General features: G+C 45.6%; 1 protein-coding gene across 1 annotated transcript; it reads left to right on the top strand.

Annotated features, from left to right (window-relative positions):
* The first annotated feature begins 20,385 nt into the window (after positions 1-20,385).
* Positions 20,386-68,834, top strand: LOC126530352 (hemicentin-1-like). Its single transcript, XM_072288316.1, has 9 exons — positions 20,386-20,401; positions 23,918-24,309; positions 28,850-28,961; positions 45,777-45,980; positions 51,348-51,637; positions 52,913-53,219; positions 56,981-57,179; positions 60,633-60,885; positions 68,378-68,834. Exons 1-9 carry the CDS (start codon positions 20,386-20,388, stop codon positions 68,609-68,611), a joined length of 2,007 nt encoding a protein of 668 aa, XP_072144417.1. The 3' UTR covers positions 68,612-68,834.
* The last annotated feature ends 3,255 nt before the right edge of the window (positions 68,835-72,089 follow it).

Below are 72,089 nucleotides of genomic sequence, written 5' to 3'. Positions count from 1 at the left end.
AAAGTGGACGTGGAGGAGCCCGAAGGGCTAGACTAGAAATGAAATAGACCTTGTACTCTGCGCTAACCCTGGCATCATACAAGATGTGGGCATGCTCGGCAAGGTGCGCTGCAGTGACCATAGGATGGTAAGAACTCGAATTAGCTTACACTTGAGGAGGGAAGGGAAGAAACAGGTACATAAGAAGCCGATAAATGAGTTAGCGGTAAGAGGGAAAATAGAGGAATTCCGGCTCAAGCTACCGAACAGGCATTCAGCATTAACTCAGGAAGAGGACCTTAGTGTTGAAGCAATGAACGACAATCTTATGGGCATCATTAAGGAGTGCGCAATAGAAGTCCGTGGTAACTCCGTTAGACAGTATACCAGTAAGCTATCGCAGGAGACGGAAGATCTGATCAAGAAACGCGAATGTATGAAAGCCTCTAACCCTACAGCTAGAATAGAACTGGCAGAACTTTCCAAGTTAATCAACAAGCGTAACACTGGCACAAGGAAGTATCACATGGATAGAATTGATCATGCTCTCAGGAACGGAGGAAGCCTAAAAGCAGTTAAGAAGAAACTAGGAATAGGCCAGAATCAGATGTATGCGTTAAGAGACAAAGCCGGCAATGTCATTACTAATATTGATAAGATAGTTCAAGTGGCTGAGGAGCTCTATAGAGATTTATACAGTACCAGTGGCACCCACGACGACGATAATGTGAGAGAGAATAGTCTACAGGAATTTGAAATCGCACAAGTAACGCCGGAAGAAGTAAAGAACACCTTGGGATCTATGTAAAGGGGGAAGGCAGCTGGGGAGGATCAGGTAACAGCAGATTTGTTGAAGGATGGTGGGCACATTGTTCTAGAACAACTGGCCAGCCTGTACACAATGTCTCATGACCTGGAGCGTACCGAAATCTTGGAAGAACGCTAACATAATCCTAATCCATAAGAAAGGGGACGCCAAAGACATGAAAAATTATAGACCGATCAGCTTACTGTCCGTTGCCTACAAAGTATTTACTAAGGTAATCGCAAATAGAATCAGGAACACCTTAGACTTCTATCAACCAAAGGACCAGGCAGGATTCCGTAAAGGCTACTCAACAATAGACCATATTCACACTATCAATCAAGTGATAGAGAAATGTGCAGAATATAACCAACCCTTATATATAGCTTTCATTGATTACGAGAAAGCGTTTGATTCAGTCGAAACCTCAGCAGTCATGGAAGCATTACGGAATCAGGGTGTAGACGAGCCGTATATAAAAATACTGACATATCTATAGCGGCTCCACAGCCACCGTAGTCCTCCATAAAGAAAGCAACAAAATCCCACAAAAGAAAGGCGTCAGGCAGGGAGATACGATCTCTCCAATGCTATTCACAGCGTGTTTACAGGAGGTATTCAGAGACCTGGATTGGGAAGAATTGGGGATTAGAGTTAATGGAGAATGCCTTAGTAACTGGCGATTCGCTGATGATATTGCCTTGCTTAGTAACTCAGGGGACCAATTGCAATGCATGCTCACTGACCTGGAGAGGCAAAGGAGAAGGGTGGGTCTAAAAATATTCTACAGAAAACTAATGTAATGTTTAACAGTCCCATAAGAGAACAGCAATTTACGACAGGTAGCGAGGCACTGGAAGTGGTAAGGAAATACATCTACTTAGGGCAAGTAGTGACCGCGGATACGGATCATGAGACTGAAATAATCAGAAGAATAAGGATGGGCTGGGGTGCGTTTGGCAGGCATTCTCAGATTATGAACAGCAGGTTGCCATGATACCTCAAGAGAAAAGTGTATAACACCTGTGTCTTGCCAGTACTCACGTACGGGGCAGAAACCTGGAGGCTTACGAGAAGGGTTCTACTTAAATTGAGGATGACGCAACGAGCTATGGAAAGAAGAATGATGGGTGTAACGTTAAATAATAAGAAACGAGCAGATTTGGTGAGGAAGCAAACGAGAGTTAATGATATCTTAGTTGAAATCAAGAAAAGCAATGGGCATGCGCAGGACATGTAATGAGGAGGGAAGATAACCGAAGTCATTAAGGGTTAGGGGCTGGATTCCAAGGGAAGCGAAGCGTAGCACGGGGCGACAGAAAGTTACGTGGGCGGATGAGAGTAAGAAGTTTGCTGGAACAACATGGCCACAATTAGTACATGACCGGGGTAGTTGGAGAAGTATGGGAGAGGCCTTTGCCCTGCAGTGGGTGTAGCCAGGCTGATGATGATAATGAAACGGAGGATGCTTTCTAGAGCCCTTTAGTTTCACTAATATCCTGAGGTAATCAGTAATCTCACAATACTTTGTAATCTTTATGCTTTCGTGATGAGTAGATATATGTTTCAAGTGTTTCATACCTTCATCCGACAAATAAACTAGGAAGGTATATCATGAACGAGAACGCCACACCGTGAGTAATAGCTTATAAAGTCATACCGCGCAGTTGCGTGAAAACTGTCATCTTTGAGGGAGTAGTGCACGAGCACCTTCAGTGTTTCCCCTCTCACTTTCTTGGCGCAAGCACACACATATTGCTACGTCTGGCATGACTAAGATTGTAAGAGTAGCGGGCGTCACTTATGATGCCAACGTATTCTGTACAAATTAAAAGAATAGCTTAATTGAGAGGCGAAAGAACTGAAGTGTATGCTGACCATAGCCGAGTTTGTTTTTATATGTGTGTCCTGCAATGCGAGGTTTAGCGAAACTTCCTTTGACAATGTCCGCGCGCTGTGGCGTGGGCCATAGGTTTTTCGAAACGATAGGCACCCGAGCCAGGCTCCGAGATCGACAATGTTTTGCCAGTGAGCCCACATTTGTAATGCCAAATTAGACACTAAATTGCGATATAAAACCTCTATTAGTAATATCGACTCATATAAAGGGTGTTTCAGCGAACACTTTAAAAAATCTTTAAAAGTTGCCTGTGGCAGATTTCACAATTCTAGTTCGTGAGCTAGTTACAAGGAGCGGCGAACAATACTTGCACAAACAATTGGGAAGCAAAATCGACTAATTAATAAACATTCGCTAACAATGTTTTAAATAATTACATTATGGACCATATTGCGATTTACAAATTATAGCCGTGCAGTTCGCAAGGCGGATCCACTTGGAACGAATTTTCAAGATGGCACCTGTTTCAAGATATAAATTCCCGAACTTTTTGGAGAAATGCATTAGGCATCCATTTAATTTATGAACAGAACGTCGGTTCATGCACTGAAGCACACAAGTAACTGGAACGCCAATGCATTTCTCCGCAACATTAAGGAATTTATATCTCAATACATGGTGCCGTTCTGAGAATTCGTTCAAAGTGGATCCTCCTTGCGAAGTGGACTGCTACAATTTGTAAATTGCAATACGGGTCATAAGATCATTAACTAAAAGGTAAATAATGAGTTATTTTTTATTAGTCAATTTTGCATTTCACTTTTTTGTGCAAGTAGTGTCCGCCGCTTCGAGTAGACCAGCTCATAAACTAGAATTTAGCTATCTGCCACAGGCAACCATTAAAAAATTTTGAAGGTGTTTGCTGAAACACCATGTATATCTCTAAAAGCCCGCAGATCTTTTAACTGAATAGCGCGTAAAAACGAACGAGCTATGAAATTACTTATATTTCGGCTACTCCATCGCTGGCAACTGATGCGTGCTACCATACGATCCTCTCTGTAGACGAGGGCGCCGCCTTTTGCGAGCGCAAAGCCGTCTATCGGGCGCCAAGCTGGTATGTGGGAGCGCGTTGGATGGTGCACAGCGAACGTGCTGTTCACAACGAGTGGCGTGTTCTCGCCTTTTGCTGAAAGGTCTCAAGTTCTCCCGATTGGGAAACTTCTTAGCGCGTCGTTACTAAGCTTCGAGCTTCCATATAGACGCAATATCGAACGGCGACGGGTCCAGAGGCGCTGTCACAGGTGTGCCTAGGATCGAAGTAGGAGACGAGTCAAGCCTGAACATTGCCGACACGTAGCGCACGTGCAGCGTGTTATTATTATGCATGTTCAGCCTTGAACTCTGTTATCGTATCAGTCAGCTGACAACAATCGGAGGTGTCTCCGTGTGAAATGCGGTGAGCCGTACAGCGTACATCCAAATCAAGGTAACTATCGAAGCTCCGAGGAAAAACGGTTTGCTAGCTTTCGAGCTCCTAAATCTTTTGCGATACCATTTTATGAGCAATATTTATCTGGCACCCGGGCATCAAGCTTTACACGACAAATAACTGTAAAATCCCTCGAAGGTAAGGGCACGTGAGTACCCGATGAAAGACCTGGTGACAGTGGCCGCGAATATACCGCGACCAACCAGACGCACGCGATGCGTTGGAAGAATATGCGCAGATGACTTAGGTCGCTTAGGTCTCGAGTGGTGCCTATGCAAGGGAACCTAACCAACTCGACAGAGATAAGAAACGAACAACTACTGTGTGCACCAGCACCTTTATTTTCTGAACTAATACCGCGCGTGATGCGCAGCCTCGGCCAGGCAACTCGCCGGTTAGGTTTGGTAGCACGGGAGATCCTGCGTGAACGAGGGGCGGCCGGCACACGGTAGGCGTGGCTTTGGCAACAGAGGGAACGAGGACAAACCTTCGTTTTCATCGTTGGCAGGCACTGTTTTCATGATACGTCCCCAGTCAACAGCTGCCAGAACGTCGCTTGCCAAGCATGATAATCTTGGAATAAATTTGAACAGAATAACTTTAATTGTGAGTGCTCGAAGAAATAGTTGATTTAGTTCACTGGTGCTAGTTATTCGACTCGAATACGCACCCTTCGTTCATATCCCACTTTCATCATGAGTACCGAGTTCATCGCCGAGCACTCACGTGAAACAAAGTTTTCCGAACATACATGCGACGAAGCTGCTGGCATCAAGCTTTCTCGTAGGCTGGCAGTCCAAAGCCGACGCTTGTCCGCAACAGCAGCAGCGTAGTTAACGGAGTCGCCGCCGCTAAAGCTGCACTTAACATTCGCTTCCGAGTGTTAGTTTTGCAGCCACAGAATACAGCACAGTGGTAGCCTGTTGACATTTATTTATCTGACGCAGCAGCAATCGCAGACGGAACAGGTTTGAATCGTACTAATTCGCAATGACACCGCTACCGTTCCAAGTCGCAGCTGGGAGAAACGGCGATCCGCACGTACTAGTGCGAAGAGGGAGCGGCGCTGCGCGCTTGTTCGAGGCTACGTTTCTCGGCGACAAAACGGTCTCTAGACCTGGACCCGTATTCACAAAACGATCTTACGCGAAAGGCATTCGTGCCAGCCAATAGTGACGTAGGACATATAATTAGCGAAGGCGATCGGCCAATGAAAAACAGCAATTACGAACGGAAACCATTGTGAATTCGGCCCCAGATTTTTTATAGCCTCGTAGCGCGAGTGCCGCCGATACTCTCGACTCCAGGTGCGGCTTTCTGGCGAGGGATGCCGCACACGGGAGAAAGTGGCCACACTGAAGGCGCGTGTTATGTTGTGTTTTTCCACGAGTACTTGTCGCGACTCCTCAGCGGGATGTACAAAGTTTATTCGTGCGAGCGGCACTGGGCAGTCATTGGTTGCAACAAAAACCAGCGAAAGCGGAAGCTGCTCATGTAAGAGCCCTAGGGCGCTATAACGTAAAACTAATCCAAACTTTTCTATTCCAATTTTGCAATCAGCCCTCCGCGATTGGTTACAAACATTTTTGGACCACCCCCACTTCACCTGTCTGTCACGCGACGTCACGAAAACCGCGATAGCTCCCCATCTGATATGATGCGAGCACACTGACTATGCATGACTGCAAAGACGAAAGGAAAATAGTTTTTTTCTGATTCGACGTCTTTACGCCATTAGTCCACGGCAACTGGTCAAAGGTCTTCGGGCTGCACCCACTTCACCTGCCTGTCACGCCACGTCACAAAACCACAAAAACTCACCGCGTCAAAGTGACGTGTGCGCGTTAAAGATGCATTAATATGCCGAACAAAACTGAATTTTCTTGTGAATAGCCGCAGGCTGCCCCGTTCCGAAAGGAATAAAAGATGGCTACCGCCGATCCCTCAGGCACTGGTTACTCGCACCTGCCGCAGAGCATGGGTTTGATTGCGTATAATAAACCTTGTTGCGTCGCCGTGTAACGTTTTCGAGCACTTTCGGCACATTTACGACTTCGTTCTGCCAACTCTTCTTTGCTGAAGATCCGTTTTAGCATCATTCTTAAGCGTCCGTTGCACGTCGCTGCGATTTTCAATCAGCCACCTCAAACTGAGTAAGAGAAGCGAACCAATCCCAGACGCCGGCACCACCCTCTTCATCTGGTTATCAGTCTTCAGTGCAGTGGCTCCGCCCCATGGAATCCCTCTCCACTTGAGCGTGCTCCTCGCCTCTTGTCAGTCAATTAGATACGACAAGCCTCTCAGTGTAGGCAATGTTATTCGTTTTTCAAGCAAACAAAAGTGACCTCCTCTGAACGAGGGGAGCGTTTGGTTGGTCTGTTCAGACAACCCTGCGGGTGACCGTCCGATGCTTACGTCGGCGGTTACGCAAATTTGACGTCAGGAGATTGGAATAAAAACTTATTGGAACAGTTTTACGTTAAGGGCCCCTAGCATGCGACGGATGTTCACGGAGACAGAAGTTTGTCTGGAGAACGTTCGCCGCACATGTTTGCTGCTACACTATAGAATAGTGACTTTGAATAAAAAATACTTTCGTGCTCCGCAAGCTTGCTCAAGTGGGCATTCGTTTTGTTGTCGTGAACTATACGCCGAACTATCGCGCCTTGCCTTCCCACGCAGCGGGTCTGCGATAAATGCCCTTTACGACCTTTCGGTGTTCTAATTTCGTCTCCGATCGGTTCACTTGCCCGACGGCAAGCCCACGGAGGTCAACTCGTACCCAAAAGTTCGTTTTTGATTGAAAATAAAGGTAAGCAGAAAGGTCGTGTTCGGACGTCGACTTCGTAATTAGCGGAGTGTTGTTCCCTTCACTGCAAATAAACAAGACTGCATGGAACTTGACGGTTTGCGCGTCCTTTATTTTTCGGGCACAGGAATGAGCCGCATTCGAGTACTCGCGACCGCCAAAAGTTAAAGCAACATATGGCTAGCGTGCACAGAAAGAGGGCCGTATGCACGTCAATGTATCAATTGATATTTCTTTCCCGCAATGTCTGAGTGCTTAATTGAACTACCACAGTTGTGCGATGCTCACAACAAGCTACACGTTAAGCACGTTCAGTCGATCCCAACAGAGCTGATGCCCCCTTCTTCCCGTGTTCCTGCTTGTCCCTTTGTCTTTCTTGCGCTATGTATCCCAGTTTGTACCCTTCAGTGATGTCGTGCATGAATACATGTAGGCAAATTATTATGTCTTTTGTTACTGAGTGCGAGGTGGCAAATAATAAAGCGCCTCTTACTGGCTGCTCACGCGATATAAAATGTAATGTCTCTCGCAAGGCCACACTGCCCTAGCCCGCTAATTGCTTATGTTGCTGAGTGTGTCCGTTGTATGTGTTAAATGCGGCTGGTAATTGCTCCGTGTCAGAGTATTACGTAACCACCCCGAAGAGCTTCCCCAGCGACTGCGTGCAGTGTGAGAAACTCCATGTGCAAAACCTCATTACTAGACGAATTGCCTTTGGTATAGCTGGACCTTGGTGTACAAAAAATCTGGAAAGTGTTAAAGCGTGAAGTCCTTCATTCAGCTAATCTACAATGATGTCCCCACAGGAAAGTGTTTTCAAACTTGAATGCCGCGTGGTAAAACCGCTATTTGAACCGTTAATCTAAAGAAAAAAAAACTGCATTTTCGTGCTGTTCGACTGTCGCGATGTGCTAATCGTTGGTGACGTTACAAAAGTACAACAGCTGCTCGTATAAGGGAACTAGGATCGACCAAAACATTCCTTCTTTAACCTAATTCTTCCTTCTATGCTTAAATCTAATCCCAAACTGTTCTGGAAAATGCTGCAAGATAACAGGGCAAGTAAAGTGAGCCTATTAACGCAACAGAGAGTTGAAATTCCTGAACAACTATGCGCCTCTGTGCTAAACGAAGTCTTTATAACAGCCGTTTCCAACATGTTATGGCGATAGTAACTATATGGGCACTCCAGAAGCATTCCTGCCGTTATCGCCGCCGTCGTAATCGAGGACGCGGTGATATTCCGTACAAAATCCAAGGGCGATAATTTCGTTGCCGAGCCCCGTATGCTGTATGTGCGAGTGAAAGCGTACAAGGGCTAGCCGACGATCGTGACTCAATCTCGCGCGCGCAAGGGACGAAAGCGGGGAACAAGCGCGCCGTCTTCTGTCGCGCGCAAGGCACCGGTGGTAGAGGAGGGAGGGCACGTTTTACTTCGGCGGCGGATGCCTATGGCGCGGCCGCGCAGGTCCTATCTTAATAGCGATCTGTGATTATGACAGAGTGCTACGAGTGATGATAGCTTCGCGAGCGCTGTGTTCTCGCTGCTCAGTTCGCGTTGAAGCCAGAGGCAGCACGAAGGCCAATTAACTCACCGCCGCTGCCGCGCTTTCGCACTCAAGCATTTTTGACTGCAAGTATGCGCTGTTACCGAGTGAGATGCGTTCATGTTTCCTAGTGCGCGCGTGGTACCATGCTTGTTCATTTAGTTACTAAGCGAAAGGTAACAAGTTTATACGGCGGATAAAACTACTATCTTTACTTCGTATAGCTGTCTACTAATTTGTTATCGAAATGGATGATTCGCGTTTCGGTCGAAACTGCGACTTTTTTAATACGGAACAACCAACCATGTCACTGCCCAACTACTAGCCGATGGATCCGATTATTGTTATTTCTGAAGGAATTCGCTGCATAATAAAAAAAACTGAATATTTCCACTACGTGTTACTGTGAAGGCATGACAATTAACTTCCTAGAAATCACTAGTGAATATTCTTCTATTCTCCTAGAGCTTATATTCGCGCAGTCGCTCCAAAATTCTTCTCTCCTACAATACTTGCTCACTGGCCGAATCATCCCTGTTCATAAATCTGGAACACCATATGACCCACGTAATTTACGCCCAGTTTCGCTTGCATCTATCCCGTGTTAGATATAGACACATCACATTTACCCACCTCGTTACGCTCCTTGACAAAATGTTCTTATTCCGGCGCAACATACATAATCTCACAGGAATAAGATTTTCAACTGTTATTCCTGTGAGACACAACTATTTGTTTTCACCAACGACTTACACTTATCCCTTGACTCCGGATATACCACTGCTGCACCATTCTCGATTTTCCTAAAGCTTTTGACAAAGTTAATGATCGCTATTATTTTAGAAACTAAGCTTCTTTAACATTGATCCACTTGTGCTTGATTGTATTCGTGCTTTCTTTACTAATCATATGCAGTTCGTCTCGAATAATGATCATGACTCAGCCAGTGCTCCAGTACAATCATGCGTTTCGCAGCGTTTCGTATTTCGGCCCTTACTTTTTGTGACTATATTAATGACCTACCTATTAAAATTTTTTGAAACATAAGCTTATTCGCAGAAGATTGCGTAATTTATTGTTTAATAACTAATGATAAGGACATCACTCCACTTCAAGAAGATTGGCATGTCATTCTCTACCGGCGCAACAAATGGAAAATGGATTTAAATGTATTTGAATGGAAATGCATGCGCTTGTCTCGCACTTGATCAATGTACCTAAGGTATACTAATAATACTGCGCTTTGTACTGTCTTATTAATAAAATTCAAGGTTGTTATAATTACCAGTAACCTAACGTGGAAGGATCATATAGACTGAATCACTGCAAACGCTGACCGAAACTTACGGCATAACAAACGAAACTTCTCCTTAGCACCACTTGTATTAAAAAAAGTTACTGTATACAAAATACATTCACCCGCTTCTTGAATACGCTTGAGCTGTGTGGAATCCGAGTAGTGTTACATTAACTGACCAACTAGGAGCTATACAACATCGATACACACGTTTCATATCATCAGACAACAACCGCCAGTAGAGTATCCTACATGAAGCGAAAGTATATTTCCCTATTTGCAACACACCGGCATTCGCCTCGCCTTTGTTTGTTCCACAAAGCATATTATCAAAATCAATACCTTCAAACGCTCTTGACAAAATCACCCCCTTATAACTCCTAACGTGTTGACCATGCACAAAATGTATGTGTGCCAATATGGAAAACCGTAACGTATTCTGAATCTTTTTTTTTTTGCCGTAAGCTTGTATCAATTGGAACCGCATCCCTCAAAATATCGTACTTCTACCTGGCCTTGCCCACTTTCATGCTACATTACTTGATTTTTTTATTTGCGATTGACTTTCGTTCTTGCTTCACATTGTACTACTTGTCTTCCGCTGATCAATTCTTTGTATTGCTTTGTATTTCTGTCTATTTACTTGTAAGTGTTCTTCTTTCTCTCTGGTGTTCTGCTTTTCCTCGTGCCTACTCCTCTCTGTAATACTGTAAAGCCCTGATTTTTTATTGTACTCATATGAATCGTGGTAAGCTAAGAGCACACGACTATCGCTGACACTAAGGTAAAAATGCAGGACAATGTATGGCGGTAGCGTGCGGCCCAAATTTGCTGCACATCTTAAAAAAAATACGAAGTATGGCCACTAGAGTTGGTCTAGTATCTTTCATACACTGCGTCAAGCCCTCCGAAAAAACATGTATGCTTATGCAGGTCTCGCACAAAAAACAACTTGGCCAACCTGCCGACGTTGTAACTGCAGTGAAGCAGACGACGCTGCAGCTTCGTTGAAGCGGACGGTGCCTCAGGGTGCTCGCGCAAAATTATTTGCGTGGTATATTTCTATGATCCTAAATGTGATCGCGTTAAAGACGGCACACTTACCGGCGTTCAGAGACAACAAGATGGCTGCAGCGCCTTTGCAACCAGCCATCGCAGGCTACTGACAACCGCAAACGGGCAGCGGCTCGCTGCGACATGCGCTGTTGCCGCAGTCCTCTCATCATCATCATCATCATCATCATCATCATCATCATCATAACGAAAACATGGTGGCCGTCTACAGGCGCTGGAAAGCCTGCTCTATGTAGCACAAAATTTCCACTAACCAGTTAGTACCTATGAACGGACCCTTGTTTTGCATCCTGACATAAAACCTGTACATAAATGTCGCATAAAAGGTATCAGTAACACATACTTAATGCAAAAAAAAATAATCATTACATTAAACGCTTGCTTTGATTCCTGTCACTATCATACATTGGGGCCCTACTCCATTCTTGCGTGACAGGGTAAGCGCCTTCTAGGTGTGTGTCCTTGGCCAATCCTTCAGAACGGCTATTTGCCGCCGTTGCACGAGGAGTATAAAATATGTATACACGTCTCATTTGCGGTCCCCATATCCAAACATTGCATTCGCCCTCGTGCCATCGCTTCGTCAATATGACACACTCTGCGTCCGTCTGATTGGGCGTTTGCACAGCATGCGGACAGCGTAACGTAAACATTGCTTCGTTTAAAATAAACACAAACATTACAAGATATTACTCGCTGCATATGATAAAAATAAGCATAATAGAACGCATCGCATTACCTTGCATGACATTTAATTAACCACAGAAGAGTACGCATTTCGGCTGCTTGGTTTATGATTACGAGCAGTAAACGGCGCTCAATAACAGAACAAAGAGGGACCCAGAAAACAGCGCTGACTAACAACCAAGTTCTTTCAGTCAGCATATATATACTCCGCTGCTATCTAAAAGCACAGAATCAACAAAATTCAGCATGCGCAGGGGCAGAAATTGCAATTAATGCGATAGGAAGGCAAACTCCTTAGGAAGGAGAGAAATGGAGTAAAGGCTTACACATGCTTCGCGGAAAGTGGAAACCTTCGAAAATAACACGTGCGCGGTGATTGCGGTATTTTGACAGATAGGTCACATCTTTAAAAGACGTCTTGCAGCCGTATTCATTGCAATGCAGTGATAATTGACTATCGCTAGCTCGTTTTTGAACTTTCTTTGGGTGTTCGCGCATGCGGTCATTGATACACCGCCCCGTCTGACCGATATAAAAACACTTGCATGAAAGAGGAATTTCATAAATCACACAGTCACAACAGTCAACAACAAACCTCTGCCTGTGCTGCTTCTTAGAACTTTCCTTGTTGTTCTCGGTCACCCGATTGACTTGATGGCACAGGCTACCTAACTTATTTCTGGCAGTGAACAGCAACCTAACGCCTGCCCTGCTGACACCCTTTTTTGAGATTATGCGCAACCTGGTGCTCGCAGGTATCCCGTTACCGCTTTTCACCATCACTGAAAGCCCCGCAACAAGTCTTAAACGAAAGCAATCGGCAGCTACTCAATATGAGAATCGCTCACGGCAAATGGTTGCGATCATCCCATATGCGCACCAGGTCCTGTTGTCCTGTTGTTTGTCCTTTGTCTTGTTGTTTAGCGCTGTTTACTGCTCTTGATTAACCACATCGCTAAGCTTCGCCTGACGTTGGATGTGCATGTATCTTTTTCTTTGTTGCCTAAACTTTGCAGTGTATTGAGAAATTATGTAAAGCACATTATTGCGAAAGCAGTATTGAAGGAAGCCTACGTCAAAAGAAAAGAACATAGAAAATGCCACACTGGGTGGAGCGTGGGGAAGAAACTCGCAAGCGCCCGAAAATTGGTACAAAAGTCAGACTGCTATTGGCGCAAGAATCGATTCCTGCATCTACCTCTATTTGTAACGTTCGTAACAGTTCCTCCATAGGAACGTTTATTGTTACCCCATCAAAATATCCCTCGAAAAAAGCATACCAAAATGCGGCAAAGTCATCAAAAGAATATTTATGGCTTGGGGTCACACATTCTTTGTTTGTTTTTATTTTAGCTTCGTCACATTCAAAGTATCTCATGTCATGCACTCAATGAAGTATATTATTGCTCTTGGAATGCCTGCGCGCGAGGTTGTTCGAGCTATCGTTTTGGACAACAAACGCGCATCAAAAGCCTTGTTTCGGTGGGCCAACCCTGAGAGCCCCATTCTTCCTGGGGGAGGCAATCTTTTCTTGTGGTCAAAGAAAGGAGGCAGTCGGTCTCTTAAATGGCGCCACAAAGGAAACGCAAACGGTGCTTAGCTTCGAGCTGCTCCAGCGAAACGACAAGATCGATGGCTTTCCCTTTTAGTCTTATTTGGGAAATCTGACGATTTTTGCAGACGCTGCGGCTGATATGCCAATTTTTTTTTTCTGCCTCTTCCTCGGTCTCCAAAGGAGGAAAACCACCATTTTTTCTGCTCGCTTACTCTTCGTCTCTCAGTTTTCGCTTTTCTATATTTCGCATTTTCGTGCGCGTTTCTTCATGAAAAGGATTGCTGGGTGCGTTAAAGCGCTTCTACACAAGCTATTGAGGATTTGTCAGTGGCACATTGGCAACAACGGGATTTCTGCTCCTATATTTACACGAAAGATGGGCTTTTTTTTTTTTCATCGAGATGAATCTAACGGCTTAGCTGCCTCATGTTTCATCGCATCACTGCTGATTTAGGGTTTTTATTATTAGCAAATACAGAGCTATGACGGCTATTTGTGAAACGAAATTGCTTTAATTATAAGTGTCACAGAGTGACTAACGCTTTAAGAAATAGACACATTAAGCCAGACGTGGCTTCCTGTGGAATTTGTACAAACCGTTCTTGTCAGACCTAAACCATATTGTATAGATTGCATTTCCACTACACTACCTGTGTCACACCTGTGTTCTACAAACGGCCCTGGGATTTTGCTTCGGCCTTTCTCCTTTTGACCGTGCTTTCGAAAGAAAGCGACTCAAACGCCAGACTTACTTCCTCCTCCTCTGCTCCTGCTCTCATCGAACAAATGCCTATCATTCTCCGTTGACCGAAAACGTTTAGTCAGAAGCTTTGTGCTCAAATAGAGTCAGCAAGAAGAAAATATTTTTCTGCTGAGTTGCATGTAGGCAACTCTCGATCATATGAGGCGTAAAGAGAAATGTTGCGTACGGCTGCATTTGTAAGTAAATGTCCTGCAATCGAAGAAAGGGACATTTACCCGTGAGATAAGGTTTAGGAAACCTCAACGAGAGCAAAAAGAAACAACGGGTGGGTATTGTGCTACTTATGCATGTATCGCATCAGCTTCCTTTAATAACAAGGACTTAAGACCACATCTATTCAAGTGTAGCTAGTTGTCTGCCAATAACGGACTGCGTTCTTGTCAAACAAAATCGAGAGCTAAAACTAGCAAGCGTCCGCGAGTGCGCAAGGCATGTAAGGGTAAGGTGACTGAAACATCTTAGATGCGCGCTACGAATGTCACCAAGTTGAAAACATGCATGACGACGCCTCTTAATGTGCGTTTTAGTTTCCATGGCGGCGCATCCAGCTAACCCCTATAACTATTGTAACGCAAGAATGTATTCTAACTACAAGAATGTTATACGACTAATATTGCAATTGTTTTGAGCACCTTTTGTTATTCCTTGGTTCACGAGAAACAAAGAAAGTGTCTTGTGTTGAATACCAGTACTGTTGCATGGCAGTTTTCTTTTGCTTTCTATATTTTTTCTTGTTTCCTTTTTTTTCCCTGTTTTTCCCATGCTCATGTGTATTTTTACAATGCACTTCCTGTTTGGGCCTGTGCAAAGGCCTACAGTATTGTTAAATAAAATAAATAAAATAAATAAATAAATGAATAAATACCCCTGTAAGTACTGTAAGGATATCAGGGTGCCCATAAAAAAATGGATTGTTTCTTAAAATTATCAGCATAAAATGCCCGAATGATCATCATCACCTCATGCTCTGTTGCCACGCTTCATTCACTGCAATCTAAATGTTTTACACTGCCATTCTTAGGCGCAGGGAACGTCATTACTGCTTTTTTTTAAATTTTAGTGTATCAGCAATATTTACATATGTTAAAGAATACCAAACTCGTGGATACCTTTTTTATCTTTCATCTGTGATTGCATAACCCTGTGAGAGTGGACATTCCTGACATTTTTGCGGTTCATTACAGAGTACTTAATAGCTTGTCGCTGCTGTGGCTAATTCTGCTCCTGAAAATTCCATTGAAACAACGTTTGAATACAGATATCTGTAACAACCTGCGGTATATTTAGGTTTCAATATATGACGCTGATTTGCCTAAATAAACACACTTAACTCGAGCATTCTTGGCTGTGTATTCAAGAGAGCGGCAGCGAGGCCACAACGCTGTGCAGAGGGACTTTCGAATAGATAGAGTTAGCCACTTTGCATTGGCGACGGCGCCAAGGCAGCGGGGTACTTGAGGAGGAGGCTGCAGCCAAACTGTTCAGCGATCAGAACAGACCAATTAGAAGTAGCTGTCCGGACACTAAATTCATTTTCACCTGCAGCGTTCGGGATCGCTTCAGGCGTTAGAGCAGCGCGACCCTTGTGCGTTGCGAAACATAAAAATAAAAAAATAAAAAGAGGAATAATCTGTTGAGTGAACTTTTCTTCCTCAGTCTTTACCATCGATGACGGTATCTTGCCCACCATCAATGGTTATGCGGACAGACTTTATATTCAGAATATCGGGATTACAGAAGAGGGCGCTTTCAATCTGTTGCTTCACGTTAACATAAAAAAAGTCCCGGTCTTGAAGAAATCCCCAACGAATTCCTTTCTAGATACGCCGAATGCACATCCAAGTTTTTACCGCTCATTTTTCAATAATCCATTTCTAGTGGCTCGTTGCCCACTGTCTGGAAGCGCGCAAAAATTGTGCTCACACATAAAGGTGATCCAACCTCTGGCACTAGCAACTACCGACCGATATCGCTCATGAGCACCTGTTCTAAAATGCTATAACACACTGTATTAAAGCCCCTGCTCACCTATTTATATGAACATTAATTAATTGTTCCAGACCAACATGGCTTTCGCAAAAGATTTCCCGCCGTCACTCAGCTTATTGAACTTCTACATGACCTTTCTAGCACAATTAATACACGCGGCCAAACTGATATAACATTCTTAGACTTTACAAAGGCCTTTGACAAGGTATCCCACAAGAAGCTTTTACTTAAAATTAGTGCTACCTTAAAAAATTCTGCCTTTACGGGGTGGTTCACTTCCTACCTTGCACATAGAGAACAATGTGTTCAACTGGGACATCAGCAATCTAGTTTATCTCCCGTGGTATCGGGGTACCTTAGGGTAGTGTCCTATGACCCCTATTATTCCTAGTTTTCATAAATGATCTGCTAACTGACATCACTACCCAAATAAGAATGTTTACCGACGACTGCATATTGTACAAGAGAATAGAATCACCAGGTCATCAGGCCGACCTTCATCTTAACTTACAGAAAATTAAGAACGGGTGCGATCGGTGGCAAATGCAGCTTAACCAAACTAAATTGGTTTTTATGTCCATCTCTAGAAAAAATAATATTCTAAACATCTCGTACAGTATCAACGGTCATGAACATGTTCGAGTTAAACAATATAAATACCTAGGTCTTATATTCACGCCAAACTTGGGTTGAAATCTTCACGTAAATGAGCTTTGTGCAAAAGTCAACAAAGTATTGGGGGGTCTGAGACGTAACCTGCCCTGTGCCTCCCCTTAAATTAAAATTTTAGCTTACAAAACGTTCCTAAGACCCATAATTGAGTACGGAAATATAGTATGAGATCCCTACACCCAAAGTAGCTGTCTAAAACTAGAGAAGGTCCAGCGCCTTACCTGTAGGCTCATATTTAATAAATACCGCCGTTTTCACTCTCCAACTGAATGTTATGAACTTGCAGAGCTCCCACCTCTACAAGAAACGTACCGAGTATGGAAGGCTTAAATTCCTGTTCTGAGTAATTCATAACCATGTCAAAATGAGATACAAGTACTTCCAAATCAAGACACAGGAAACATCACGGCACAGACACAGTATGTATATGCCTCCTTCCACAGTGCACAATGACTGCTTCACGTATAGTTTTTTTCCCAGGGCAATTCAGCAGAGGAACTCTTTACCTGATTCAATTGTCCAACTAAAATCAGTTATTGCATTCTTGGACGCAATACATTGTCTTACGTACCTTGATGCACCCTGAGGTTCTGTACTAATATTGTGATATAATAAGCCAAAATGTGCTCTGTAGTTATATTGTTAATGTGCTTCATATCGGCAGTGCTGCTCTATTTTCTTTTTCTTCTTTGTAGTACATTGTTCAAGTGCACTAATGCACTTCTCTGTTTATGTATGTTGCATCCACTCCTGTAATAGTGCGTCATGGGCTGACAGTATCAATAACTAAATAATAAATAGACTCCCGAGTGAGCTAAGTGACTAGCCGTAGCCGAAAGGTCTCACACGGTGTCGTCCTTCGCTTCGGGCGTGTTCAGTTCCTACAACCATTTAGTAGGTGCTGCCAAAAAAGCCGACGTGTTTGGCTGGATGTTCTTTTTTTTTTTTTTTGACAGCGTGTCCTGGAAGTGATGTGTCATCATGCTGCACTTTGTAGATAAGAAGAAATGCAAGCTTTACGCGAGAATGTGTTTGAGGAGGCTGCTCGAAAGCCACAACTTGAACAAGAGGACACATCAGCGAATCTTTCCACATTACAGCACATATCTGAGGTTCGAATAAATAGGTGAATTCTGCTGCCAATCCTGGCCACATCAGCGTTAGAATGTCTGCGGGAGGCTCCAAGAACGCGTGGAAAGCTACACCACGCCACCTGCGCCGCAGAAACTTGTTGGTGCAGCCGAAAGGGGAGCCTTTACAGACATCCAGCCAGAGAAAACTACAGAAAGTTTGAGCAGATATTTGTGAACGTGTTCACAGGAAGGTAGAGCTGTAATGACGATGGCGCACCGCAGGAATGTCCCAACATCTTCAACACAGCTAAATGCCTCGTGTAGCTGTATAGGTACATGCTGGTGATGTTGTAGGATCTTTAAGTGCAACCCCGAATTTTAGCATAAAAATAAGCTGTAGAGGCAGCCAATTGTCTCTGCTGTTGTTTGACACAGTAGAATGAGTGTGTCGGTAAAAGTAGTCTTTTTTGTGGCAGTATAATACTTATTAGGTAAGACGAAAGTAAGGTTAGGGGCAGTATACTGATGCGCACATGTCCTTCTTTATACGCAGTAAGTTGACGCAGGTTATAGAGGCTTTCGCTTGTAATCCTCGATTCGGGTCGTCCCCAAAATGGCCTTTATTCATCATCTGTGGTTCGTCCCTAGTGCACTGATCGCTTATACAGTTAGGCGAGTCAGTTGCAGTGGCATGTGAAAACAGGGCTTGTATGACGCAAAGATTCTTTTCGTTCTATCCTCTTCAATTTTTATCCTGCACGTGCAACGAGCTATCGCTTACGTTCTTAAGTTTGCGGGGTGATGCTCGGGGCATTGTGGCCAGTGTTAGAAAATGTTTTGCTATCATATTTTTGCAACGCAGTACGGGCCATTGGAAACAAAGATGAATCATCCTCATCATAAGCCTATTTATGTCATTTCACGACTAAGGCGCCTCCCTGCAATCCCCAATTTCCGCTGTGTTTCGCCAGCTTTAAACGCTTGTGAAGTCAATGTCAATGCAAGAAGCCATAAAACAAAAATGGTGGGCATAACTTTGAGCGGCAGAAATACAGTGTTGTGGATTACAGAGCAAACTGGAGTAGCCGATGTTCTAGTTAAGAATTATAGGAGGAAGTGGAGTTCGACAGGCCAACGTATTGTGTAGGACGGATGACTGATGTTACTAAATCAGCATACCTATTTAAAACACTCGATAAGCTACACGCGTACAGCCTAAACATATAAAACACTGTTTTTTATGTTTTAGATTATATACACAAAAATTCAATAAAGTACACCGATTCAGCTTCATTCTACAATAGATAATGAACATGCTAGACACCGCTTCCTATTAAGAAAAGAACACACTTATTACGGTTATACGCATCGAAATTGTAGTAAAATTCAGCTGGAATAACTTAAAATCTAAGATTAAATATTTTTCGCTTTTGAACTTGGGCCCTACTACGTAAAACTATTCCAATCTGTTTTTATTCCAATCTCCTGACGTAAAATTTACGTAGCCGACGCAAGCATCGGGTGGTGACCCGCAACGTCCGCAACAGTCCAATCAAACGCCCTCCTCGTTTATAGGAGGTCACTTTTGTTTGCTTTGAAAACGAATAACAATGCCTTCATTAAGCATGTTTTCTTATCTAATTGGCTGACAGGAGGTGAGGAGTGGGCTCAAGTGGAGAGGGTCTCGAAGGGGCCGAACAAGCGCAGTGAAAATAGATAATCGCACGAGGAAGGTGGTGCCGGCGTCTGCGATTGGTCAATTTCCAATTACTTTGATCGCGATGACTTTGACTCCGATGGCGAAGGCGAAGAATGCTACTAAAACAGATCATCAGCAGAAAAAAGTTGGCACAGCGATGTCGTATATGTGTCAAAAGTGCTCGATAATGCTATACTGCCCCGGAAAAATCTTAATTAAAAAAATATGTGCTCTCAGGCCGTTGCGAGTAGCCAGTGCCTTAACGATCGGCGGGTAGCCATCTTCTATTCCTTTCGGAACGGGGCATTATCCGGCTGTTCAGAAAAAAAGACAGTTTTGTTCGGCATATTAATGCATGTCTAACGCGTAGACGTTACATTGCTGCAGTGAGTTTTCGCGGTTTTGTGACGTCGCATTGCAGACAGGAAAAGTGGGCGAAAATGGAAAGCGTTTGACCAATGGCAGGGGGCTAATGGCAAAAAGGCGTTGTATCAGAAATAATTGTTTTTCTTTTGCTCGGTCGTTTCATGCACAATTAGTGTGTACACGTGATATCAGATGGAAAGCTAATCATGGTCTTCGTGGCGTCGCGTGACAGACAGGTGATGTGGGGGTGGCCCGAAGGTGTTTTGACCAATCGCGGAGGGCTGACTACAGAATCGGAGCAGAAAAGTTTGGAATAGTATTACATTATAGCCCCCCCCCCCCCCCCCCCCCGTTTAAGAACCCCTAACGAATTCACTTAATAATCGCATACTGTAGTAGAAATTTTGTTATATGAATTGCAGTTTCTTTGAATTGCAGTTTCTTTGATATTTCATTGCTGAATTGCGTGTGGGACCCTAAAACAACTTTGTTGGGTCCTGATAGATGCTCATGTGAATGAATTTCCATTGAAATATCCGAGTTACACTCTGGGCGGCTATGAAAAGAGATGTGCAGCCAAAGAAAGCAGGGAACTACATGGTGGGATGAAAGTAAAAAAAAAAAAATCAGGCATAATGGTTAGAGTCAGCTGGTGCAAAAATAATTCACTGAGGATTTAGCAGTAAATGCGTGAGAAACGTGCTATCATTACATCGCCCTCTGTGAGGACCCGCATCCATGGAGAAGTCCAAAAGTGAGTAAAAAGAACACAGAACACGGAGGTCGAAAAAGGCGACTCAGTGATAGTAATAAATGTTCGAAGTCTCACAGCTTTCGGCGACTCCTACATTTCGGTGCAGTCAACAATGGAATTCGATGTGTGGGTGACTTTTTACGTGACACAGCGAAGAGGCCAGCCAGTCATCACAGGCTACAAGCTGGATGGAGATAGCTTCGCTTGTAGAAAAGACGACATGACCAACCCGGCTCTTCTGGACGTCGTTGTCGCCCGGGTCAGTACTACAGTGGAAGCCGTAATTGCAAAAGGTGCTGCAAAAGGTGCTGCAAGGATGAGCGTTGGAAGGAGTGAACTTGCTCTCGGGGTTTAGGCAAAGTCTTCCTGCTGACTGCAACGCAACTTCACCACAGCTTCGCCTCCTAACATTCTGGCAGATGCGTGTGCAAAGCTGTCATGACGAGCCAGCGGGATCAGCGACCTTCGAACCTGTTCTGCTTTCCCGAGACGAATCGGCTTTGTGAAGCTCACAATACGTCCTCTGAGAAGGACCAGCGGCGACGCTATATGGTGAGGCACGTTTGACGGCTACGGGGTTGATGGATGACATTTGGTCGCCGACCACGACGCTGAGACCAAGGAACTTCTGGGAAAATGAGTTCTACACCGTTTCGTTGTGCCCGCTGCTATCCGCCCAAGGCGATCGACAGACGAACCAGCTAAATGCTGGGCAATGCTGGGATCCAAGACGCGCCAATGGAGTCAAGCGCGACATCCCCGTGTACGAGCATCCCCTCCTTTCTTTGGTAAGCCAGTGGTCCGGGTGTGCCTGGGGGTACTTTTACGATTGTGTTCCGTGAACAAAGGTGCTGGAGTAATTGTGCGCACTCTCGCCTCAAGGCGGAGCCTTCGGCGACTACGAACGCTCGGAATGGAGGATTGGGTGACGGCTGGTTTCCCTAGACTTGGGATTTAGGGTAACCAAATAGATTTAAGCGGACTTTTTCAGGTGCGCTCGTGTGTGCTGTCGTGTCTTGACGGACTCTCCGAAAAGGTGTCTGCTTTGAACTCTAGCTCATGCTACGAGAACGATGTACTTGCGGTGCATGCTCCGACCAGTGCTAGCATCTCTTGTTCTGTAAATAAACCCCATGTTCCGTTCCTCATCCTCTCGACCTCGTACTCTTCCCTAAAGAAACTACTCTCGTCAAGACAGATCTGACGATGGCGTGGGCCCGCTAAGCCTCCGTGTGACGCCCCTGTAGCGTAGGCCAGCTACCCGTTACCAGACGCACCGGCACCGTAGGCTAGAAAGGGACCCTCTGTGCGGCGCCAGTCTCCAAGGCCACGACCTTCCGAATCCTTCAAAAACTCGCCTCACTCCAAATCAAACTCAGCAGCAGAAAGCTCTTATAAATGCTCTTGCGAACAACAAAGGAGCTCAATTCCTAGCGGAACGTCAACCGTTCGCCGACGCTTCGTCTAGCATCACTACATGACTTGATTTGTACGAGTACGCTTGCGAACTCGTACAATAATTGGAGCACTGACATTGGTCGCCTGTTTAACATGTGTAAGTATCTTGTTGGGAACGCTAAAAGATGGTACGACTTTCGCATCACAGCGCACAAGCAGTAGCCGCGGACAGCATGCACAGAAAGCTTTCTGAGTGCTTTTCGAGAAAATTTACTTAACATGTGGTACAATGCGATCGTTTAGAACCGAAAAGAGGAGGGCCTTTCGAATCACGTTTTGGAAAAACGCCGACTATTGCAAGTAGCCTAACTCAGTCTTCTGGAGTCATCAATAGTACCAGTTGTGATGCTCGGAATGAGAAGCGCATGTCGCGAACAAGTCGAACTGTAGATGACCTTTTATGCTCACTACAATATGGCACTCTCTCGGACTCATTATCTGCACTCGAAGTCACTTTTTCAGATGGAAAGATGGTAGACATATCTAGAGTCAAGGTGGATGCGTCATTACGCAACCGCATGTTTGCAAAGGAGCTTGACCGCATGCGAAGAACCAGTTAAGAACTGCAGCTGCAAGGATGACCAAGCAATTAAACAAAACGAGAGTGTTTTTTCTTGTTAACACAAACTTCATTTCTGTCCCTGTGCTTATAAAAGGACGAGAAATCACACCACTCGTAGACGCTGACGCATCGGCCCGCATCATAAATGAAAGAATTGTGGACAAGGCTTCGCTTAACAACTGAAAGTCAGTTCGAGTCTACACCTATGGTGGAGCCTTGCAACAGGTGAAATGATGGACAGGCGCAAAAGTTCACATTAGAGACCATGAGATTACGACAAAATGTTGTCTATTGTCTGGGGTCGAATTTTATTTTCTGCTATCAAGACCTGACACGAAGCTTTTCAAGATTAATATATTGTGGAATGACGTGACCACGACGGATGAAGACAGTATAACTGGAAATACTATCGAGAAAAAAGAAGAAGAGCTATTACATGTCATCAAGATGTTTCCAAGAGGTCGGAACTCATATCTGCAGGGCCACATCTACTATCTACAACTGCTATAAGAGTTCCATTTGAGTTGCTAAATCTGTGGGTGGCGAAGAAAAAGCCATATAACTCAAGAAAAGAGTACTGACTAAAAAACCTTCAAGGAATGCTCAATTCTGGTAACACGAGACCATAAGCGTTACCATTGGCTTAAGTAATTACCACTGTACCCAATGAATATGAATGACTTTGCTTATGCACAGACTACTGAATACTGAAGACTACTGAAGACTTGAAAGGTACAGAATTCTTCCCTTTTCCTAAGTGCCGCACAGAAGAAATAAATGATGAGACAGGTGGCAGCAAATTTTTTTCAGCAATAGACTAATGTAAAGGCTATTGGCAGGACCCATTAAGGAAGAAACCAATATATTCACAGAATTTGTTACATCGTTTGATGTACAGGGTGTCCCTACTATCTTGCACCAAGAATTAAAAAATATATGCGAAATGCTTGTAGCCGGACAGAACCAAGGTAATGTTGTTTGCCATCGTTTACAGACAAACTGTCTTTTGCATTCCGCCCAATTAAATAAGTACTCTTAATTAGTGAATCAACGTCTGAAACATTATAATTAGATGAAAAGTCATTGAGAAAATTGCAGAGTAACATAAAAAACTCCCAATAGAGCTTTCTGTTGGGAAACACACACACACACACACACACACACACACACACACACACACACACACACACACACACACACACGCACACACACACACACACACACACACACACACACACGCACGCACACACACACACACACACACACACACACACACGACACAGCCGTAGCGCCTCCTAGCCAGGATTAGTGCCGCACAGGCCAGAGCCTGAATTCACGCATACACGCACACACACACACTTCAGAGACATGCACTTTTTCGCAGTTTGACACTATTACTATGACAGTTTTAACGGCAGCATTAAATGAAGAAGTGAATAAATGAACCAATAATTGTGACGGTTGCTCTCTCTCTCTCTCTCTGTCGCTGTCAACAGTCATCAGCAGCGAATGGCTCCGGCCGCCGTCCCCGGAAGCGGCGGTGGTCGTGGGTCGGCTGGGAGGCCGCGTGGAGCTGGCGTGCGCAGCGGCTGAGCCCCGCGGAGAGGTCGGCGACGACGAGCCGTCGCTGCTGCTCTGGTTCCACGAGTCGCGACCGGCGACGCCACTGTACAGCGTGGACGGGAGGCAGGCGGGAGGCCTGGCAGGCGCCCAGCACAGCATGGCGGACGCGTGGGCTGCGCGCGCCTACTTCAGCAGCGTGTCGCGCACCCTGCGGCTCGAGCAGCTGTCGCCCGAGGACCAGGGCCGCTACCGGTGCCGCGTCGACTTTCGCCGCGGACGCACCAGGACGTCGACGCTCACGCTCGTCGTCAGAGGTACATTACGCGTCAGTGTTGCAGGCAGCGTAGGCGCAACAAGCGCTGAAGCTTCGAGGGCCAATTGCAGCGCCATTAAGCCTAACACACAGAGGGAACATCTTGCAGTGGCATATGCTGCGATTTCGCATTATCGAATTCGCCGTTTATTTTAAGCCGCTTGTGCCAATCTTCAGACTGAGTGGCCACAGGCGTAATGGAACGCTAGATCTCATGCGTTCTTCGGAACGCGAATGGTCATACCCAAAGCTTCGTTGCCCGCATGGTACTAGAGCAAACGTTGATAGAGGCGTGCATCTGTAATTGTTGTATATGTCCTGCCATGTTCGTGGCCTGACTACTGAACGGTGTGAGCACTGTCTATTCGCACACCGAATGGGCCGTAACGCCTCCTAGCCAGCGTTAATGCCGCACAGGCCAGAGTTCGAATTCACAAAGCTTTTCGTTCGTTAAGTGTTCTTTGACATTGGCTTGGAGCATTCGGTAAAGTTATGCCCAATTAGGTCTGACTAAATTTCTTCTATTACTAACCATTCTAACAGCAGAAGGCTTATCCGCACGGGATTATAACGCTCAGCGGTCTGTCATCCTGGTCTTCGCCGAGTACTTATGAGAGATAGTATTGCTTTAAGGTGCGGGTATGCTTGTGTGGTGGTGTTTGTAAGTAAGTGTAGTAATGTACTTTAGGTTATCTGAGTTTACTTACTTTCTTGTCAATTGACTGGCGGAATAATTTTTGTCTTGGGAATGTGGCGTGGTTCTTGAGCGTCCGTAATCCAGTTATTTTCAATAATTGTGCTCGTGCGCATCTTATTCTGTACTTTTACATGATTAGGCCAACTACTTTCCTTTGCAACCTTTCTATCGTGTTAATCAGCTTGATAGTGACCGTAAACCAGATGGCCATTGCTTCTTTTAGTACTAATGCGATTGAACCGCTGCATGAATCGGGGCACTGCTTTCAGAATTAACCACCCGGCCCAGAGAATGTCTTTGGTGTACTAGTGGATGAAACTCGTCGACCGAGGAGCATTCGAAACAAAATACGACAAATGTGTTCCTATCGCCTTTTCGCGTCTAAGTTGAGCTGCAGTCTGATTAACTCACTGTAGTTCGCCTCGTTCCTCTCCCTCTTGATGCCGTGAAGCTGGAATGCGTCGGCGCGTAACATTGCTGAGTTGCCTAGTGGCCTTCCGTAGAGTAGGGCACTTTCTCGCTTTCGCTTGATGCTTGGCCCCGTAGTTGCGGCAAGGCGGATTCGCCTTTTCTGGGCTGTTATTACCTGATTCTCCATACGCGAAACGGCCGCAGCAGTCACACCGACGCTGATCTGCAGCTGAGCATGTCTCTATCCTGTGTCCAAGTTCGTGGCACAGTTCACAGATTGCTGACATTGTGTGATAAGATACCCCTGGTAAGAGTACACTGTACAGAGGGATTTCGCGTGGCAGTTTAGAGCCCTGTAATGAAATAAGAGATGCGCCTTTCTTGCTCCCACAGGCAGAGAGCAATCTTGCACGCGTAACAAGTGAGGTTAGCCATGAGGTCTTCACTGGTGAGCCCCTTAGCGCGATCAATCACGCCATGGATGAGGCCGCGTCTCGTAAGGCTCAATTGGTGTTTTATTGTCACGCAATCGAGGAGCTTTCATTGAAAATAAATGGTATCTCATATGTAGATCTAGCATGTCGACCGCAAACTGATTGCTGCTTTCCAGTGGTCGTACGTGAAATTTTCAGAGTTCACGGGCGATTGAAGCGTGCAAAAAAGACGCAGGTATTGTACTCAGTTGTCCAGGTGACGCCAACTTTATTATCACAGTATGGTTTAACTCATATGGGATCAGATGCCAATTATTGTTTTTTCGTTGAACAGTATGTCAGCATTCTTCATCGTTAGTCCGGAGTTTGCCACGACGGGTCCTATCATTATTGCAGTGACTTGTACAGACAGCCTGATCATGGTAGTGCAGTTCTGCTTAATTATTTGCCTGTCGAGCGCGAGTCAGAACTGTCCTAGAGCCACTTCCTTAGGTCTTTCAGTAGCTTTAGACGGATAAGTAGTATTCGGTCCTACTTCAAAAAAGTTTTCCCATCCATGTTTTCAGCGCTGAGGACAGAGAAGGGGTTGGAGACAGACTTCGCCGGAATCTCTTGTCTGGTATCAGCGGCGGCAATGCCTGGAGCAGATTCCTCGTCCATCATGGAGGCGTCAGCGGGGGGCGCCTTCGGGCTGTCGTTGCGATGTTCCGTGCCTTCTTGGCAAGTAGAAGCATCAAAATTGCTTTTCATCGGCAACAAAGAGCACGGTGGTGTTGTGTTTTCCATATTCAGGGCGTTACCCCGAAAAATTCGGGGCAGAAACAACGATATCTCGGGAGCAGTACGAAAGTGCGTCTGACTGGTGCGGCTGCTTGCAGCGTCCCTCTTTTTTCCACGCCGGACGGTCAATTTTTCGATCCATGAGCCATCTAAGGCTGTAATAAATGATCGGCAAGTCGAAAATGCGCCATTTCCACGTTAAGCATCAGAAAAGCAAACTCGGATGGATTATGCATGCTTAAATTATTTCAATGCAAACTAACAATCGGGCGCTTCATGCATCTGAATGAATGTATGAAATAAGGACCTTACACAGCCCTCCAGCTTATGCCTGAACGCTCACAGGCCACGTGTACCCATCAAGAAAATATGAAACCACTTTCCGTGAACATAACAGCCTGGCATGGAAATAAGCACTGCAGCAATTTTTGGTTGAATAATTTCCAGTATCGCTGAAATAGAGTTTTTTGTGCGCAACGAAGGGTAACAGTGCTGAACGGCAAAGCATAGGAGCAAAAACAACACATAAATGATGCTGAGTTTCAAGCAGATTTATTCACGCCTGAATGTGAAAATTAAGCCTTGCGTAAGGAGAACAGAGTGCACAAAAAGAAAGTTGCGCATCATTGCAGTTACTGGCTATTGCGACGTTTCATCTGGATAACACTAGTTGTAAAGTCCGTGCTCTGCGAGTGTTTTATCCATCCCTGCACCCTCGATGTTCCCTTTCGTTCCAAATATGCAACAAGCGGCCCATCCATCTGCCTTACTGATGCTCTTTTGTATTTCACCACGCTTTCCGCACGTAAGCTGACAAGACTGACGAGTACAAGGCAGTGTCGACGGAGTATTTTACTTCACCTCCCTCGCTCCACCCAGAGAAAAAAAGATGTGTGCGACTGACAACGGTCATTACTCATGCTGAAACGTGTGTCCAACTCCTCGCTCGGAGCGCACAGATCCAGACTGAGCAAGCGAGAGACCAAGAATCGTTGCATCACGCTCTCTATTCTTGCCAGTGAATGCAGCAGGGAAGCAGGCAGGCATGCGGCGCGCAGCGTCAGATTGCCGAGTGAGTTGCGGGAAAAGGAAAGCAGCGACGACAGGGGTTGCTCCGCCAGCTGCCCGACATTCCCACTTTGACACGATGGCGGAAGTAATGCGCCACCCCCCTCCTGATTCCGGGCCCCTCCCCCTGCCACGAAAGGCGCCGTTTTTCTGCTCCCGGGCGCAACTTTTTGTCTCTCGCCGTGTAACGCCCGACGCGCGCCTTGTCCCGCGCCTCTGACGACGTGTCCCGAGGCGAGCATCGATCGATGAGAAGGGACCCTTGTCTCGAGTTCACGAGCGCACGGGATGGCAAGCTTCCGTCGCTCCGTGTTTGCTTTTTCTCTCGTTCAAGCAGCGCTGCGAGCTTCGCGTTTCCATCGAAGCGGGCGAAAACCGGGATTGTCTGATGCCTGACAAGCAGGTCTTCGAGAGTGGGTCGCAGTCACAGCGGCTTCTGGAGGTAGCGCCAGTGAAGCGGCCCGACACTGCGTGATGAGATGGTAGCAGGAAGGGACGAAGGCAGGGTAGTGGGGAGCGAGTAGAGGGGCTCAAAGCAAACACGAAGCCGGCAGAATGTACACACTTTTCAAGAAAACGGCGCGTGACAACGCCTGAGCCCTGCCCATCGTCAATTTGGTGCTGTTTGTGGATATTCAGTGTTGCAGCAACGCTTGCAGGAGTTGTTTTGAATTCCAAAGCTGAATCTGAGCGTCATTCTGATGTTTATTTTCTCATTTCCTGCCCCGAAGGATTTCCTCAAATTCAATTCCCGAACTGAGGGCTCCGGCACCAGTGGAGAGTGATGTCCCCAAAAAGGACGTAGAGAAACAAAATCCGCGATCACGCAGGGGCGCTTCCTTGCAGCAGAAACACACGCGCACACGAATATAGAGAAAGGAGTCTGGCGAGGTTAAATAGCGGGCACGAAAGGCCCTTGTTTCCTTCTCCGGCGGCCCTAATGAAATAAGTGTTCAGACGACCCGAAATGCACCGACCTCGGCACATCGGCCTAAGCAAAAAGAGGTTCCGATTGGGTGCGGCTCGTTTTTCTTCTGCCACGCCATTCAAGAAACGCGAGGAACGGGGAGTGAGGAAACGGAGCCGTTGGTGCTCTTTGTCAATCGATGAAAGTTGACTGCGGGCTTGTTCGCTTCTTTGCAGTGTCACCGCATAACGTCAGCATCACGGACGAGCTCGGCGTGGAGCTGCGGGGAACCGTGGGCCCACTCAACGACGGCGACCCGCTGGACCTCGTCTGCACTGCCCACGGTATCGGAGCCTGAGCCGGAGGGGTGTGTAGCGTAGATCGAGCGCCCGGAATCCGTCCGAGCAAATCGGGATACTGCACGCATGTCCAGTTTGTGCGAACGTATTGGAGTCAACAGTTGCTCCCTCCGTAAAGCGCCACGTTCGACGGCGAAAATATGCACTGTTGAGAAAAAGGCGCAGCAGTGCCTGCCCAAGTAGAGATAGAGCAGGAGAGATTTCGCGACTAGTTTCACGTCACCGCTGATCCAAATCAAGCCAGTAGTAGTGGCACTTAACTCTCTCAAGGGTGACTCGGATGAGGAGCGTGTTGTGTTTGTTCCATCAGAAGTCAGGTAGGTGCCTTCTGATGGTACGTTCAACAATATTGAAGGAGATTATCTTCGCCCTGATAGCCTTTGTAAAAAAAAAATCTCCAATATCATTTTCCTCGGAATTTCCATCAATGTTGCCTTGAACCATAGTGCAGTACGTGGGGAAGGCACCGAGGATTACTATCGCCGCGCCAAAAGAGCCGCTGCGTATGAAATTTGAACAATGACATTTGCATGCCAATATTACACTACCACGGCGACTTACACGTATTCACGCAGTTTGTTGGAGTATGTATTCTTCGTGTTCATTGGAACTGCAAGAAGTATACGTATAATCATGGGCGACAGGAAAGGCGACACCTAATTTTCTGTGCAAGAGGCCGTAGAATATTTTTTTCTTTGCTTGCTGCAAGACAGCTACCTGGCACGAATTCACATGTCAACTTTCAATTAGCACGTGATAACTCGTTTGCACGACAATCATTCCGCTGTAGGCACTTGGCTTTTTCGTTGACACGTACAGAGCAGAAAAAGCTGACTTGTGTTTTTTTGTGTTTCTTACGAGTTTCTGCTAGCCAATAGCCTGAAGGCCCCAGGAAAGGCTTGTTGAGCACTGCTGATGTGATCACTTGCTCTACACAGAAAATTTAACGCTTGCGCGATAAAAATTGAAGTACTTGGTGTTACACAGCATAGGCACACTAAATGGGTGGGTGTGACGACGGCACAAAGCAATAACAGATAACAGTTTATCCCGTCTAAACCAGCTATAATAAAACTGTACCGTATACTTAACTACACAATTGTGTTACGTTCGGCCTACCTTCGTCCAGCCTAATTTTCCTAAGCAACAACGCAACTCAAGATTATATTTAGGGTCACATTTTTTTGTAAGTTGCATATCTTTGATTTTATTAACATTCAAAATGACGGAACAGAGAGTTTTTTTACACGGCCGCCACGAATGTGTCGCCTTCGATCTTCATATGATATGGAAAGAGTAAGCAAGTTGCTAAGAGAGTCATCAAATGTGGTGGATGGGATTTGTTTTCACCTAAATAATAGTAAAGCACAATATGTGATAGTGAGGTGTTACATTACTCTTTATTATTTAACAGCATAAAGAGTGAAAAAAAACTTATGATTGGAGTATTGTCCCTTAAGTGATCTTCGAATAACCATGTTGACCCTTCAAAACTGAAACTTCCAGGCATATTAGGTGTTTTCTCGGATGAATAGGATTTGGAATAGAACTCAAGTTCTGGCCTTGTCCTTGTTTCTCTTGGGCGCAATTGTAATTAACTCTATTGCATTATTATACGGGCCTCTGCTACGCACAATAAGGTAAAAAATTAGTGACATTGCAAAAATATCTCAACATTTCTCTGATCACTTCATGAGCCACTGATTCTACTATAGAAAGGTCGGGAAACGTTACAAGCACCTATTGGCTAGCCAGTTGCACATGTGTAGGAGAGCGAGGCATATAGATACGGATCTTAAACCTTTCAGGCACAGTGATTCAATTAAAGATCGCTTCATTGAGCTGCTTGCGGAAATATACCACCTAAGCTTTCCAAGGCACTTACCCTAAAAAAATTGCCTTTTATTTTTATATGCTCACAACTCGGTGCACATTATTCCAAGTGTTGACTACCATTTTCCACGCGTGTGCGCACCACCTCGCACTCTTGACAAATGTGTGATACGAAAACGCTCTCTGAATTGGTTCTGTGGCTGATAGTATCTGTATTTAGTGAGCTTAATGAAAGAGCTGAAATAAAGTACGTTGAAGGCAACACGCGTGCTTTATGTCAAAAACTATTTCGAAACTAACCTGATTGTAATTACAATCAAAGAACATGGGCCCTATAACGTAAAACTATTCCAATATGTTTTTATTCCAATATCCTGCCGTCAAATTTGCGTAACCGCCAACGCAAGCATCGGGTGGTGACCCGCAGGGCTGTCTGAACAGACCAATCAAACGCTCTCCTCGACATAGGAGGTCACTTTTGTTTGCCTGAAAAACGAATAACATTGCCTACATTGAGCGGCTTCTCATATCTAATTGGCTGACAGAGGCCAGGAGCACACTCAAGTGCAGAGGGATTCGATAGGGCGGAGCCACTGCACTGAAAATCGATAACCGGACGGATGAAGGGGGGTGCCGGCGTCTGAGATTGGTCCACTTTCCCTCGCTTAGCTTGCGGTGGCTGGTCGAAATTCACGGCCGCATGCAACGGAAGCTGAAGAATGACACTACTACGGATCCTCAACAAAGAAGCGTTGGTAGAACGATGTCGTAAACGTGCCGAAAGTGCTCAAAAACGTTACACGGCTACGCCGAAAGCTTTATTATACGGAAATAAACCCATGCTCTCCGGCAGGTGCGAGTAGTCAGTGCCTGAGTGATTGCCGACAGCCATCTTTTATTCCTTTCAGAAGGGGGCAGCCTGCGGCTATTCAGAAGAATAGTCAGTTTTGTTCGGCATATTATTGCATCTTTAACGCGTACACGTCAGTTTCGGCGCTATAACGCAAAACTATTCCAAACTTTTCTATTCCAATTCTGCAATCAGCCTTCCGCGATTGGTCAAAAACTTTTTTGGGCCACCCTCACTTCAACTGTAGGTCACGTGGCGTCGCGAAAACCGCGATAGCTCCCCATCTGATATGACGTGTACACACTGATCATGCATGATTTGACCGAACAAAAGAAAAATAGTTATTTCTGATTCGACGCCTTTTCAGCACTAGCCCTCGGCTATTGGTCCACAGTTTTCTGACAGCACCCACTTCACCTGCCTGTCACGAGACGTCACAAACCTGCAAAAGCTCACCGCGTCAGAGTGACGTGTGCGCGTGAAAGATGCATGAATATGCCGAACGAAACTGAATTTTCTTCTGAATAACCGCTGGCTGCCCCGTTCCGAAAGGACTAAAAGATGGCTGCTGCCGATCGCTGATGCACTAGCTACTCGCACCTATCGGAGAGCATGGGTTTATTTGCGTATAATGAAACATTTTGCGTAGCCGTGTAACGTTTTCGAGCACTTTCGGAACGTTTACGAGCACGTTCTGCCAACTCTTCTTTGGTGAGGATCCGTTTTAGTGTCATTCTTAAGCTTCCGTTGCATGCCGCCGCGATTGTCGACCAGCCACCGCCAGCTAAGTAAGGGAAAGCGGACTAATCGCAGACGCCGGCCCCACCCTCTTCATCCAGGTATCGATATTCAGTGCAGTGGCTCGGCCCCATCGAATCCCTCTCCACTTCAGCGTGCTCCTCGCCTCTTGTCAGCCAATTAGATAAGACAAGCCGCTCAGTGTAGGCAATGTTAGTCGTTTTTCGAGCAAACAAAAGTAACCTCCTATGAACGAGGAGATCGTTTGATTGGTCTGCTTAGACAACCCTACGGGTGACCACCCGATACTTGCGTCAGCGGTTACGCAAATTTGACGTCAGAAAATTGGAGTAGAAACATATTGGAATAGTTTTACGTTATACGGCCCTTTGACGCGGTGAGTTTTGCGGTTTTGTGACGTCGCGTGACAAGCAGGTGAAATGGGTGCAGCCCGAAAACTCTTGACCAATAGACGAGGGCTAATGGCGAAAAGGCGTCGAATCAGAAAAAATTTTTCTTTTGTTCGGTCAAATCATGCGTAATGTGCGTACACGTCATATCAGATGGGGAGCTATCGCGGTTTTCGTGACGCTGCGTGACAGACAGGCGAAGCGGGGGTGGTCCAAAAACGTTTTCGACCAATCACGGAGGGATGATTGCAGAATTGGAATAGAAAAGTTTGGAATAGCCTTACGTTATAGTGCGCTATGTTCGGTAGTTTCTTCTGGGAATCTGCGAAATGCGTTGCCGTAAGCTTTAGCTCTCCGTAGGTGTATTTACTTTTCTTTATGTAGATGCCATCTCTCGCAGCAAAACAAAATTATTGTTGCTCTTGCCAAAATTTAGCGTTATAGGTAATGACAATGGAAGGGAATGATCGCAGTGCAGCAGCCAACAGAAAACCCCACTGTCATCGGAAACGGCTCCGCAGATATGATTTTTGTATGCACACAGACGTATGCAAATAGAAAATGACGAAACACTCAGAAGCCTCACTCAGTATTTGCTAAAATAGTTCTAGTTGATCTCATTTACCCACCAATGCCTGGTGTGCCGCCATTTGAATTTGTAGCTTAGAAATTATTCAAGGTGTTTTGGTACAAAATTGTTTTATAGTGACGATTAAAGGCAAATATATATATTTTGCTTTGTGCTGACATCCTGAATGTTAGTGAAGCGACTTAAAAATAAGAGCAATTCTTCAAATTCTATAGCTTTCTTTGGTAGTGTAAGAATTCAGCCATGCAAATTTTACTGCTGGAAATAGTCAGTTTTCGGAACTGTTGCTGCAGTAAACAATAAATAAACAGGTTCGGTAGTGAGTCGTCAGTTTTATGAAACTGGCGAGAGCAGTATATGACTCTATTACACGCCCCAGGTACGACAGACTTTCAATATGCGATTAAGTTTAATCATCCGTTAACGTACAACGACATGATCATTTAGTTACCACCAAGTCCATGTGAAATAACTGGATTAATGAATAGAAATTGCATCCATAAAAAGTTCGGTGTTTGGCTGATATTTCTTTTTGTTTTGTCGCGCAGGATCAATGCATAGTGAACGAATTTAAATCTTCCAGCCACAAACTCGCATTTAGTGTGCAAAAGGATTAAACAAATAAGCAATATTTTGAAGAAAAAGAAAGCACACCGCGCTGTTTTGGAATGCAAATCGAGAAACAGGACACAGGAAAGCAGACGAAGCGCTCGGCCTTTGTCCTGTTACCAAAATGGCGTGGTAAAACAAAAACTAAATATGTACAAGCAACCAGCAGTCGGTGCACTTCGAGCTAACACCTGGGACAACTTATAATAGACGACGTCGCGGGATCGAATCCCGGTGACGGCGGCCGCATTTTAGATGGGGGCGAAATGCGAAAACGTCCATATACTGATATTTAGGTGCACGTTAAAGAACCCCAGGTGGCCGATATTTCCTCCACTATGGCTTGCCTCATAATCAGAAAGTGGTTTTGGCACGTAAAACCCATAATTCTAACTTGTAACAGAAAGCGCCCATGCTACCTCATTATAGTTTCATTGAAGAAAAAACGAAAGTGTTGGGCGTGAAATTTAGCAAATGATACGTCTGTGAAACTTCAGAGATAAGTTTATGAACATTTCATTACCAAAAAAAATTTTTCTCGCGATAAGCCTTTCTGCCAATGATAGATATTACAGCGCGTACGGTAGTAAGTTTGCTCATGCTTTTACTATTATATTTGGTTAATTGCTTCCACAGCTAAGTCAAGAGGAGTGTTATCATGTTGATAAAGACGTATGTATCACAAAAGTAGAAGCAACAATTGCTTCGCATGCCTAAAAGGAAGCTCTAGCTCGGCCCAAACTACGCCGCCACCTATTACAGTACATTTGAAACGCAGAAATGCTTTTCGAGATAGCAACTGGGCCGATTTTAATAAAATGTGAGGCATTTCAAAGGAAAAGATAAATTCTAGTGACTATTGGAAGCGAAATTTTGATTTATTGACTAGGTTTTTCTAAAAAAATCGCGAAAATTTTTATGTTTGAAAAAAAAAACTACAAGCACGAAGTTTACAAATCTACAACTCCGCACCAAAAACAGATGTCGTAGTTCTGTAAATTGCATACGTCAGGAAATCCAAAGCATTCAAATTTGATATAATATTTTATATCTTACGTGAATTTGTTACAATGTTTACGGAGGTTTTGCAAAAAGTGCTAATCAGATATTAACGCTGTGCTTGAGAGCCGTGTTATAATCACCAAATTTGTCCGCTTGAGATGCACTGTTTGGTGAGTTTACAGAATTGCGACATCTTTTTTCAGTGGTGACTTACAGAGTTGTAAACTTGATTATTTTGTTTTCTGAAAAGTTCCGATAATGAGCAATCTAGGATTAAGCGCCTAAATAAAGAATGCGCCTCCAACAGTCCCTAGATAACCTTTTGTTTTAAATCCAGCACACCTCATCAAACTTAGTGCAGTAGGTGCCGAGAAAAACAATTTCTCCTTTACCACGTATTTACATAGGAGCTCCCGAGCTAAAGCTTCCTCTTAAGTGAAAACTTGGCCCGACAGCCTGAGCGCAGAATTTCATGAGTGTTTTTGCTGTAAATTGGGTCTTCTTTGGCTAAAGTGTGTAAGCAAGCTTACATATTCGGATACCTGCCCGCTACGCTCTATAAAGGGCACAGTAAGCTTTTTGGGATAAGTATACTTATCCCAAAAAGCTCTGATGCAACTTAATTGCAGAAAGTTGAGAAATATCGCCCCATATCACTTGCAACGTGGAATATAAAATATTTGCGAAGTTACCAGCAAGGCTCCTTCAAGGCGTAATTATGTCAGCGGCGGGAGACGATCAAACATGTGGCATTAAAGGAAAGTGAATGCAGACAAATATTCACGTTGCGTGGTCTGCGGTAGTGTGTGTAGCAGAAAATGTAGATAAAGTCGCAATGGTGCAGGTCAATTTAGCAAATTCATTTGATAAAGTTAATCACTACTTCTTATTTCGTGTGCTAGAGCACATAATCATTCAGTCTCATCTTTTTAAAGGTATCAGAATATTGTTGCGTGTGGAAAGACACAGACAGAAGAGGCTATTTACAGGCTATTTACACTGGAGCCAGGCAGCCAGGCTGACACTCGCTCGCGCCAAGCGCACCGACCAACTTCGTCGTCGTTCTCGCGGCGGCTCATTTCTTGAGCATCGCTTGAGCATATCGTAATACTACCCCCCGGCGGCAAAAGCACCGTCACGGTGCTGTTAAATATCCAAGGCGCGTGGAGAGTTGTAGGGCTTGAGTCGGGCGACGTGGACGATGTCCCTGGTTGTCACAGCGGAGGACGTAGTGGGCGTGGCTAAAACGATTTCATAGGTGACATCGGTCAGTTTGCGGAGCACGCGATATGGGCCTGTGTAACAAGAAAGGAGTTTTTCACATAGGCCAACTTTACGCGAAGGTAACCAAAGCAACACGAGGCTGCCGGGCACAAAATGGACATCACGGTGACGGAGGTCGTAGCGTTGCTTCTGCTTGTCTTGGGACACTTGTAGACGACTGCGCGCAAGTTGGCGAGCGTGGTCAGCATGGGCGATTGCATCGCGGGCATAAGCGCTAGTTGAAGCTGTGGTGGACGGAAGCACAGTGTCCAGTGGTAGCGTTGGTTCGCGGCCATACAAGAGGTAAAACGGGGAAAAGCCAGCAGTTTCGAGACGGGAAGAGTTATATGCAAAGGTAATGTAAGGTAGAGCCAGGTCCCAGTCACGGTGGTCGTCGGAAACCTATTTGAATAGCATGTCTGTAAGGGTGCGGTTCAAGCGCTCAGTAAGGCCGTTCGTTTGGGGATGGTAGGAGGTGGTAAATTTGTGACGTATTGAGCAGGCACGCATGATGTCGTCGCTGACTTTGGCCAAAAACGTACGGCCACGGTCTGTTAGCAATTGACGCGGAGCACCATGCATCAAAATAATATCATGTAGGAGGAAGTCCGCAACAGCAGTTGCGCAACTGGTCGGAAGAGCACGGGTTACGGCGTAGCGGGTCGCGTAGTCCACCGCGACTGCAACCCACTTGTTTCCTGATGTAGATTCCGGAAATGGGCCAAGAAGGTCTAAGCCGACACGATGAAAGGGCTCGGCAGGAATGTCGAGCGGCTGCAGGTAACCAGCGGGGAGCTGGGAAGGCTTCTTGCGTCGTTGGCAAACTTCACAAGCGGCGACGTAACGTCGTACGGAACGGGCAAGACCAGGCCAGAAAAAACGGCGACGTACACGGTCATAGGTTCGAGATACGCCGAGATGTCCTGCCGTTGGTGCGTCGTGGAGCTCTTCTATAACGATGGAGCGGAGGTGTTTAGGTACTACAAGCAGGAACTCAGAGCCGTCCGGATGAAGGTTACGACGGCAGAGTACCGTCCCGGAGGACGAAGAGGCGTAGAGTAGCATCGGCAGGAGAGTGCGCAAAACGGTCGATGAGTGCTCTGATGTAGGCGTCATGGCGTCGCTCGTCGGCGAAATGAAGCAGCTGGGATACCGAGAATACGCAAGAAGCACTGGCAATATTAGAGGAGTCAGAGTCGTCAACAGGGTAACGCGACAAGCTGTCAGCGTCTTGGTGCAGGCGGCCACTCTTGTACACCACGGAATATGAAAATTCTTGTAGCCTCAAAGCCCAGCGACCAAGCCGACCTGTAGGATCTTTTAGCGAAGAGAGCCAGCAGAGAGCATGATGGTCAGTTACTACGGAAAAAGGGCGACCGTAAAGGTAAGGACGGAACTTCGCAACCGCCTAGACTACAGCAAGGCATTCTCGTTCCGTAATGGAATAGTTGCGCTCCGATGGTGTGAGGAGGCGGCTCGCATAAGCAATTACGCGATCCTGGCCACGCTGACGCTGGGCTAAGACGGCACCTACGCCATGACCGCTGGCATCTGTACGCAATTCTGTAGGGGCATCAGGGTCGAAGTGGGCGAGAATGGGTGGTGAGGAGAGAAGAGTAACGAGACGAGAGAAGGCGGCGGCTTCTGCAGTACCCCACGAGAATTGTACGCCTTTCTTCAAAAGATTAGTGAGGGGTCTAGCAATTGCCGCAAAATCTTGAATAAAACGACGAAAGTACGAGCGTAGCCCTACAAAACTTCGAACGTCTGCGGCTGTCTTCGGTACCGGAAACTCTCTGACAGCGCGAGTTTTGTCGGGATCAGGCTGTACTCCGGAAGCATCAACGAGATGGCCCAGAAGAGTAATTTGCCGGTGGCCAAAACGACATTTGGACGAGTTAAGTTGCAGCTTCGCCTTTCGAAATACATCAAGTATAGTTGTGAGACGTTCAAGGTGAGTGTCGAACGTTGGCGAGAAGACGATGACGTCGTCGAGGTAGCAGAGGCATGTGGACCATTTGAAACCTTGGAGCAAGGAGTCCATCATACGCTCGAAGGTGGCAGGGGCGTTGCATAATCCAAACGGCATTACTTTAAATTGGTATAGGCCGTCAGGTGTGATGAACGCGGTTTTTTCGCGGTCGATATCGTTAACAGCAATCTGCCAGTACCCCGAACGAAGATCAATAGACGAGAAATAGCTGGAACCGTGCAGGCAGTCAAGGGCGTCGTCTATACGTGGGAGCGGGTAGACGTCCTTCTTTGTAATGCTGTTCAGATGACGGTAGTCTACACAGAAGCGCCACGTGCCGTCCTTCTTCTTAACCAACACCACAGGTGACGCCCAGGGACTCGAAGAAGGCTCAATGATGTTTTTATCGAGCATTTTGTTGACTTCGTTTTGAATTACTCGGCGTTCTGACGCAGAAACTCGATACGGTCGTCGGTGAATAGGCGTAGCATCGCCAGTAAGAATACGTTGCTTGACCGCGAGCGTCTGGCCTAAAGGGCGATCGTCGATGTCGAAAATATCTCGGTAGGACGATAATACTTGGCAAAGCTCTTCAGCCTGCGCCGAGGAGAGGTCCATTGCAACCATTTTCTTTATATTGGGATCGGCACCCGAGGCTGGCGCGAGGGGCCTGCTAAGCTCGCGAGAATCATCGGTCGATAACGCTGCCATGTATTGGTCGCCGAGACAATCAACGGTGGCAAGGCAAATACCTTGCGGTAGAATTTGCTTTGCCAATCCAAAGTTGCAGACAGGCATTCAAGTGCGGTTCCCAGTAATATTAAGTATACTGTGAGGCACTGTAACGTCATACCTTATTGGAATGTCGGGCAGAGGAGTGACGAGGTACTCGCCATCAGGAACTGGTGGGAAAGAAAACAGTTCAATGTAGGCTATTGACTTTGGCTGCAGGCGAAGAAAACCGGTGGGACGTAAGCGGCAGTGGGGTGCGTCAGAAGGTTCTGCGAGCATCGGCAACTCAAGGCGAAGGGTACCGGAAGAGCAGTCAATAAGAGCAGAATGTGCGGAGAGAAAATCGAGGCCGAGAATGAGGTCGTGGGGGCAATGAGCAATTACGGTGAAGAGGACTGGAGTGTGGCCGCCGGCGATGCTGACGCGTGCCGTACACATGCCGATGATAGGCACAGTACCGCCATCCGCAACGCGGACGACGCGTGCCGACGCTGGGGCGAGGAGCTTTTTGAGTCGTCGTCGGAAGGCAGCACTCATAATTGAAAGATGTGCTCCTGTATCGATGACTGCCGTGACAGGATAGCCGTCAACGTCAAGAAGGTTTCGGTTCGTGGGTAACGTGAGCAGAGGATTTGAGGGCAGGGTCGATAATGCAGCTTCACCTCGAGAAGCTGCAGTGCCTAGTTTTCCAGCTGGATCCGGGAGGCGATAGGCGGCGAAGAGAAGCGACGGGGTTGGGGCGAACGAGACTGATGGCGTCGAGGTGAGGGCGAGCGGCTGTACCGAAGGTTCGGAGCAGGAGCATCAGCGGCAGTGGATTCATGGCGGCTGGTAAAGGGAACGGAAGGTCCAAAGGTGCGGGAATAAGCGGCGGTGTATGTCCGAAGAGTTGGTGGCCATCGGTTGCGGCAGTGACGAGCGACGTGGCCGATGCGACAGCAGTGGAAGCAGATCGGCCGGTCATCAGGGGTACGCCAATCGGACGGGTTGCGGCGAGATGTGGCGGAAAAGGACTGCCGAGGACGAGGAGGGCCGCTAGAGAACCGGGAAACGTTGGGTTGAGACGTGGAACACACAGAGTTCAGACCCATGTTCTGAAATTCCTGTCGGACGACAGCCTGGATCATCGCAATGGTCGTTGCTGGCGGATCGGGAGGCGTCGTGGAGAAAGCTGGCGAACAGGTGGCCTCGAGTTCGCGGCGAACAATACTGGTGACGTCGTCAGAGGTGGTGGTCTGACGTGGTCGACCCTCACATGTCGACGTAGCAGCAGTGTTGGGTAGCCGTGTGATGTGGTGTGTAATACGGCGGCTCAGCTTGCTCAAGGCGACGGCATTCTTTGATGATGGCGTCGATAGTCGAGACGTTGCCGAAAACAAGCAAATTGAAAGCGTCGTCGGCGATGCCTTTTAGAATATGTGACACTTTATCGGCTTCGGACATACCATCGTCAGCTTTGCGGCATAGAGCTAAGACGTCGAGGATGTAGGAAACGTTCCGTAGATGACTGTACACGAGACGCAAGAGCCTTTCTCGCGGCAGCCTTGCGCCCAATGGGGTCGCCGAACAGTTCCCGTAGCTTCTCTTTGAAATTGTCCCAACTGGTTATCTCGTCGTCATGCGTTTGGTGCCACACGCGTGGGGTGCCGCCGAGATAAAAGATGACATTGGCGAACATAATCGTTGGGTCCCACCTGTTATTAGCACTGGCGTGTTCATAGAGTTTGATCCAGTCGTCAACATCCTGGCCCTCCAGGCCAGAGAACACACCTGGGTCGCGATGTGGGGCGACCGTGACGATTGGAGCAGTGGGACATGCCGAAGCCGTTGCAGAGGTGGGCGCGTCACCGGGAGGCATGGTAACAAGCTCGGTGTGCCGACCACTTCTGAGTTCCGTGGTGAGGACGGGGATCGCTGACCTCCACCAGAATGTTGCGTGTGGAAAGACACAGACAGAAGAGGCTATTTACAGGCTATTTACACTGGAGCCAGGCAGCCAGGCTGACACTCGCTCGCGCCAAGCGCACCGACCAACTTCGTCGTCGTTCTCGCGGCGGCTCATTTCTTGAGCATCGCTTGAGCATATCGTAATAATATGTTACGCAAATGGCACAACAAGGCTAGTAGCTAACGGTTGTCTATACATTCCTTATGTAAACAGTCCATTTCTAAGAGATATGTTACAACTTCGCTTAATCAACTGAATCGGCAGGAAATAGCTTGTGGTTGCCTCTCAGAGATGCACCAACTGGGGGCTTCTTGAAGAAAGTTGTTGACTGTTCTTGCTTTCTAAAGCCTCGCTTTAGTCATGGTTATATTTTCACCACCTCCCAGAAGAAAATGCTTTCTGCAATGATAAATTTTTTCCTGTTTCCCTTTATTGTGCGATTTATTTACAATGCTATCACTTAGATGTACTTCAGCGTTCCCGCCAAACGATAATTCTTCCAGGGATCAACACAATTTTCTTTAGGTTACATTCGGCAAACATTCCTGTCAAAATCTGGTTGGAGAAAAGGGGCCGTTCCATGTCGTGGTCGATAAACTGCTGTTTGTGTCCCCGTGCTGAAAAAATTTATGACTGTTTTGTAGAGGGAACCTGAGTTCTTCTAGTACATTCCAGAAAGAACACGTAAAAAGGTTTACATATCACACCATACACAATTCGTTTCCTACCTTTTAAAAAACCCGGTGACCAACCATGGGCGCTATAACGTAAAACTATTCCAAACTTTTCTATTCTAATTCTGCAATCAGCCCTCTGCGATTGGTCAAAAGCATTTTTGGACCAGCCCCACTTCACCCGTCTGTCATGCGACGTCACAAAACCGCACTAGCTCCCGATCTGATATGACGTGCACGCACATTATGCATGATTTGACCGAAAAAAAGAAAAATTGTTTTTTTTTTATTCGACGCCTTTTCGCCATTAGCCCTCGTCTATTGGTCAGAAGTATTCGGGCTGCACCTACTTCACCTGCGTATCACGGGACGTCACAAAACCGCAACAACTCACCGCGTCAAAGTGACGTGTACGCTTTAAAGATGCATTAATATGCCGAACAAAACTGAGTTTTCCTCTGAATAGCCTCAGGCTGCCCTGTTCCGAAAGGAATAAAAGATGGCTGCCACCAATCGCTCAGGCACTGGCTACTCACACCTGCCGGAAAGCATGGGTTCATTTGCCTATAATAAAACATATTGCGTGGCCATGTAACGTTTTCGAGCACTTTTGGCACGTTTACGACCTCGCTCTGCCAACTCTTTTTTGCTGAGGGTCCGTTTTAGCAGCGTTCTTAACTTTTCGTTGCCTGCCGCCTCGATTTTCGACCAGCCACTGCAAGTTAAGTAAGGGAAAGCGGACCAATCGCAGACCCCGGCACCATCCTCTTCATCCGGTTATCGATTTTCAGTTCACTGGCTCGGCCCCATCGAATCCCTCTCCATTTGAGCGGGCTCCTCGCCTCTTGTCAGTCAATTAGATAAGACAAGCCTCAGTCTAGGCAATGTTATTCGCTTTTAAAGCAAACAAAAGTGACCTCCTATAAATTAGGACAGATTGGTCTCGTCAGACAACCCTGCGAGTCACCGCCCGATGGTTGCGTCGGCGGTTACGCAAATTTGACGTCAGGAGGTAGGAATAAAAACATATTGGAATAGAGTTACGCTATAGGGCTCCATATGAAGTCTTCGTGCTACTTGGCCTGCATAACCTTTGGCGTAGTAAAATGTGTGACAGTCATGCTGAGTCCCCGCGAAACACTCGGTCGTTCTCTCGGAAATCTGCTGCTTACGTTCGTAGTGTGCGTGCACCGCCGGAAACACCGCCGGACTGGGTGCCCTTATTGCACGCTTGCATGTCATGTGCTTGCCAGATTTTTGAATGTGTTTTAAGTCATCTTAAATTTCTGTAGTGCTTTGTTTTGGTGAAACTTTGGTTTCTACACAATAAAGAAAGAGCGCTCGTGTGGCCTTCAGGTCACGTGGCTGCTTGCCACGCCCCAGTCGTGGGTTTACTTCTCCGTCAGGAACATATTTCTTCCCGCAGATAATTGTCCTTAAATATTTGTATATTTCTTATATACAGCATTATCTCTGGCGTGGCGAAAACGTTTTCGCCACTTAGAACTGATAATTGCAATTGACTGCAAGCAATACGTTTTCACGGCCGCTAGACCGCCACATGTAATGCATCATTAGGTCATACGGATAAGTTCGTTTATTGCTGTTTCTACATTTATTCTGCTGTTTTTACATGTTCCCTGTCGCGCATGTAAGAACAGCACGAAAAACTTGAACGCGTGCCACGGAGGTTCGGTGTTTGTTGCAGACCGGCAGTAATGGTGACGTCTTACCTTGTGAGACTTAAAGTAGCCAAACAACTTTTGCCACGTCAGGCAAATTGTCACGCACTAGAAAAGAAACAAAAGAACAACAAAAGTGGTGAATTGGTATCAAACCAAGCTACCCAGCGTAGAAATTGGAGATTTCATTGCAACGCAAACAAAGCGGTCGACTTGGGAGTTTCTTTACTTGCAATATAATGACTGACTTCAAACTGTTCAGCTTCCCGCTGCATAATTTTTGTTAATGTCGACGTTTCTAACAATTAATTATTTTGTGCTGAACGTACGTCCCACTCTAACATTTGATCTGCAAGGTGCTGAACACCAATAGTCACTGCTTGTTTGACTAGAAAAGCGAGCCCTCAGCCTCATTGCTATGAATTGCCGTGGAAGTGACTTTATTGTACGAGTTTTCTCCATCTAGTTTCCGCAGAATCTCACCTATACAGCACTCACAACTATAAAGCGTGATAGAATGCACGGTGATAGAATTCTATGTCTGTTTTCCAATGAAAAATGCTTCCCTCATTTTCCTTGTGAACTGATCTGTGTGCTGTTTCATTACCGATGTGTCTGTATTTCTGGGCGCACATGCAACTCCTAATACGTTGTGCTAAGTGAGAATATTGCGTAGTGTAAGAGTTGTCGGACGATCCCACCGCTGTCAACCAGATGTAGGCGTTGTCGGACGATCTCGCCGCTGCCACCATTTGAAGGAGTTGAAGGTCGTAGAGAGGAACTCGGTGAACAGAATTTATTTACAGGATCTACATTTAAAACAAGACGTACATCGACAGTCTATAGCGTGACTCCCAAATGGAGCCCGCAAGACGACGCATACAGCAAACAGCTTGCGAGCACAAAGCTCACTAGTACATTTCGAGCATGACAACGAGCACACAACGAGCACTCAGCTCACTACGACGAGCACACAACGAGCACAACAACGAGCACACTCTCGCAGCCGACAACCGCTGCTTATAAGCTCTCGCTCCCCCCTTGATTCCCAGTGGACGGAAACGTTCGTCCAGTCATCGTTCGACGTCACCGTAGATGACCCGCCCTTTTGGAGGAGGGCTCACAAACACGTGTTGCACAGGTTTCAGTGCCGCACACACACACAAACACGTGTAAAGGTCCGGAGCCGACGTCAGAGGGCTTCGTAGAACTCTGCTCCGTCAAGGGTGGCGCTGCCGAGTACCACATTCCTGAGCTGACCCCGCGCCACGTGGCTACCGGTTATCCGCAGTTCTCTGAAGTGCGCCCCGTCTGGTTGGATTGGAACACGTGCAGCGGGCTGAAATAGCTGGCACGTTGCCACCCCGTACGGCCATTCCTAACAGTAGTTCGCAAGTATTGTTGACGTTTGTTTCATTCCTACATTCAAACATCTCCTCAGTTTTTCAGCATCACAATCACAATACCTGCATCCCGATAAACCACATTATGGAAATTTATTCTTTATTACCATTGAGCCTTGCATCTTTGCAGAAGCGTAATACTGGGCAAGTTTCTATTTACAATTTCAACCTCCTTAAATATAGCAACCCTTACGGTTAACCGTTAATTCAACTTCACAGCGCGAAAGCTTCAGACGAACTACGAATAGAAGTAAAAGAAAGCTAGAGAATATGAATTGAGCTGGAAATTATATTACTTATCTAGCCAAATGGACTGATGAAAATTTTTGATGAAATATTGCTAGATTGCCTTGTTTTTTGTGGTCAAATTTTGTATGTTAAATGCGTATTTTTCGCATTGTAAATTCAGCTGCAACAAGTATAAAGTCGTGGCTGTTTCTAGAAATTGTTCCAGTGTGTGTTTAAGGGGTACATCGAGTTTATGTGTGCAGAGATATTGCATCTGAATGTTGCATCTGTGTTTCTTTTTACGCATAAGCTATTTGCATAGTCGATATTGGACCGGCTACTCGTTTTTAGGCTATCGTTTCAAAGTGTGTTTTATTCAGCTCTTTTGTTTCCTTGAATAAAATGTGTGTACTCCTAACCAAACGGATTAGGTCCATCATGTAGTGTCTAGTTAATCCTCTGAACGGCAAGTTACATTGAAGGGTCAAGGCCCACACGCGTTTAGACTATCGGCGATTCCCATGCCATAAGTTCTCATTCAGTACACGTGTACTTTGCATTGCATAGATTTCATTTTATTTATGCGCTACGGAAAAAAAGTATAAATGACTGTTTCCGAAAGCTAACAAGGACAAGGGGATAAGTTTGAAATTCGTGTTACATTTGCATTTTCAAGATTAAAACAGAAGTGCACTAAACAGCGTGCTTATTGTTTCAGGATCCTGGAAAACTAGCAGTTTTAATTCGATCTTCTTTCATGATGTCTGCTCAGAAATAATGTCAAAGAAATCAATTCACTCCTGCCGCACTTTCTTGAAGATCTACGTTCGCATGATACCATGTAATGTGTTCTTCAAGGACATGTTTCTTGTGTCTGTATTGCTCTTAAGGACGTCCTCCTCCTGTAATCTCATGGTGGCAAGATGCCAGGATGCTCCTGGACAACGACTCGGCCAACACGTTTGACGGCGATGTCTCCAGGAGCGTCCTGCATATCGACATTCTGCAGCGGAGCCTTCTGATGGCCCACATAATCTGCAAGGCACGTAGCGGTGATGAAGAGGAGGAAGCGAGCATCACTCTTGACATAAATTGTAAGCAAAGACCAGCTCTCTTGTGGCCAACACGCCCGTTCCCACTTCCCTACAAAACACCGGAAACAACTTATTTTGGATAAATATACATAAATGCCGCAGGGGGTCGTAAGTTCGCGAAACTTGTAGTGAGACCTCCTGTTAGGCATACCGCCGCATAAACTTACTGTCTATAATATTACTACGTGCGAGTAAAGAAGGGGAAATCTTGGAACGTGACGTCGGTGAACTTTTCGCGCCTTCTCATGACTATTGTCTGCCTACCTCCCTATTGGCCAAAAGCAACGAGACGGATTCATTCTTGCATATATAGATAAACGCTGGGCAGTCGCAGAAAACAAATTACAGCTTCCTGAAAAAGAGGATTTCATCTCAATGCAAAACTATTTCGCTTAATATGATTACTTGGGGAGTTCCGAAAATTGCTTGGATGAGGCTGCCACATTTCGCAACATCTGTACTTGTTTCTTGTTTATTCTTACCACAATGTTCTTCAGTCAAGACATTCGTTGGCCGCCTGTGGTGTGAAGAGTGGGAATGAAGGGGTAAGAGGACTGGCAAAGAAGCATTTTGGAGACGACCACGGCAATAGACATGTCCAAATTGCTGTATTGCTTTCTGTAAATATATTTTTTTCTTTTTCACATTCCCACCTTCGTGGACGAATTGTAGGTATACTTATTTACGCAAGGGTGTTTGTCCCATCCGCCGTGGTTGCTCAGTGGCTATGGTGTTAGACTGCTGAGCACGAGGTCGCGGGATCGAATCCCGGCCACGGCGGCCGCATTTCGATGGGGGCGAAATGCGAAAACACCCGTGTACTTAGATTTAGGTGCACGTTAAAGAACCCCAGGTGGTCGAAATTTCCGGAGCGCTCCACTACGGCGTGCCTCATAATCAGAAAGTGGTTTTGGCACGTAAAACCCCATAATTTAAGGGTGTTTGTCCCAGTGGTATTAGCACCGTTATATTCTTTTTTGTTTCCCTGTAACTTTTAACGTTCACTGTACTGAAATTTCTCCGCCCCTATGTAATGCCCGATGGGCCTCTATAGGGTAAATAAAATGAGAAAAAAAAAGAATGTACTTCGCTGCTAAGTGAAAACATACCCACCCTGTTCCCATTTCGCCTAGAGTTATCTTCATCAGACAGCTAAAAAAAAACCTCGGAGCTAAACTCAAGCAACTGCATGAGTTGAGGCAAAAGTGGTTTTTCGTTCGGTACATAACGGTTGAGCACACTGCTTCTCTATTCCTGCAGCTTGCTATGTGAATTAACTTGAATGTATCGCGTTCCTTCGTCATCAATTTTCTTTGTCAGTATTCATTACCTCTTCATTTCCTCAGTTGGTTTTTGAGAATTAAGTCTAACATCGGGCACACAGCAATGAGAAAAATGGCCGGGCTAGGTTCACTAGTCCGCCCTCGCGAGATTGCTTGATGGGGCAGAGTAAGGTGGCCTCACTCGAGTGAAAAACCGGGCTCCAGTCCCTGCTCTGGAGGTGGTTGGCTAGCGAAACTGTGGTACCACCTGATCCGATAGAACAATGTGACGAAGTCTTGAACTGGGTCGTGACGAGCCTGAGGACGGCGTCGTTGTGTATACGGACGTGGCTGTTACTTTCGTCACTCGTCGTATTCACGCTGCTCTTTAGGTGTCCTAACTGTACATGGCTTGCTTTGAGCAGGAACCGCTGTGACCTGCCTAGCCTGTGCACGACGCCGTTGTGCGTGTTGACGTTGCTGTTCCCGTGACCGCTCATTGTGTTCGTGCTGCTCTTCGGGAGTCCTAAATATGCGGGGCTTTCACATTGCGCTATAACAACACCAATAAAATCTATTTCTAGGTGGGTTATTATTTTACATATGAAAGTGTAGGGACACCGCTCCCTCCATTGTATGCTGCAGATACCGCTACCAGGCAACTACCGCTTACGCAACCGCCATTTTTACCGAGAAACGCTTGTGGCGGAAGCTATGGCCGAAGGCGAGCTTCGTGGTTCTTTTTTTGTTCCCCCGAATGCCCGGGGACGCTGCTGCCGCGGTTGAGCGAAGGCGGATGCCATCTGGTAATGCTGCAAGCAATCCAGCAATCCACAGCGCAACAAAACGAGGAATCTCATACAACTTTTTGAAAACAAAGTGTATTTACTCTACGCTAATAACACAAAATGCATGTCGTTGGGAGCCTTTTTAAAAAGCCACCAGTGATTGTTTAATCTCTGGCATTCATTTACGCAAACAAGAATATTTATCCAACCTTTTTAAGCGATATTTTTCAGAATGCCATTTGCGGGGTTTTAGAGAACCGCAAGGTATATATAATATGTTTATTTTTCCGGCAAAGAGAGAAAGCCTGCGAAATGTGAGAAATGTCATGTCACCATGAGCACGCTCATGCAGGGGACACAAGCGCCATGAAGCAGTCTAAGACTTTTTTCCCGCCAAAGACGAGTGTCACTCGTTCAGGGGTTTTCTCAAAATATGCTAGTGACGGCTTTCACTCTTCCAAGGATTTCCTTTCGTCGACTGAGTGCCACAGACGTGTTGCGGTCATTACAATATTTTATTGTGAATGATGCGCTAATACATGTTAATAAATGTAATTTATAATAATAATAAAATAATTTATAAAAATATAAATGGTAATAAATGCTGAAAATGTTAATAAAAGCGCTAATAAATGCTTTCTAAAAGATTATTGTTTCTGGGGGCGCAGTTAGCGGTAGTGAAGCGAAAGTCTGGATCATCTGCGCTTTATAAAGCGCAGATGATCGAAGCGAGATGATTGAGGCTTGAAGTTGATTCTACAATGACAGCGGCATTTTCAATGCCGGAATCATGGTCCTCTACGACTTTTCTTCAACTTAAGCAAATAGTTAGACATAAGAAGCTCTAGCGACTCGTCTTCGGAGCTTAAACTTAGTCATAACGATTGAGAAGATTTACAGCCTCTGGCCACCGCTCTAGAAAAGCGGTATGTCGCCGGTACTTCTGCAATTTCCTTCCCATGCATGGAGCGCGGAGCATAACAATGGTGCACTCGACTTCTACTCCAAGAAATATCGTACTTAATATGAACTGTTCTTGTGGTTTGCCCATCTAAGGCTAAAAAAAACGCAGAAAGGTAATCGACAGCAAAAGGCAACATAAGCTAACAACTCAACTGGCGATATTGGAATAATGAAAACGTTACACATTCGGTCAGTAACAACAGCAACAACAAATAGAAAAAATTGGGAAATATTGAACATTGCCTCAAAACAAAAACAAACAAGATACGGAGAAACATCGCACATACAGTTTGAATAGCAAATCAAGCTTTTCCTCTCAGGCATTCCACTCAAGGCAGCACGTATTTTTCTTGCTGTATTGGGGGCGAGGACTTACGGAGTCGCCATCCGTCGGAAGCGCCTCCCTTGCGTAGTATGAGGGATCACGCGGCGCGCTTCTCATAGGTTTCGCTTACGGCGCTCAATAAAAACAGCACGCGGCAGCCCTCCTGGACATTTATGTAGGTGCTCTGAAATCGAAGGAAGTTTTTCCCTGTCGATATAATAATCTTGGGCAAACTGAAAGCACAGAGTCGTTTATAGACGCTATCTCTACCGAACACTCGTTCAGTGAACGCCACAGCGCGCGGTCGCAGCGATGGAGTCTCCCGAACCGGCTTCTTGCGTGAAAGGAAGGCAAATGCTGAGAGTAGGCTATGTGAAATATGTTCTTATAGTGCGTTTTCTGTATAACCAAATGGAGCATAACAGAATGAAGCCTCAATGCAGCGTTCCCACGGGTCCGCAGCGACCGACTGCGCGTCTGCATGCATGTCCGCGCACAATGTTTTGCTTTCGCTGTGAGCGCGTTTTTGCACCGTACCGTGAGCTTTCGGCCGCAGCATATGAGCATATGACAGCACACAAGCAACCATTGTTGCGTGGACGCTATGCGAACTGTTCAAAAATAATTTCGTTATAGAGACTCCGACGCCTACGACGACTGTGATGTGCCGTCACGACGATTCAATCTTTTTTTATTTTCTAAATTCTTGGACATTTCAATATTATTTCTGAAGTTGTGTCGCATTTATCGGTCTTCTCAGCCTGCGATTTCCCTCTGCTTCTTTTTCGTACTCCGGTGCATTAATTCATAGCACAAACATGACCATATGCCATGTCTTTTCTTTAATGTGCGTCTTACCGCTCCCTTTCTGTTCCCGTGAACTTGCCTGTATCTAGCATCAACAAGTTCATAGACCAAACCGCCATGACATTAGCCGGGCAGCGGGCGCGGGCGACCATCTCAGTGCGCGTTTTCTGCTACTCACCGAACATAGTAGTCCCGGCGCCGTAGCAGAAATTTTCCTCGCGACTGTGCTTGCTGCATACCCAAGTTGTAGACGATGGCTGTCTGGCGGTTCTAAGTTTCGCGAGCCAAGCTTCATGCAGCTCCTTGTCCGTCGGCTACGTGTGAGTAAGGCTGACACCGGGCTCTGTTGCGTACGTCCGGGACTGCGGCACCGAGCAGTAGCCTACCATGCTATACGCTTCCAAAGGCAGTCACTAGATATTATAGTACTTTCAGATGTTGTCAAGCAAACACCCAAGGCGCTAAAGCTCCGCCACTTAATCAGAACCGTAGCGCAGCTGGTACCTAAAGCTTTCGTTTTCAGCTCGCTTCGGCGCTTCCGAAGCAGCCGACGCGGCCGCTGTGTCCACGTGATCCCTCATGCCACGTCACGCCCACGGTGGTGCCAGCTTTTGCAGTGGTGGAGCTCGCCCCCAATACACGCAGTTATCATCGGAAGCACGGAAGGGACAGACGCGCTCTTGGAATGCGTTGTTGCTGCGCTCAGTGATGCGTCAGGCGGGACAGGGCTCTGGCGGCGGGAAAGATGGCGGCCGTCGCCCTGCACCCAGCCGCCTTCGAGATAAATATTCATTTAACAAAGCGAATAGTTTTGTAGAAGCGCCCGGCTGTTCGCTCAGATTGAGAGTCAGCGTCGACGGTTGTCTTCCGCGTTCTTGTTTAATAAGTGGATAAGTGGGAAGGTGGCAACATAAGATCCGGCTGCCCTAAGACGTAGTTACGAGATTGAGGGACCCCTTTCACTATGAACACGCGTATACACGTGCTTGAAACGCACAATCATACTAAGCTTACATTAAACGCAAGCGTGGCAAAAACCTTTAGAAGAAGCGAGCCATACTTTCCGCTTTACAGAACAGAAATTTCTCTTTTCTCTTCCTTTGTGTGCGTTGAATCATGAAACGCTCTTTGTACGAAGTGAAGGTTCGCAAAAAGTGGTGCACTTGGCTTTCTATGAGCACTTGGCTTCCTAAAGGACCCTCTATACTTTACCGTGGTGCAGTGCGCCCATTGGGGGTAGCCATCGCCCCACCGGAAACGGTTCTCGTGGCCGAGCAACCGGCGCAAATTCGCTGCGACTCGTGGGGCTCCCGTCCGGCCGCGAATCTGAGCTGGTGGATGGGCAGCCGCCGCATGACCCGCAGCGCGGCCAGCGTGGACGAGTCAAGCGGCCGCACGAGCAGCGTGCTCGCCTTCACGCCCGCGGGTGACGACCACGGCCGGCGGCTCCGCTGTCGCGCGGCCAACGAACGCGTGCCCGGCAGCGCAATCGAAGATGCGCTCTTCCTGGAGGTAAGCCGTATAGTGTTGACTTTGTATAGGCGACTTTGCCAAAGTGGCAGCGTGTAGATGCGGCAGTCCTTCGCCGCAGTGCAAATGCGTACGCTGTCATTAGTGGAGTGTTCGAGCTCGGCACTTCTTTTTCTGTAGTTTCGCCAATGCCGACATACGTGGATAAAGGCTCCTCACGGGGATATGGGCGGTTCCAAAAGGTGGAGAAGCCGTGAGGAACTAAAGCCCCTTTATTGAGGAACCCCTTCGCCCTCGTCCCCTCTCGGAAACATTTCGGCCCTTCTTCTGCCGCATGAATCGGTCTTGTTACAAACGCTGCGCAGAAAATGCGTGCAGTGGAAAATTTCGCGTGTCTTGAGGCGTACTCTGCAGTCGTGGATACTTTACTCTGGAAATGAAGGTAAGGCTACAGGAGCTTAGGTTGCTGCGCCAAGTATTTCGGCAGCGTTTGAACAGGGCTTTTAGTTTGTTATCACAGACACTGAATGAACGCAGCTCTCACGTGCGACGGTTTCCCATTTGCTCAACCGCGGAACGGAAAAGCAGGAAAATAAGTGAAATTTACCACTCAGTGGTTCAGTTTATCCTAATTTGCTGTTCTAAATAGGATGCGTGTGTCATTTCTTCCACAGCTTAATGGAACGCCGAATAAAATGTGCAATAATTTTCAGGAGAGCTGTATTTGAGCTCCTTTGGCTCCGTAGCTTTCGCTTTATTGCCACAGAAAGATACCCGCGAGTGTAGAGTGCATTGAGAGCACCGCTGGAGGGCACAAGGGAATTCACTGGTGCCAACGTTTCGTCAAGTGTAGTTGCTTTCCCAAGGATCAAAAACTCGCCCTGGGTAGTTATGGGGATTTTGTTGCCTTTGTTGATGCCTGAGCTTCAGTTCTATCTAACGCAACACTAGTTTTATGTATATGGGCCCCGATTTGTTTGCTCTGTGAGTGTAACTCGCAAAGCACAAACACCGTTCTGCATGTAGTAAACTTGAAACAACCTATTTGCCAAGGCATTTTTTTTTCAATAGAGAGCCCATTTATAGGAAGAACATGAAAATAGTAACGGAGTAAATAATCGAACGAATTCCTTAGTAACTAGTTTGCTTAACGGTCTACAAATGAAAACTTACTACAGCTCATCGCAATGCTACCATGGTCATTTCGCTGAATTTCCCGTGCTTTACGAGAATTTTTGAGTTGTCGAGCATGGAACTACGTAAATGGTTCCTACACATTTGCAGGGTTAAACGCGACGAGAAATTTCGCTTTTCCAGGTTGAATTTCCGCCCTCGGTGAGGCTGCGGGTAGTCGGCGGTTCGGCCGTGGACGAAGGCAGCGACTCAAGGTTCGAGTGCAGCGTCAGGGCACACCCGGAACTGCTGGAACCACCCCGCTGGCTCTGGGAAGGCAGACCGCTTTCGGCTGCGACCACCGGTTTGCGACACCGCGCCGAGAGCAACGGCACCCTGCATGTGCTCACACTGCTTGGCGTCCGCCGATCACAGAGAGGGCGCTACTGCTGCCTTGCGAGGAACGCCAGAGGAAAGGCCCTCAGCGCACCGGTCACTCTCCACGTGCTCTGTGAGAATTTCAGTGCTTATTGTTGCATCCATGGGGGGTTGCAAGACGAAGGTTTTTGTATTTCGTTCCTACCGAAATATGGTAGCCACGGCCAGCATCGAACTCGCGTGTTCTAGTTCAGCAGACTAACTCCATAGCCAATTTGAACTGCCATGGTGCATCCTAGCACTAGCAGTGGCACTATACGATCGCAAAAAAACTGCTGACCATTCATGTTAACACTTAATTGAGTTGCGTGGGATGGTAACGGTGTGCGTGGGATGGTAACTGGTGCGTGGGATGGTAACGCTTATGCAAGAGCTCTTAAAGCATTGCTCTGTTATGGCGTTCCTCATTTCTAAGCACTGGACTTCACTGCTTACACTGCTTACAGTGAAGTCAGCACAGCGCAGCGACATTGGCGACTCCGCAAACGCGCAGCCACCCACCCTGCCACCCGATCATGGCGTCTGAGTGCTCGAGCTGAACCAGAAAGCATGTGCATACCAAAAAAAAAAATGCTTGGAAAACGAACACACCTGCGATTGAACAGACCATTACATTCTATGGCAACGCTGTTGCTCCAGGCGGCAGCTTGAACATAGAGCGTAATGGGCCTTGTTTATCTCTTAAGCCGGTGCACTGGTGCGAACATTGGCAGCACCCATATTCACAGGCATGATAAACACCACCGAAGCTTCCTTTTCTCGCCGAAAATTTTATTTCAATGAACTTTAATATAAAACACAACACACTATTAAAGAAGATGAAAACAGATACAAAGGTTTTTCAACTATTCTGAATCCTAAGATGTATAGGCTTTTCAGTGCACAAATAGGAATGAAAAATATTTTGTCTGTTTTATGTGTTTTACTACGTGTGTTGTGATTCAATATGAACTACAGCAGACTTCTCGTAGACATTATGACTCTAGTCTCAAAATTATGTTTTCTCATTTTGTGCGATAGAAACATACTTTTGTCAAATGTTTACCGGAAGAACTGTTGACGCGTTTTTTCTTCTTTAAGTGTACACGCAAAAGATAGCCTCACAAGCCGCGGACACAACAATAATATTGTGCCGGCATAAAAGAAAATTCAATACAAAGATACTGATTCAAGAATTTGGAAAGTATCGAGCTTTCTCTTAATATTAAAGCAAACACTTTCGACCTGCGTTCTAAGGCAAAGCAGCGTCTTCATATATTACAAAAATGGGCTCCAATCCACGCTGTGAAGGTGGTTGGCCAGTGAAGTTCTCGTATCACCTGATCCGATGGACCAATGTGGTGCAAGCTTGAACTCGGTCCTGCCTAGCCTGAGCACGACGCCGTTGTGCATACTGACGTTGATGTTCATTTAGTCACTCATCGTATTCGCGCTGCTCTTCGGGAGTCATAACTGTACGTGGCCTTTCCGTAGCACTATCAGAACAGGAATGAAATCAATTGATAGGCGTTTTTTTCTTTTTACATATCAAAGTGTTCTTACGTCACTTCCTCCTTCGTATGCTACAGTTGCCGCTTCCCGGCAACTGCAGCTTCGGCTTCCGTATTCTTTACCTGGAAATGTTTGTGGCAACGCTATGCTTGAAGGCAAGCTTTCTGTTTTTTTTTCCTTGTTTCTACGCACTGCGGACGCTGCCGCGGATGTGCGGAGGCGAGCGCCATCTAGTAGTGCTGCAAGAAAGCCAGTGGTAAACACAGCGCATGGATGCCGCTGCGATTGGTTGAGGTTTTGCCCATGGAAACAACAATGCATTGAGGAGCAGAGGTATACAGCTTCGACGTAAAAGTACTTGCATTGGTAGGCTGCAAGTAAGCCGGTATAAAAACCTGGCGGTCTTTTTATTGGCTCCGTTGAGGCGACGTGGCGTTCCCGTTGAGTTCCAGTAGATCCGCTCAGTTCCAATAGGGAATCGTGACCCTCAGGTGTCTGAGCCGCATAATAACGACGAGTGGCATCAGTGCGCTTGCACTTAATGAGGCCTGTTGGGCTAGTTGGTTCATAATATGCATTGAAACTAAATAAGTCCGAAAGAGACACAGGCTTACGCTTACGTTCCTCGAGCCCGGATGGGGTAAGAAGCTTTTCAGGATGACGCATTTTGGCGAGGAATGCTCCTGTAGAGAGAAGTGGAGACTCTACGCAGCTCCCAGGGCTCATTGAAGTGGAAAGGTGTGATCCTCTTTTTACAGCGAAGCTGTGTATGACTAGGATTCCGGGATTCCTTCGTCTTCGTGCCCAAAATCTCAACCGATCACAGTGGAAGGCCCACGCTGCGTGCGCCGCTGGGTTCTTTGCAGCACCAACAGATGGCGCTCGCCTCCACGCACGCTTTGGTGGTGCAACCCACCACCCTGTTCCAAAGGGGACGCTCAGAACATTCATCCATCCATCCCATCCAGCTTTCATATGTAAAAGAAGAACCCGCCTAGCAACGGATTTCGTTTCTGTTGTGGTAGCTCTATGGAAAGGCCACGCATAGTTAGGACTCACGAAGAGCAGCACTAACACGATGAGCAGTGACGGGAACAGCGACGTCAAGTTGCACAACGGTGTCAGGCTCAGGCTAAGTATAGAAGCAATGGTTCCTGCCCAAAGCAAGCCACGCACAGTTAGGACGCCTAAAGAGTAGCGTGAATACGACGAGCGATGAAAGGAACAGCAACCTCAATGTGCACAACGGTGTCGTGCTTAGACATGGCAGGACCCAGTTCAAGGCTACGTGACATCGTTTTATTGGATCAGGTGATATCATAGCTTCGCTGGCCGACCACATTCACAACGTGGATTGGATTGGATTGGACAAACTTTAACAAAAGTCCTGCAGGACGCCCGTCAGCGCGCTGTGGGCGTCTCCAGCGCAGGGCCCGACAGTCCTTTTTTTTTATTGAGAGTCCTGGGGTCACTTACATGGGCCTAGACCGTCGAGTCTCAACCGCCACTTAGATCGCAAGTCACCTAGGGCAGCGTCAACGTCAACTATTAGCACTTGTTGAAGAACCCCGACGCGGTTTTCCGAAAAGCTGAGAGCTGATATGTCAAGCAATATGTGATTATACGCTGTTTCACTTACACTTGAGGACCTCTCAAGGCATTCAATAACTCTAGCAACTTCGCGAATGCGGTCAGACTGATGGCTGAAAAATCCGTGCTACAATCTGCAAGAATGATTCGCATTAAAATCAGTTGTGGCTTGTTCGCTGCCCGTCAACGGATCCGTTGCTCCTGTGAGAGCTCTGCACACCAACGGGAATATACCGGTCGACAAAAGGGAAATCAGCAGCTATGCGTATGGGCATACTGCCAAGCAAGTAGCTTTGTTTTTGCCGTGTGGTAAGTGCTTAAGTTGGGGGGTGGTACTTCGCTGAACATTGAGTCAGCAAAATGTCATTTTTTATTTCCCTCACAGTTTGATTGTCCACAGGTTTACATAGGCTGAGTAACTATTTGTCGCCACACAGATTCAAAGGCGATGTAAAAAAGGTCATCGATCATCATGATCACCGCCATCATCCTTTATTATTGGGACATATCGACTCGACCCACGATCCTCCAATGAAGGTAGATAATATTGACTCCGCCAATAAATGCAGTTGTCAGTGAGGTGTCTTTTTCTTAACGCCATCCTGTTTCTGCACTATTACCGTGAACAAAAAGAAAGAACTGACCTAGGGCCAGACAGTGCTCCAGAGGGTCTTGGTTTTCTGATATAGGAATGATTGGATCCTGGCAGTGCGAAACGTATAACGCTCTAAGCATCTATTTCCCTTACTGCAGACGCACCGCGATGTGTACCCAATCAGCGGCACGAGTACCAGGCAGCCTTACACCAGACGGTGCTGGTGCGCTGTCGGGTGGAGGCCGAGCCCGCGGCGCCGACCCTCTTCGGATGGACTTTCGCCGGTGGACCAAATGAGCAGCCACTCACACTGCTCGACCACACCCGCTCAGCGGGGGGGCTCGAGAGCCATATACGGTAACGGCCAGAGTATTCTTATAGAGGACACTTTAAAAAAGGTCAAAGCAGGTCACAAACTTAGGGTTACTAATTCAATGCGACATATTTTGCTCGTATCTCGGTACCCCTGAGTTGAAAAAGATGGTTGACGTATTTTAAAAGAACCAGTAGGCTTTAGCAATTAGGAGCTTGATGGGGGCGAGTTCGTGTAACATACTTGAAGAAAAAAATAGCGCAAGAGAGACGAGGACAAGAAGAAGACAGGTAACAGCGGACTGGCACCAGTCCGTTGTACCTGTGTTCTTTTCGTCCACGTCTCTTTTGCTGTTTTTTTTCTTTAGCGATTACTTTGATTTTAATATCATATAGTGCTTCAACGACGAGCTTTTACAGTGGGCCGTGAACTCCTCGCAAGCTACTACTTATTTGCCATTCACCTTGCCTCTGTTTACCGCGATATTGCCTGATCTGGCCTCTCTACTCGCTTGCATTAAAATTGGAGTCGCGTGTGTTTATAGCGTTTGTATTGAATTGTAATAACGTGCGCAACAACACCCCTGTCACAGTCCGTGAGGCACACAATAAGCCGTATAGAATACCGAGTTACTCATGAACGCGACAGCGACGTGTTTATTCCCATTAGGCTCACACCCTCACAATGCCGCAAACGCATGTGTTTTATTCGTGGCAGCAGTGGGGGGCAAGATGGCGATGTTACATACACGAGAGACATAATAATTTATGTCAGTTGGCGCACTCTCGCCTGCTATTCTGCATTGAGGTCTGTCCAAGCACACCCATGTATCCAACTTCAAAAAGACACTGAAACAACTTTCAATGAGCATTAAAATACTAATATTTGTCGCGGCAAGATTCAATTCAATTTTATTTCACCGGCACATATCACATGATAGCCAAGGAGCCTTCTGTATAAGCGATATCTCGATAGCTTAACGCCTATCATACCTTGGAGGCATTGCAGGCGCATGGATGAGGCAAAATAAAAAATAAATAAAAAATAGAGCTTAACGATAACAATATAAAAGTGAGCATAAAACGAGCAAAATGCATCATCATTAAGAAAGCAAATTCAGTGTGTAGGTCCGTCAAGTCAGCCGCGGACAAAAAAAGATACTCAGGAAAATAATTCAAGTTAAAGCACACATGAGTGAACACAAAAGAATGAAATAAGAGTACCCACCATATTTCAGTTTGTTTTACCTAACAATACTATTCATCTAGAGAAATAAAATATTCCAAGGTTCGTTTGTATGTATTCGTTTCAAGAATGATGCTATTCGCACACAGAGTTTGAAAAGCCGTGGCAGATTAATTTTTAATAACTGCGAAGCATATTGTTTCCTGTTGCTTCAATACACCATTTATTGATTTGTCTGCTTTCATATACCTGGTCGCGTTTTCTAAGAAAAAAGTTGTAAAAAATACGTTTGGGTCGTTTCGCGTTTGAAGGTGATGCATAAGTGATATTCATACCACTTCACAACGGGAAATATTTCGTGTTTTAAAGCAGGTCTTGAATATGATGCATCCTGGGAACATTTGCAGCATTTCTTATGATTTTTCTTGCAAAATATGTATTTTTAAAAATTTTCTTTTGACGTGTTTCGCCATACTAAATTGCAATAATTTAAGCAAGACTGAAAGAGTGATTGATAGAATCCCATAAATGTGCCAGACGAAAGGTGTTGATTCAGGAAAAGGCGGCCAATGATTTAAGATGATTTGCTGAAGACATGACTAACATGGTCATTTCAGGACATTGTATCGTTAAAGGACAGCTAGGCTTTTTAATGTAGGAACAATTTTTAATGCAGAATTGAAGTATATTTCTTTCTTCCGTTGAATAGTTTTATTCCTTACCATAAATATAACAATTTTCGTTTTCGCAACATTGACATGCAAACCATTTCTTTTAATCCATTCATATAACATTTAAAGTGCGTGATTTGTAGTGTCTGTATGACATCTAACACACTACTGGAAAAGAACATGTTCGTGTTATCCGCGTATATTAAGAACTCGCATATATTATTAATAAAAATGTTAACAATAAAATGGCCTATTATAGTGCCCTGAGGAGACCCGCATTTAACTGTGTGCAATTCTGACAGGAAACCATCATTGCTGACTGCATGTTCCCGGTTGTTCAAATATCATTTTAGTGTAACTCCTGCGTGATCTTGAAAACCATAAGAGCCAAGTTTCCTAATTGAGAGGTGATCATCAAGGAGATAAAAAGCCGCCACGATATCCACAAATACCCCTACTGTTATTTATGTTGAAGTCTCAGCAAGATGTAATTTTTCTGTTCTAGAAGCGCAGATCCTATTAAAAGATGCTGTCAGAAGCCGTATTGGGCATTTGTCATGATGTGATATTTTTATCAAATTTATTCAAATGATATAATATTTTTTCAAACACTTTTGAGAATTGTGGGAGTACAGATATAGTAGGCCTGTAGATCCCTAATTTATATTTGTCACTTTTAAAAACTTGGATCTACATGAAGCAATTTGCATTTTATGTGGCTCTTGAGGTGTGTCTGCGCGAGCCATGTTCCAACTATAGAACGTACTTTTGGTCTGCTTCTTGCTCTATGCATTTTGTGCAATGGATGTGCGTTTATATGGTCAAGTAATCGACTGTCGAGGAACATGTTTTCCAACGCAATCTGTCGTGTCGTTGGCGTGCTCTATAAATGATATATAGTCATCCCTTGAAATAAAGAGATCGCTACAATTTCTTTATTTTTTCTCTCACAGATAGCCTAACAAGAGGCCGAATTAAAATGCAGACAGTGCCTGACGAGGCCTTGGCCCCATTTACTTAAACGCACAACAATTTAGCATTTAACAATTGGGGATGACACACTATGTATATCATTGAATACTGACTGTGAATGATAACTAAAGTGCGTAAATTCTTATTCTCAGAGGATGTCTCCGTTGAAGAACCAAGATGCATTATATACAGCGTTCACGATTCGAGCAGGTGATACGTTCTCAAACTATGGTGAGCTGAAGCGGTTGTAAACGTTTTCTTTGAGCTGATTCAAGACGGCTGGTTCTCATTACCTATGACTACACTGTAGATGCGTATATCTCACCATGAGCTCCTATAACATACCCTCTACTCCCTTCTAACGTAAACTAAGTGCTACAGTTAGTTAACCCAGAACATTCGAGACATATGTGCATGCTACTTTTGAACGTTCCTAGTCCAACTAACATCTTTGCTATAGAAAGGCTAGCCGACCTAGTTCTGAAAGGGCTTCTTTCGGAGGCTTCTGCCGATGTCGTGTTGTGCTGCAGGGACATTTATTGTGACCCGGTCAGTTGTTTTCGTGTACAAATTGTTTGAATAAATTAAAAAACAAATTATGAAGGTCATAAATCCAAAGAATTAATCAGTGAATGCTTGAGTTAATCAATCAACCTTCCGCAAACGCAGCTACGTGCCCCGCAGTGAGTTGGACTACGGCACGCTTGCTTGCCTGGCTAGCAACACTGTTGGAATGGCCGAGGCCCCCTGCTTCTTCTCAGTGCTAGCGCCGGCGCCGAGATGCCGTGTTGTCCAGCCGGGGCCCCGGCTCGCCTGCGTCACGGCATCACCGATCGTGCAGGGCGCCTCCCTTCTTGTCCAGCTGAGGGACCCTCGAGGAATACTCCGGGCATCTCTCAGATCAACGCAGCCCGTAATTCTGGTACACTGTGGCTTCTATAACCAATCGCCACTTGTTTAGTTTATTTATTTATCAATTTACGCATTTATCCATATCACGGCAGGATATTTTTACAAGCTTGGCAAGTTCAACATGTCTTCGAACTCATCTTCATAGCTTATCGCACATTACGTCAACCCAAATAGAAAAATTTAGACTGTTTTTGTATTGCCCTACGTTAAGCGTTCCCGCCCGGCAAAACGAAGCAGCTAGGAAGCATAGGCTGATGCAGAAAGGTAGCACGGATACATCTCCTTAGTTCAAATCCGTAGCACATGAAATAAACGGCGTCGTGAGGAGGAGTAAGAGGAGTAGGATGTTTTTGACTACAGGTGTAGCTAGCCTTTCCAAGGCATAGCGACAAAAATGCCCAGAGTTCCTCGAAAACAGAAAGCTGCTCCATGATGAATTCAAAGTTCAGTGTCAGCAGCTCCAAGCGCTGAAGTGTAGAACGTACTTGCTACCAGATGAAGACGAGAGTCGTCAAAACGTTGAGTCGTGTCCGAAACATTCCTTGCTCGATCACTACTGATCATGTTCTTATGCAAGTCCCGGTAGCCTTATCACAAACATCGAAAGCATTACGCACACTTTGACGGAAAGGAAAGTCCACCATTATCGCATAGTACGCAAGTCGGGGACACAATTCTTTATCTAACTGACACGAGCACCCCTTACCGCTCAAAAATGCATGATTACACATGTATATGCGCAAGTTACGTTTGCATGAATCCGATAAGGTCAGGCAAGTCGGCTTCTGGAGCCAAAAGCAGGTCGTCGGATTCACGTATGCGCGAATAATGAGTGGAGTCCAATATGCTTCATCTGTATGGGAGTCTGGACAGGTCACAGTAGCACTCAAGCTGGAAACTGTGCAGAATCGTGCAGCTCGTTTTATCTTGGCTAACTATCATTGCTCGGCTAGCGTCACCCAAATGAAAACGTCTTTAAATCTCATGTTCTACCATAACTCTAATCTTTGCTCCCGATGAATTCAACCAGCACCCTTCATTTCTCATCTCCGAAATCACCTACGAAAATTCCCGGTGTCCCATTGCAACACCGTAACATATGCACAATATTTTCCAAGAACTTGTAAAGAAAGAAATTCCCTACCCGCATCATTGACAAGCATCACTGATTCACTTCAATTTAAAATGCCAGTACAACGTTGATTACCTAATTATCGCTTTTGTGTGTTTTCCATTAACTGATTTTAGTACCCTGTTTTTGTTTTCTGCCTAATATTATTGTTTGTCAACTGTGTTACAAGTTGCAAGACAATTGCTAGTATTTTAAATTCTTTTTAGTCTACTGTTTTATATTCTTGCTATGAAACATGCTTTCTGTTCTTTTTCATTGTTGTGAATTGTCCTTCCCCTCTGAAGTGTACTCGGTACGCTGAGGGTAACATAAATAAATAAATAAATAAATAAATAAGTATACCTTCTACCCCGCACGCAGTGGTCCAAGTAGACTAATAGCTTGGACCATTTGGCATGGACTCGTGATTGCGATCCCGTCGTGATCACGGTCCCCCCTCCCCATTGTGATCATTCCAGCTTTTTCATCTGACTCTCGTCATACCGTAGTCGTCAGGCCATCGTCGTCTTACAGTCGTCGTGCATTCCTTCACGCACCACTATCGTGATGCCGTCTTGGTTGTTCAGTCGTTTTCATTCCAGCTTCATGATCTAACTCTCGTCATGCTAGCGTCGTCGTGCCTTCCATTCCAACCGAGTGGTCCAGGTTGTCAAATTGCTCGGCCAGAAGGTTCGTGGTGGTGACGCCGTCGTGGTGAATGCATCGCCGTCATTACAGCCTTGTCATCCGACTCTCATCGTGTAGTCGTCATCACGCAATCGTCCACACACCGTCGTCGTCACGCTGTAGTTTTACTACCGTCATCATTTCACTAACCTAATCTCATTGTCATCCATACCGTCGTCATCATACTCCCTTCGTCGTTCCGTCGGCATCAATCTTTCTTCGTCATTTTATCGTGATGATACTGTAATTAAATTGTCATTATGCAGCCCTTGTCATGCCGTCATTCTCAGACAGCTGCGATCATGCATACGTTTTAGCAAGTGGTTTATTCGAAGTTGTAGAAAACAGAACGCAAGAGAAGGATTGTAGCCTTTTCAGCGTGAAGGGGAGGGAGGGCGGGCACAGCTTCTTGCACGTAGGATGAGGGTGAGGGAAGGGGGATAATTTTTTTATTGGTGAGGACACGAGAGAGGGTGGGCGACCAATTTAGTTTTTTTTTCAGAAAGGGGAACAATGGTTCATCCTTTGTGAATCGCAGGCAGCTTTGTCTTCACTTCATAGTGACATCAGCAATTAGACAAACATGGCGTTAGTTAACGAGATACTTAAGGAACTCACAAAAGCAAATGAAGAAAATCGGGCAGTAATGCTCCACTGGATACCTGGCCACTGCAGTATCCCTGGGAATGTTGCAGCAGATAAGGCAGCTGGACAAGCGCATGTTAATAACTCCATACATGGTCGCCCTCTAAGAAGGCGAATTGCGCCTCATACTTAGGCAGATATCAGCCTGTGATTGCAAAGTGACTTGGTTTGATCAGAACTCGAAATCTTCAGATTTACTTCACATTTTTTTCACCGGTCATTTTATTTCACCCATCACTTCAATGTGAAATCCGTCCACATTACATGCAACCTGACCCTTTGAATCGCTGAATCACCGTCTGCGGCTCGGTATCGCGTACTCAAAACACTTTATACATAAGATTTCAAGAAGTGATGGTGCGGAATGCACTTGTGGCCACGCTGATAAAGATGTGCAGCATCTTCTGCTAGAATATCCGCGACACGACACAAGCAGACAACGCTTAGCACTTGATTTAGTGGCATTAGATCGCAGGCCCTTCAGCCTTGGGAAGATCTTAGGTCCTTGGCCAACATACTCATTGCAAAAACGAGTGTTACTGGCTCGTCAAAGATTTCTAGAAGCGAGCAATATTCTTTGAAAGTATTGATAGAGTGTTTACATGTGATAGCGCATTCTATCTTTTTCTTTTACGCGACTCTGGCCAATTCAGTGCCTGGTTTTTTTGTAACTTCATAAGAACTTAATTCGTGATTTCTGATATACCGTTATTTTAGTCTAGTTATATGACCAGACTTTGCGTTTACTTTAGTACGCATGTGTCACTGGACTTTGTGTTGCTGCGTTTCTCAGTTGGCTTTCAGTTTCAGTGTGGCATCAGTCTACTTGCGTGACCTGACTTTGTGTTTTTGATTTGGTGTTGTCCTTCAGCTATAGTGTGACATTAGGGTACTTATGTTGCCGGAATTTGTGTTATGATTTCACTATTTTTGTTGTGTTTTATTCTTTCCTTTTAATTCCTATGAGAAAAGTAGTAGCCGGCGCCAATTAAAGGCGACAACATCTCCTAGATACCATATAGTAATAAAAAAAATATTTGTTCGAATGCGAGCTTAGTCTACAACACTGATTGTCTAGTGTCATTTCTATACTCAAAGCGTGCCACAATGATTTGCTTTTAGGTGTTTGAGTGTAAGGTCGCGAAAATGAACAGAGGTCACTGAGACTCACTAGCAAATAATATATTTTTCTTAGAGCTTACTCAGACTCACACTCAAGCAAATACTGCTCAGCTGGGTGGAAAAGATATAAGAGGGAGCGTTACGGGATCACCTTAACGCACAGTCATAAAAATATGAAAAAAGTGTATTGGGAAATACTTCGTAACTACGTGATGCAAAAGCAATCAATTTTATCTTCTAAGCGCGTAGAATGGAGAGCGCGGGACGAGGGCGCCCGTAAAACTACCCCGTACCATACAGTATTTCAAAAAGCCCAATAACCGTGTTGGGCCCACTCCCGAAGACTCGCCGCACAGATTGGTTCTGGAGAAAATGTGAGGCGGCATCGTGAGAGACTTGCTTGCCGAGGCTAGCTGTTCGACGTCATGCTCTCTGCTATTTGCATTTTCCTACTGTCAAGGGAGCAACTATGCACGCGAAAGCTACATCGGCGACGTTCAATCGAACTACGATTTACGAGAGCAATGCTGAAAGCCCGCCTCACCTCGTTCTCCTCGAAGGTTTAGCTGGACACTGAGCATTTAGAGTGACCAGTCTTTTTACAGTGGCAACAGTAGCACCAGTCATAACATGCAGTCCCACGAGCGAAGTTTATGAGCAGGACCACGATATGAGCAGGGCCACGATTTGAAATCATGCTGAACGGCAGCCCCCACTGCTTTTGCAAGAAGGCTGGAGTGCCCAAGCGAAACAGGGGAGGGTTCGAACGAACGCTGAACGTGTATGGTAAGTGTAACTGCACTGACGAAACCAAATAAACTACAGAAACTCTGACAGCGTCGAACTTGCCCGCTTTTCTCAATAATGCAGCCCACAGCGCGCACTGTTTGACCTTGGCTGCAAGAGATAAAAGTAATGCTTACACGGCACAAACTAAACTCGCAATTGCCCGGATGCTTCGCACTTTACAGCGATCTTTCTCCCACTTGCCTTCCAAGCCTGCTGAATGCCAAATAGAGGAAATACATGGAGAGGGCGGTGTAAGTGTAGCGCCTGTATTCACCAAGGTTTTACTCAGCCGCACTCGCTCGTACTCACTCACCAAACTACGACTCAGCCAGAGCCACTCGGACTCAGGATTACAAAATTTTATTCAGCCGGGCTTAGTCGCACTCAGACTCAGCAAAATACAACTGAGCTACACGGTTGTCGCGTTCATGTGCAAGCGCCATGTAACAATATTACGAGGTTTCGTTCTTGTTTTCGCCACGGTAAATAAGCTGACGGCGATGTTAAATTTGTATAAATATGAAATGCAACCTAAGATGCGAACATGTTATCAAAGCTGAATTTTTCTGAGTGCACGCCAGCCGTTGTGGCTGAGAAACAAATGCTGCTTTTGCCAGGTGTGACGTCACGTCTTCCATTTACACCTACGTACCACGACAGTTGCATATCGGCAGTGGGCAAAGTGAAAAAGTTTAGCACTAATTACTGCACGTCACTGGTAGTTGAATAAGCTTACAGTAATGCGTTTAAAAGTCGAAGCGAATGCTTTTCTAGTAAATAAATGCGTTTGTTAACAGCACTAAGCACCATTCTTTCTTACAATGCATGCCTGTGGATGGCGAACTAGATTAGATGGAACACGAGTGTTTGTGATGAGTGTTGTCAGGTTTCTAATAAATTCCTAGCGGTGTTTGTTATGCCGAATGATTCAGGCTGGTTAGTGGGATTTAAGAACAAAAATCTTGCCGGAATTCATGAATAATATACTGAGCATCCACGCATTAACCTATTCAACTATTCTGCTGTGCTTATTCTTGAGAATATACTGAGCATCCACGCGTTAACCTATTCAACTATTCTTCTGTGCTTATTCTTGAGAATAAGTGCAGCAGCTCCACTTTATGGAGGTTGTACTAAAACACTCAAACTGAACTGTTACTGTAAATAAAGTCCCTCGACTGTTGTTACCGTGCGCGAGACACAGATAAGTTATGGTTGTACTGTTGACGAGCGCTAGCTATATTACCGACATGCGTTTTATTCAACCTGATGTTCCCTTTAGTTACGCTTCGGGGCGGACTACTGCGCTTCATGTACTTCGTGCAGTTTTTTTTTTTTTTTTGCTTCCTAAGGCCATGGCGTTGGACGTGAGCCAGATTTGAGTAGTCGAGGATTACGCGCGTATAAAACTGTCGAGGCTTGTTACCCTTCAATAGCTCATTTTTAGTGGAAGAGCGCATTACTAGACGCGAGACAGCAAGAACGAAGCCAAAAAGAACACTCCGCTATCGCTTTGTTTCTCACCTCTACAGCGCTGCTGTCAAAGACGAATAGTTGTCCAAGTGTCGGCGCTCCATACCCTCAATAGTCCGGACGGAACGCGGCCTCGGACGCGTTCAGGTTCTCATGTTTTTCAACAAGGTCGATCGGTTCGCACCCAGCACACCTGATGACCTTCAGATTATATTTTGAACACGCAAAAATTCCGAAATGGTGCCACTGCTCGATCGTCCTGAGTCGCATAACCTTTGTTTTTTCTGTGAGACGCTCAACGACACCATGTAAGTCAGGGCACATTTTTTCCCGAGGAATGACACGGAAGAATTGCGCCCTACAGTGATAGCAAAATTGTTTTCGGGATTGCAGATGTCTAAAAATATTTTTGTTCTTTATGCACTGTCATGTTTCACCGTTACTGAAGCAACAGTTGTTTTTTGTTTCCGATAACTGGTTCTTTAATTCTTCTTGGAACGCGAACACTTCAACATTTCCCCGCTGGAAACAGCCGCAAGTCATTGCTAGAAATGTCACTGGCAATTTTCAGCGGCTATCCTCCGTGCGTTTATACATGACAGACGCATGTACGAAGGCCTGTTCTTTGTCAGAGTGAAAATATTGCTGGCCCTAGCACGTGTAACTCAACACATGCGCAGCGACCCCCATGGCTCTGAAATCAACACGTAGCTATGAGTGTTGCTTAAAGCTACGGGTGGATTTTTTGACTTTTTAAAATTCTTTGTAGCAGATATCAACATTAGACTTATTCATCTGGATTACTTTTGCAGGCAGATAATTTTGTCCAGATAAACCGTTGTACAGAAGCAGCTAATTGAGAGAAAATCGGGCTGAATATATTTAAAAAAGAAATGACTACACGACACATGTTCTAGTAGCGAAATTAAAGCCGGTGAACACGCAAGCCCTATTTTATCAGAATCTTTTGTGTAACCGCTACTAGTTTAAATATATGTAGTCAAAATGTGCGGCGAAATGCCTCGGTCGCGTTACGTTGCTGTAGTAGTTGGAATAAATAGAAAGCTGCAGGAAAGTAACTAGGACAGTAACGAACAACCGTTAAGGTACTGCGTCTTTTTTCTCTTTGTGCACGTGTAAAAGAAGCGTAACATCTGTTCACCTATATGTCTTTCTCTGTTTTTGCGTAGATTTGTTTGTATACCTGTGTTTGTTCGGCAGTATGGATGGATGGAAACAACTTTATTTTAAATCCTTCAAAGTTTAAGGACCCGGGCTCAGGTCTCCACCCCCCCCCCCCCCCCCCCCCCACTGCTTCCCAGTTCGGCAATACCGCAGCCGTGTTGTCTGCAAAAAAGTGTGATTAGCCTGCTGCAGTGAATCAATGGCTATGTTGTTTTGGCATGGCCGTAGCTATGGCTACAGCAGTGGCTATGGCTATGGCAGTGGCTACGCCTATTGCAATGGCTATGATTCTCGGCCGCAGTGGCCACATCCTGTTGGAACCATAATCCAAGAGTGCTCGTACATGATGCCTTGAGTGCACGTTAGAGAACCGCAGATCATGGAAACAAATTGCGAGCCACTCGCTCGGTGTCATTGTGTTGCTTCGGGGCGCATACTTACCCTAGTTCTAAAACGCCTTAAATTAATAGTTTTTTTTCTTCTCACGCAGCTCAAAGGCACAGCCTTTAATCATCACCTGCTGGCTACTGCATTCGTGGTGAGTGCTTCGGGACAACGCAGCGCCGCTTCGACTCCGATTCACTTGTTCCCAACGAGCCTTGAGGAGCACAGCGCAACGGCACGTTCGAACAAAGCTGCAGTGACATTCTTTAGTTGTAGATTCACCATAGTCATCGTGGTTTCTTGGTACCTTAGACTTCAGACTACCGAGATGCGACGTTAGAGCAGCTGTGTATCTCTGATTGGTGTAAGCAGCACCACGTTCGGAGAATGCAACCCAACCTGGGCAATGAGGAGTAGGAAACCAGGCTGTTTTTCAACATAACATTATGTGCACAACGATCCTAGACTACTGTGACAGCGGTAGTGAAAGTTGCGACGCTACCGCATGTTTGTATTTTTGTACATATTGTTAGGCGTTTGACTGTTGAATAAATATATTTAGAAAAAATACTGCAATAATTCCTCTCGTCGTGTGTGCCTGAATTGACAAAGAATGTGCTTTCAGAAAACCTCCCGGTTAAGTATTTGCGCACCGAATTCAGCGCTTTTCTAGATGTAGCAGTGTATGCAAAAAAGCACAACAACAGGGCGCAAGAAAACTGAACGCAAGAAAGTCTCGCGCGTATTAGTGATTCAATACCACTAGCTAGCTACAAAAATCTTCAGTATGACCGAACGTTTCCGAGATATTTAGGGAGAAGCCCCATTTCTCGTAACTGCAGCAGTTCATATAGGATGTCCAGCTAACGTTAGCCAAGTTCTTCAATGAAAAGAAAATATTTAAAAACACGTCGCAAGATACAATTTTAAAACCTACGGTTTCAGGTTGTATCTCGATTGTTTTCGGTTGTGTTTTTGGTTCTGACCCCCAAACGCCGTAGGTTTTAGTATCGTATCTAGCACCGTGTTTTTAAATATTTTCGGTTCATTGAAGAACTTTGAATGTTAGGTGGGACGCCCTATATGGACTTCTGCAGTCATGAGACAAGGCGCTTCCCCCTGAAGATCGCGTAAACTCTCGGTCATACTAAAGATTTTTGTGACTAGCTAGTGGTATTGAATCACTAAGCTGCGCGAGATTCCTGACGACCAAACGCTGTGTGTCTTATAATTGTATCTTGCACTGTTTTTGTCATCTATTATTTTCGTCGAACAGCTTGGCTAACGTTAGCTAGGACACAAGGTAAAACGTCGGCGTATAGCTCATGCAGAGCTGAAACCTCTCCGCTACATACGACGGTTCCCATTAATTCCATGCAGCATGTGATCTTGAAGAAACACGTGAAAATGACTGTACATTCAGTTTCTGAAACAGCTCCAACATGTGCCGGCGTTGTCATCCTATGTGAGCCATGGAGCGCAACTCTTGCTCCGTATTCTACCACACGCACACACTCATTCGCACCTACACATACATCTGGTACTTACCCGCATTCTAGTACCTGTATTCTAGATGGTTCATGCATTCGACAATTCATTTCACCTGTCAGCTCAGTTATAACAAAGAAGGAACTATGCGCATCAGCTGTGCCGAGGAGGCATGCTTCCCGCGTCAATATTCGGAGAAGCAGGCTGACCCATTCTGATGGGGGCAAAAGGCAAAAGAAATCGGGTACTTACACTCTTAATGTGGTACACACAAGTTCCAGCTAGTAAGAGGATTTTTTTGTTTGCGAAAAAAGATCCTCTTATTAGGAGTAACTTGTGCCCCAGATAAAATCGAATATATACGGAACAGTGTTTCAGTTACTTTTAGTGGGTCGTGCACACAGCAGCCTTCCACATATTTACTGGCTGGATCATAGTTCCAGTTAATTATATTATGTTTGTAGCGGTATTGCATATATTATTATCTGGAAGAATGTCTCGCAAGCATTTTCAGTATTTTACCGGGAAAAGTGTTTGACACAGCCATATGTGGGCGGCATTGCAGGTGAGACGACCTGTATTTTATAAAGCAATGCTTTTATCATAATTGAAAGGAATCTTGAAGGCACAATATTAGGAACACCAAGGGAATTTAGCTAATATATCCTTGGTGTACCTGTAGTGATGTCTGTAAGGTTCTTTTTCAGCTATAGTGGGAAAAGAGCATTGCGTTATAGAACAAACAACGCTTTACCTGCAATGCTGACCAGATATTTGCGTCCAACGCTATTAGACGTAAAATTACTGAATATGTATGCAAAACACTGTTATAACAAAACGCAATGCTGACATGCCTGTAATTTAAATAACCGACGGTAGGTTAATATTACCAGACGTGTGGATTAAGCCAACCGTGGTCTGCCCTAAGCTGAAGCTACCAGCTCCCATGTCCGTAAGTTACCTACATACTTATTGGTTCAAAAATCGCACCATACATTTTTGAATGCTTCTGTAAATAGCCGTGTTGTATATAGAAATGGCGAATCGTACCAATGAAAGAATTTGTAAAGGCATGTGCAGACCCATAGTAGAGGCTACCGCATTCGCATTCCGGTGTCTTGTTTAGAATGTGATGTATATACGTTCCTACATGGTCTCATATGAACACAAACAGGCAGCTTAAATACACGGAATAAATGAAGTTAGATACAAACAAATTAAGCTATAGGATATCGCAATGAAACAAAATCAAGTTAAGGCTATAATTGTGAGAGCGACATTACGGTATACTATATAATACTCTACATGGGCATGATATGAAACTTGAAGCCCCCTTCTGAAGGCATCAACCATATGAAATGCGACTAGGAGGAATATTGGCAATAAAGTGTGGTATTCCGCTTGCCGTGCGTAGAAAAAAAAAGACTGGGGAATACTTTTAAAACCTTTATTTCACATAACACTATCTATGGCCATTATTAGGCGCACGCAAGTAGAAACATATATAAAATAGAAGAGTAGCATCAGCATTCGCAGAGTAAATACAGAAACACATCTATACAGGAATCTGCGCAGTTAGAATGCCAATAATAGTAGTACAGCTAGGTGAACGAGAATAAATGAACAGTAAGACAAGCCTGCGCATTTTGCCTTCAGCTTGAAAATTTACCGGTTGTTATGCATAGTTGCACACTTGTGAAAATATTCAAAATATCTTCGCTCCTTATGACTAGTATGCACTGGCAGTATGTATCACAGATATGTAGCAGCAATTCGGCTCATGCATGTTTATTCTCCTCGATGTTTTCGAGATGCACGCTCCCCTGTTCAACTCAATAATTTTGCATCACAGCAGATATGCACCCAAGCACGTGGTGCTTTAGCTTCTCTGTGCCTTTATCACTGAAATGGAAAATGCAAAAATAAGTTGTCAGTTAACTGCATGTTCAGTTTTCAGCATAGCTAGTCTTCTGGCTTGACTTTCTGGGACAGATCTTTACCTATTTCTGCAAAGCTTTCAACCAACATGACAAACCATTGCTGAGATGCATAACTTCTTACTAGTAGTGTTTGAGCCAAACCTAAGGTCTGCCGTAATAATTGCGGGTACGAGTCATCTAGCATAAAGCAGACCATCAAGCATAAAATCAGTCCACGTGAAAGTGAGACTCCATGCACAAGGTTATCTCTTGCTGTCTCGTGCACTGTCCGGAAAGAACCTTGTCATCACGTGGGCCATTAAGAAAATTTTATTCGGTTCAATCGAAAAACAGCACGATAACACAGCAGTTTTATAGAATTTTACCTTCAATGCTACTAAGCGTGCTGTT

This window comes from Dermacentor andersoni, chromosome 5, assembly GCF_023375885.2.
Source record: "Dermacentor andersoni chromosome 5, qqDerAnde1_hic_scaffold, whole genome shotgun sequence".
In the NCBI taxonomy this organism is placed as follows: Eukaryota; Metazoa; Arthropoda; class Arachnida; order Ixodida; family Ixodidae; genus Dermacentor; species Dermacentor andersoni.
This window is presented reverse-complemented; position numbering and strand designations above follow the sequence as displayed.

What these genes read in the sequence shown, in the direction of transcription:
- LOC126530352 (XM_072288316.1), top strand. An exon ending in GGGCTCGAGAGCCATATACG is followed by an intron (nt 57,180 to 60,632) that starts GTAACGGCCAGA and finishes CCGCAAACGCAG; the next exon opens with CTACGTGCCCCGCAGTGAGT. An exon ending in CAACGCAGCCCGTAATTCTG is followed by an intron (nt 60,886 to 68,377) that starts GTACACTGTGGC and finishes CTTCTCACGCAG; the next exon opens with CTCAAAGGCACAGCCTTTAA.